The sequence below is a fragment of the Lactuca sativa genome, chromosome 2 (genome assembly GCF_002870075.4).
Source record: "Lactuca sativa cultivar Salinas chromosome 2, Lsat_Salinas_v11, whole genome shotgun sequence".
Lineage (NCBI taxonomy): Eukaryota > Viridiplantae > Streptophyta > Magnoliopsida > Asterales > Asteraceae > Lactuca > Lactuca sativa.
In genome coordinates this window covers 135,561,643-135,633,731 of record NC_056624.2, presented here as the reverse complement: position 1 = coordinate 135,633,731, position 72,089 = coordinate 135,561,643, and the positions used below count along the sequence as shown (strand labels likewise).

Sequence of the window (72,089 nt, the reverse complement as noted above, 5' to 3'; positions counted from 1 at the left end):
TCACGTCTAGTTGACGGAGGGTCCAGTTGTGAGAGAGAGCTAGGGATATGATGACACGAATTGTAACCGGTTTGGCTACAGGGTTGAAGGTACCAAAGTAATCTTTCCCGTGTTGTTGAAGAAAGCATTTAGCAACTAAACGGGCTTTATATTTTGAGATTGTACCATCGGGTTTGCGTTTGACTCGAAAGACCCATTTACAACCAATCGGATTGTGATTGCCACGTGGTACTAATTCCCAAGTGCCATTTTGCATGAGGGCATTAAATTCTTGATCCATGGCATGACGCCAGTTAGGGTCTTTGAGAGCTTGGTTGTGTGTATGAGGTTCAATGGTGTGGGGAATTGGATGAAGTGTTGCAGCATTGATGAATGATGGGTTGAAATATTTTGGATTTTTCTTGCGTGGGCGCACAGTATGGGGAGGTGTTGGGGGTATAGCAGTATTGGTGGAGAGAGTATCAGGAGTTGTATCAGGTGAGATGATTGGGGTGGGTGGGTCGGAGGTTGGTGGTGGAGGGGAAAGGGGTGAGGACGATTGTCCAACAACAATAGGGGATGACAGGGATGAGGTGTTATTAGTACGCCTGGAGTAGACAAGGGGTAGGAGGTAAAGGGACAATGTGGTGTGGAGGACTGTTGTGAAGGTGAAGGATCGGACTGTTGTGTAGGTGAAGGATCAGAGATAGGGTTGGTGTTTTCGGTGGTTGTTGTTGAGGATGTATTGGTGGTGGAGGTGATAGGAGGGGTAAGATTTGGATCAGGTGTAGGTGGTAAATGAGTATAGGAGGATGTTGGTGGGGTTGATTGTGTTGATGTGAGGGATGTGTCAGGTGTAGGTAAGGGATCATGAGATGTAGATAGGGAGGGGAATTGGTTCTCAATGAACTGGACATGTCGCGAGTGATATAACCAGTGGGTGAGGGGGTCATAGCATTTATATGCTGATTTAGAGGTTGAATAACCAAGGAAAAGACATGGAGTGGATCGTGGTTGGAGTTTGGAGATAGTATACGGGCGTAACCAGGGATAACATAGACACCCGAAAGGTTTGAGTTTGTTGTAATTGGGTGATTGACCAAATAGATGTTGGTATGGGGTTTGATTATGGAGGATTGGTGTGGGAAGCCGGTTGATTAAATAGACCGCGGTCTCAAATGCGTGTGACCAAAAGGTTAAAGGAAGTTTGGCATAATGAAGGAGGGCAAGGCCTGTTTCGACTATATGTTTGTGTCGCCTTTCAGCGACACCATTTTGTTCAGGTGTATGAGGTGGGGTTGTATAATGAGAGATGCCATGAGTTTTGAGGAAGGGTGATAGACCAATGTATTCACCACCATTATCAGTAAAGATGGATACAATGGGTGTTTGAAAGAATTTTTCAACCAAAAGTTTGAATTGAGGAAAAATGGTGGCAACTTCATATTTCTTTTTCATAGGATAAAACCATACATATTTGGTGAGATAATCCACAAAAATCACATAGTAGGTAAATTTATCAATGGAGTTTTGAATAGGGCCCCACACATCAGAGTAAAGTAATTGCAATGGTTTTGAGACAACAAAGGAATTAGATCCAAAAGGTAGTTTGTGACCTTTATTAACTAGACAAGATGAACAATGCATATCAGGCAGTTTAGAGCTAAGGCCTAATTTTGAGAGCAGACACCGGAAAACTTTGGAGGATGGATGACCTAAGGTATGATGCCAATGACTTGGGGATGCTTTAATGGTGAAATTCAGTTGCAGATGAGGTGGTAGGTTGGCATAGTAGACATCTTCATGGTTCTCCCCCCACATGAGAAGCGCCCCCATGCGAAGATCCTTCACAATAAAGAAACGTGCAAAAAATTCAACAGACACCCGGTTAGTCTTGCATAACTTTGCCACAGAAATAAGATTCTTTTTCAATTGTGGAACACATAACACATTAGGTAATTGTAAAGTTTTAAGTGGTGTGTGAATGCGTTCAGAGCCAACATGAGAGATTTGCAAGGTGTTACCATTCCCAATAACTACTTCATCTGGTCCACCATAGTCAGACACATTATGAAGAGTGGAACGGTCACCTGTGACATTATTGGAGGCTCCACTGTCAAACATCCAAGATGGAGACACAGGAGAGGGACCTGACATTGTGACATTGGCAATTGGAGTAGATGATTGATTTGTTGAAAGAAACATTGTTTTCTCGCAGGAAGTGAGATAGTTTCCGGCAGTCACGAGTGATGTGTCCTGGGATATTGCAGTATTGACAAAAGGTGTTGGGCTTGTGATTTCGATTGCTTCCTGAATTTGAAGAAGACCGGTTATGTCGATTGGTGAAGTTGCGTTGCTAGCTTGAATGACGATTAGTAGAGGCACGTTGGGAGTAGGAACCATCAGATTTTGCTTGTGATCGATTCTGTTGTCGACTGGTGTAGTCAACTGTGGTGATGACCAGATCATAGGAGGTTGTGTTCTCCTTGAGGGCACGTTCAAAATCACTCAATTTGTCGAATAGTTATGAGTAGGAGAGGGGTGTTTCACGGACTTTAATGGCATCAACAATGGTTCCATATTCATCACCGAGTTGGGATAAAATATGAACAAGCATGTCTTCTTCAGAGATAGGACTTTGTGCAAGTGCAAGATCGTCAGCAATAACGCACATGTCTTGGAGATATTCAGCTATTGAGCGAGTACCCTTTGGGTTTTTGACAAGTTTGGATTTGAGGGAGATAACACGAGATCGAGAAGCACTAGCAAAGCTAGATTTAAGACGATCCCAAGCCTCTCGTGAGGTAGTGGCAGACGAGATCAAGGGTTGAATGGAATCAAAACAGCAGCCAAGGATTGCACTAATAATAGTTTGATCTTGGCGTTACCAGGAAAGATACTCTGGGTTTGGTTTGGATCTGTCTTTATCATCTAGAAAGCGCTTGGGCGGTTGTTGATCGCCAGAGATGAAAGTGTCAAGTTCAAGCCCTATTAGGGTGGATTCAACTTGACGGCGCCAGACAGGAAAGTTATTGGTGGTGAGTTTGATCGGAAAATGAGTTGCTGATGTGACTTGGATTGTGGCCTTTGTCATTATGAGTGGCGAGGAAAGAAAGAAGAAGGAATAGATATAGGATCGACTCTTTAGAGTAATTGGGGCTCTGATACCATATGAGGTATTTAGGGTTGCTGTGAAAAAGTATGTTTTTCATATATAAAATCAATGTACAGGGAAAGGCTATATAGCCGATGTATACAATTGAGAAGGAGGTAAACTAGGTAAGTATTGAATAATTTACAGCTGTATTTACTAAAATAATAATATAAAGATGGTAAATTAAATCATATAGATTTTATTATCTCATTGGTCCTTAATACATATGGCATCGATATTAACCTTTACAAACATCAGAAGTAGAAGATATGATAATAAAACAATTATAAAAACTTACATAACCACCTATTAAAATTTAAAAACACTTTCCACAATTAAAAAACATCATAGAAAACAATTCCAATCAAGTGAAATTTAACAAGTAGAGATGATAAAAATGAAAATTTACAAACAATAAACATAAAACAACAACAGGAAAAAGCAACACAACAAAAACAACATAGCCTTGAATTGGATCCATTGATCTTGTCAGCTCATCTGTCAAGAACAGTATACTGCATGCATATTCCATCACAGTCTTTAAGTTAAACCATTTGAGTAGCAAAAACCTGAAATTTAGGGGCAATGTTTTGGAAGAATGGAGGAATTATAGGTATTAGTAAAAGAAGTAAAAAAGAATATAAGATCCTGAGACTGACTTCAGGAGAAAGTTTGCACATGCAGGTGAGGTGAAAGTTTAAATATGATAAAATATAATCTCAAAGTTTGCACAAACTTGCAAAAACTTACAGGACTGAGGTCATAACTTATTTCATGCAGTGTCCTCTTTCGCTTTTGCTGGGTAACCTAAAAAAACCAACATCACGACTTATATACATGATTATTAAATGATTTTTATTAGGCAATAATATCTATATGCATACCAGGAATGCAATAGCATGTCGTATGTGCTTGATCTCATCCCAAAAACAGCACAGCAACTACAATAACAACAAAAATCAGTCAGGTCATATTTGTATTAAGAAAAAGAAAATAGAATCATAAATTCATAAATCATAATGTAAAATTTTGTATTAAGAAAAAATCAAGGTAAAGGAAGAATTAGAATTTACCACACTGTCTACTAAAACACCCAATATCTCTGTGTTTTTCTTGTAAAATTATGTTTGTCTATCACTGATTGCAGTGATTTCATCATGATAAACACATAATTAAGAAAAAAATTGGATCAAATTATGTTTAAAAGTATTGTGAAAGTGAAAGTGAAACTCACATGTTGGACAAACGAAAGTGAAATGAAGAGGGTAGAAAAAGAAAATGACATATTTCTTTCCAATGCAATCAGAGAGCTTAACCTATAATTCATAAATTCTTACAAAGTTATGAAATATAGGATTTTATATATAATCAATGATATGAGTCGATTTAGTTACCTTGATGAATTCTTGATCAAAAACAGCTCTGACTTCAAAATCTAGTGCAACATATCCAACCAGTGGAAGGCCCTATAAATACTAAAATACATTATAGAATTTCAGATCCATATCGAATACATCTACTTCCATAATCAACGAGCACATGATAAGAAAATTTAGATATTGGTATAATGGTGTTGTAGAACATAGTTTCAATTATGTGAATGAACTAATGTCTAATGTTCGATCCTCACCACACAGCTAAACAAAGTGAGAGATTGTGAGCTACTTACAACTTTGACGACGAAGCCATTCCGACGGGAGGTGGAGGGACGGAGGGAGAGGGGGGAGTGGAGGGATTTAAATTGGAAACTGAAGGATGCAGAGCTGGAGAATGAAAGGGTTTGAAGAGTTTTCTGAAGTCTCCATAACATTGATTGAGCCTACTGATTGAAGCGTCGATTGAACATAACGATTAAAGACTACTGTCGTATTTCTGGTTAATCAGTAACGGGAGCGATCGAAGCATCGATTGAACAAACGATGACTGGTTTGAGAGGGGAGAGTGACGAGAAGAAGAGAGGCTATGGTGTCGGCGTGTTCTTTTTTCTTTCATCAAAAACCCTAAAACGACTAAGGTAAGGAAATCAGATATAAGTTCTTTTGCCCTATTTTTTTAAAACAAAATTAACAAAATATAAAATTTTAATATATATATTTTTTATGAAAAAGGCGGGTACCCGGCGGTACCGGGTACCCGATATTGGAACCGGAACCGGCGGATATCCAGCGACATCGGTTTCTTAAAAATAAGAATTGGAACCGGAACCGCTTAAAGCGGTTCCGATACTTTAGGAACCAGAACCGGAACCACTTAAGGCGGTTCCAATTCCAGAACCGGCAGTTCCGAGGCAGTTCCGGTTCCGAAAGCAGGTACCCGCTTCCGCTGCTCATCCCTACCGGTGACCCCCCCTGATCCATATATGGGACATCTGTAAATTGGGTTGATGCTTTTGTCATCACTACCGAATCAGTCACCATGATAGGTGAGACTTGCTCGGGTAAGTCTCTTGAGTATGCGCAACATCTTGGCATCACAATTTCAATTTATTATGGTTTCCATACAAACAATCATTATTTATTTAACATCAAAGGGCAAAATAGTCATTTACTCTCATATAATCCAAAATTGTTATTTTTATTCCACATAAGCTTGGACAATTTGTTATTATTATTATTATTATTATTATTTATTAGTTCGGCGATGCAAAATGGTTATATGTATAGTTATAGTGTTATTATTTAGTTCGGTGACGTAAATTGTTATTTTTATTCCACATAAGATTTGTTTATTTTATCTATATAAAATGTTGTTTGTTTAGTTGAATGACTTGTAGTACTAAGTAAGTCTCTTGACTCTCTCCAACATCTTGGCATTCATAATTTAGTTAATAACCGTTTCCACAATTGTAATTATTAACTTCACATCACTTTAGGAATTTTTGTGCTATCAAGTTCTACAAGGTAAAGTTGTTGAATGGGTAATGATGTATATTTAGATAAAATATTGTATACATGAGATTTTGTTTTTTGTTAGATAAAATGTTGTACACGTAATATTTGTTTCTTTTGTCTATAAAAAAGGTTGTATACATGAGGTTTATTTCTTGTATGGACCGAATAAACAATTTGAAAAAGCCTAAATCTAAAACTAAGGGGGTGTTTGGCTAATCTTTTTCAGAGGGCAAAAGAACTTTTAGGAAAAGTCACAAAAAGCTAGGAATTCCTGACTTTTCCAAATTATATCAAATTTCCAAAAGTTGCTTTTAAAATACTTTTACCAAACATCTTTTCCCCCTATCTTTTTCTAAAAGTTCTTTTTGTCCCTCAAAAAGATAGGCCAAACACCCCCTAAATGAGCATTTACTTTTACATTCGGAAAAAAATCATAGTATTCATCACATGAGAAGTTAGGAGGGGAAAAAGGAAAATCTAGTAAAGGGTTAGTATTTTAATACATTAAACAAAGTTTTTTTTTTCTTAACTCGTTTAAGTCATTATCTTCAGATTAAGTAAAAAACTAAACACCCATATATAGTTGTGTAATGTCTATATTAAGTGTTTAACCCGTTAAACTCATTAATTAAAAAAACGTACTCTCATTACGCCCAAAAGTACAATCATATTTTGCTTAACCCATTAAATCACTATCTTCAGATTAAGTAAAAAAAATAAACACCCATGTATATTTGTCTATATTAATTGTTTAACCCGTTAAACTCATTAATTAAAAAAAAAAACTTAATCTCATTATGTCCAAAAATACAATCATATTTTTATTCAACATTATATGTTAATAGAAAATATAAGGTTAAAATGGTAATTTACTCTTATTCACCATCGTTTGTACACAATAGACATAAGGATAAACTAGTCGTTTATTGTTTTTCTTCTTCGTTTGCCTCGTTTACCTTTCAGGGAGTCTGTTTATATATTTTGAGAGGAGAGGTGTACATGAAAGTTTGCATGCGTTCATAAATGCTTGCAAAAAAGAAGGATGATACAACCATTCATCGACAAAGAGAATGTAAGTATGCAACTATTTATACACAAAGAAACACAATATGATAACTTAAGACGAGGATATCACTTCAATAACAAAGCCAAAAGACATAAGTACCTTCTGTAAATTGTAAATAATTTCCAATTTTATTTGATAGTGTTAATGTTTACATATAAGTGAAACATGGAGGAAAAGTTGCATCCATGATGGAGGAAAAATTGTGCTTGCTATCTATTTACTTAGCATGGAGAGAAATACAAAAAAAAAAAAACAACATACTTTCACCGCTTTATCAATTAAGGTTTTCAAAAACTTAGTGATTAAACCCTTGCATTTTATTTGTCTTATTTTTAAAGTATTCGAAGTACTTGTGTTTTTAGTAAACTCAAATGGTAACCGGGTAACCGGTAAGTGTTATACATTATATACAATGTGTATGTCAACCTTTATATTTTGTGATGAAAAAAGGTTGTAGGAAAACAATTCCTTATTATTCACACAAAATTTTGTTTTCAATCAAGTACCTCCTTATGTATTTGAATATTTGGTTAAGGTCTTAAATTTTCTTATTGCGTTGGTTCAACTAAATACACACTCATCAAAATGAGTCAAAGAGTCTATTATGCTACAAGTTCAATCTCTCATTCCATACTCATCTTATAGTAGTAGTTCCTTGTGTTCTTTTGTATGGTCCAATGACGTGTTGAAATCAGAGCATGTTCATGCAATCATGGTTAGCACAAGATGATTATGACATCTCCAAATGAAATTAAAATTAAAATAGAAAAATAAATTATCATCTAAAGAAAATTTTAAAGTTATAGTCCCTAGGATATACTCCATCTACAAGGTTTACGTAGTAAGATATGCCCTATGGTGTTATCCCACATCGGCAGAGGATAGAAAGTAATAGAGAGACGAGGTGTATAAAATAGAAGCTAGGCTTAGGAGTTACTTACTTACCTGGATGGGGTCAATGGTTGGTCAAGGTGGACCATGGCCTAGGTTAGTGACTTCCATTGCACTTCGGATGGGTGCTAACTTAAGGTCGGCCCAAGTGGTCGAGCCTACATCATAATTTGTGCCAGTGGGGGCTTGCGTTCGCGCAGCCCCTCCCAATATTTGAGTTCAAGTTTTAATCTTATTGATTAATATAAGACAAAACCGCACAAATAGTCCTTATGGTTAGCCTAAAATTGCTATTTGGTTCAAAAAAGTTTTGACTAGTCCAAAGTTTTCATTTTATTGTAAATTTGGTCTAATTTGTTCTGAATTTTTTTATATTGACAATTTTACCCTTACTTTTTTTCTTTTTTCAGTTTCTATTTTATTTATTTAAATATTTTTATGATTAAAAGAAAATAAAAAATAAAATATTACTCCAATCTCTCTCTCTCTCTCTCTCTCTCTCTCTCTCTCTCTCTCTCACAATGCAAAAGACCAACACCACCACCGGCCAACATCAGCGCTACCACCACCACCGTCGACACTGAAGCTTCCTTTGTAACCTTAATTGCCAGAACCTTCGGTCATCGGAAAATTTACCTAGCTCCAATGAACACCACACACATACATAACTCTCTCTCTCTCTCTCTCTCTCAATGACGAACAAGCACACAAAAATTAGAAATCTAACATATAAGAACACATTAAAAACCCATAAATGGTTAAGCACAAATGATATCAAATACATCCATACATCTATTCAAGAAGATCTGATATACAAAACTATAAATTTGATAAACAAGACCCAACACATAAACCTGATTCAATGCACAACACTCGTCGGAGCAACATCATCTTTAATCCATCTGTTGTTCGAAGCAAAAAACCAAGGATTTCCAGATCTTCACGTCTGTGGATCGAAGCAAAAAACGAGGGTGACAATAGATCTGGAAATCTAGGGTTTCGAAAAACTAGAGGGTGACGATGCTAGGGTTTTTGCAAAAAGATGGCACCTCGCTGGAGAAGGAGAGAAATGGACGGCTGAAACCCTGAACATCGTCAGATATCTCGCTATATCTGTTCAAATCCAAAAAAACGACGGTGACAATAGATCTTCATGTTTGAGCTACCATACAATGCTTTTCAAACCCTAAACAACAAAACCTCAACCCCTATGATGTTTCTCAAACCAGTGTGTCGTCTGAACCCGATCCTTCGCCGACGCCACCACCTCAACAAACCCTAGATATCTCGTCAGATTTGTTCATCTCTATGCTCGTCAGATCATCAGCGTCGTCGAAGAAGTGGCAATTTTCTGAATGTATATGTCGTCGGAAAACATATAGATCTTGTTGGTCTCGATGATGGTGCATTTGTCGGCCATCGTACATGGCAGATTTGAGGGAAATGAGTATTTTGAAGTAGAAATGAAGAACATGAGAGAGGGAGAGAAAGAGAGAGAGAGAGACATGGTAGGGGTATTTTATTTTTGGTTTTTGCTTAATTGTTTTTAAATTGTTGTAATAAAAGAAAAATAATAAGGGGCAAAATCGTCAATACAAAAAAGTGCAAATCAAATTGGACCAAACTTGCAACAAAATGAAAAGTTTGGACCTCTAGCGCTAGTCCAAACTTTTTTGGACCAAAATGGCAATTTTGAGCTAACCACATGGACCATTTGTGCAGTTTTGTCTTAATATAACTACATGCAACAAAATATTGTTTAATCCGACTATTTTTATCTGTCTCTGGGTTAAAATGTAAATATAACATCAGCATCTATCTACTACTTAATTAGTCATGTAGATGTAGATCAGTAGATTTTGACATGTAGTTCAACTTTTGTAGTGATTAAGGGATGTCCTATTCAAAAGTATTTGAACAGTATGTCTTTGTGAATTAAGTGGACGAGTTGGACTCAGCAAAAAATTGTTCCAAATAATCCATCAATATAAACTTTCTTTTGGATATAGGAGGGTTGTGGCCTAAGATGTACTTTTAAGTAAGTGTCTTAATCGTATATCAATCTATATGGATAAAAAAAACAACAAAGACATCATGTAGTGAAGTGAGTTGTTATTTGTACACTTGATATTTCGAACTTGGAATGGATATTAAGAAATTAACAATCGTTTTTTTTTTTTTTTCTTTTGAGTTGTTTTGTTGGATCAATCACTAAAAATCTTTGGTTTATGACGTACTCTATTATTCGAGATAGGTGGTCTCCACATAAAGAAAAAGATGATGAAGGTAATGTTTGGAACAAAATTTTTGATATGTTCCAAATGCAAATTACAAGTTTTTAAAAGAAAGATGAACAAGTCGTTGAGCCAGTGAGGCGGTTGTCATGTGGAGAATATTGAAGTCGTAACCGATCAATTTTGTGATACGTTTATGTTGGTTGGATATTTATATAGCATGTGTAAGCAATGACACAGACTTTGGTGGTCGATATAACTATTAATGATAACCACCCACGAATTGATCTTGAGAAGTATCAAGATCCATGTAATTTGTCCAATAATAATTCATCTACAATGGGAATAGAAAAAAACGGTAGTGATACATAAGTGCCACATCTTGTCTTTTTTTTTTCCTTAACGAGAATAATCAAAGACGAAATGGGTTGGTTTTGAGGCAGATGATACCCTCACGTAGCATCTAGTGATCAATTTGGTCATGATAGTCTTTTGATAATGTGGGTAACGATAGATTTTAACATTAACAAGAGATACATTGGTGAGAAAGGGAATATGGAACGTTTTTGAAGGGCGGAGGTAAGCTGATGAATGTCATGAAGATCGTGTGGAAACGTTCGAGGAGGAAGACAATGTAGTAGCATGGGGGTGTTGGGCGGAGGTAAAAATGATGGGGCAACAAAGACAAAATAAAAGTTGTAATTGATTCATTATGTAGAAGGCATGGGTGTTATTCATACGGGTTAATTGGTTTTCGGGTAACTGAAACAAACTGTTTAAGGTTTAGATTATTCGAGTTCGGGTTGGGATAATTCGAGTATCGGGTATTCTGGGTATCATGTATTTTGGTTCAAAATAAACTCAATTCCACTCAAAATCAACTCAATTACATTCAAAATCAAAGATGTCATATAATCTAATAAATTATTAAGTCTATTTCAAGCTTCATACTTTAAAATGGGAGGTAAGTTGTCCTATGTCGTCCGGCAAAGAAAATTGAAAGTCATTTCGATAATTATGTGTTGTTGAAAAAAAATTTAAAAAGCAACGATTATTTTTCCCTTTTAATGTTTTTTTAAATAACAAGAATAAAAAACATAGAGACCTTATTTTGTATAAAACATTTAACAAATATAACTTATTTTGTATAAAACATTTAACAAATAACTATGAACTTCTTGTTTAAGATGTTTCAAAAAACAAGTTAATTAAAGTTAATTAAGCCTCATTGGACTTTTTAAGGTTTGTTAAACTAATATTTTTGAGTTTTAAAATATAAATAAAAAATGAATTAATATTTAATATCTTATTTTTGGTTATTCAGTTAACCTGAATTAGGAAAAAAAATAATTGAACCCAAACTGAATAAGGTTTTCCTTATTCGGTTAACCGATCCGAATAATCTGAAAACCCCAATAACTCAAACTTCAATTATTATTTTCAGATGGTTTATTTGCTTTCGGTTTTTTTGACACCCTTAGCATAAGGGTCGAAGCAAGTTCCCCACCAAAAATATGAGTTCCATAGTGGCCAAAGTTGGTGGTGATTTGCCCAAGGGTGATAAACCGGTCGAGATCATGATCACCTTCAACACACTTGATGAGAAGGATGTCAAAAGTGATTGGAAACATGACATTGGCTAGGTGAAAGGGATAATCAAGCATTGTTGGAACCAAGGTTTTGAAAACCGAACCAGAGACCGAACCAACCGTCTTACTGGTTCAATGGTTCAACCGGTCCAATTTTGGACTGGTCTCAAAAACCAGTAAAATCGGATTATGTTATAATTACATTATTATTAACTTTAATTATATAAAAAATACAAAAAATGATTTTTTTTTTTTTTAAGATTCTCGGTTTTGACCAGTTTTACTGATTCATCCAGACCATTTTTAGCGGTTCACATGAAAAACAGTTTTTTTGCCTCTAAGAATCTGATATGGGACCGGTTTCCAATTAAACCGGTCGATCCGTTCCGATTTTCAAAACATGGGCCGGAACATTGTAGGAAGGACCCGCTTTTTACTATAATGTGAACACATGGATGTTAATGGTTGGTAGTTGTAAGAAGGAATTGAGACGAGGTTTAGCTTTCTCGAAGCTCGTATGGTAGGCAAAAACCAACCTTATATGGAATAATTTGAACATGGTTGCTTGATGATTTTCTAAGGATAATGGTCCACAATGGAGTTCCAAAGCATGAGGGAGATAGTGTTTGTCTTGCAAAAGCCAATCCAAGGGCATGATACTATCAAACATGACTAAGGTAAATTTAGGGGATTTGACGATAGTGGTAGAAAGTTTATTTTTAGAGTGGATCTGGGTGATTCATGCTAGTGACATATTGTCTTTTGAGGCAAATAACGAACCTGATAAATGGAGTTGGTGATGTTATCAAATTTAGTGGTGGTAGAGGTTGGTTGGCGATGAGAGCATTCGGTTCTAGTTCTTGAAGACTTGAAGAATTTGGGTGAGGCTATCAATGATGTTGGCCATGGGTTTATTGAGGTCAAGATTGTCACATTTAGGCAGCATGGAAAAAATCAATAAAAACACCAATGTTATACCATATTCGATACGGGTGTTCTCCATACAAGTATGTTTGCAGTAAAAATTATGATATATTCCAAGTGTACATTACAAGCTTTTAAAGGAAAACTAAACAAACTATGGATCATGATTTTAAGCAATTCTCATACTAAATACCAAGATCATGAACATAAAATAAGAATCCAAGAGGTATGAAGACTAAATAGCAATGCCCCTTTGATTTATGCAACTATCGTTGGGCTAATTCTGGTAGTAGACTGAAATTATATGATTCCTTTTGGGCCGACTCTCAACAACTTGGATTGCTTAGTGTTCATGTCCACACCAATTTCTAGGCACCGTGAAAAAAAAAATTAAGGTTGCATATCTTTTTTGTAAAATATTATTAAGGAAATTTGTTACTACTAAAGACAAAAAAAAAAAAGTTCACTACTTATCACGAATCAAAATTCTATGAAAAAAGTGATAATACTTTCTTTATGTTCCTTTTCAAAGATTAAACATTATCAAATTTTATAATATTATTTTCAAATACATTTTGCTCAAGAACCATTATGATGACATTTTGACACTTTTTTCTACAATATATCAAATTGAGTTAATAATTCCATTTTTGTTGTATCCCTCAAAATTAAAATCGTGACACTTTTCATATATTTAGTTTGACCTTATAGCTAAATACACTTTCAAAATTTGAGTTAGGCTTTAGAGCTTTAGATTCGTATCGTAAATGTTTATATACGGTATCAGATTCTAATTGATACCGATAACATAATTTAACAAACATAATTTAATAATACAAATGAGATTTGTAACATGCAATTATACTTTAATTGACATATTATTATCAGATTCTTCTATTTGTTTGTAATATAATATAAAGAAATTTCTTAGCCGAAGGCCCCGTCCGACCGCACATCCGCACGGCCCAGGGTCGCCACTGACTCGAACCTAATGAAAAAACAAGATCAATCTTTATGAGTTATTTGAGAATGATTATGGTCTAGTACATGCCTGCTAGAAGTGGAAAACTCTAGCATGGTCCTCACATATAGTGAGTTTGATAAGATAGAATGACATTGCTTCTTCCACGAGAACCAAGGAATATCCTTTAGATATGATCAAATATGGTTCTTATTTTATCCTTAAATAAAGATTTCTTAATGGCAGAGATGAATTAAAGTTTGAAGAGGGGTAGGAGAAAGATATATTGATCGACAACAAATAGAGGAGGATTTGTTTAATCACATAACTTAGGGTCCTATATTTTGGTATTGAAAATTAAGAGCAGTGGGCATGGGTCGCCTCCACAACGTTATTGTCTACGTGGAGGGCCCATAACACCGTTATAACACAAGGCACACTGCCCCCCTTTTCGTTATGTGACATCTTGTTGGCGTTACAACATAGCAAAACGGGAACTAAGAACCGATCAAAATTATTTTTCTTCCTTTTTCTCTCTTTCTCTCTTCCTCTCTATATATTTTTCTACCTCTTAACAAGTTATAACATTGGAATACCATTTCATACATGGTGTTATGGTGGTATTAAGGTTGATGTGGCATGTAAGATGACGTTATAACACTGGCCCATACCCAATGCTCTAAGTAATTTCTAGTGGGTTGTTATCATTTTCTTAAGTTTATTAAGGTTGTTGGTTGAAACCTTAATGTATTTTGGTAGGAATTTTATATGTAACTTTTTTGGTCTTAGAAAATTGTTTTTGTAAGTGGATCACAAACATTTTTATTAATTCTTGTTCATTGTGCACAATTTCGTGGGGGAATGTAGTGTGATGACGATCGATTTGTTAGAAAAAAATAGAATATTATGCATCTTTTGTTGTGGATTTATTGGAAAAAACCGTTGTGTTCCTCTGATTTCTTATAAAATATATCTGGTTTATCAGAATAGAAGTCAAGGACAACAGTTCTTTCACCGTCGTTCTTGATTCATCAAACTCCAACAATTCTTGAAGATGAATTAATCCTCACATATTTGAAGCTGTAACACGTTGACGTCTAAATAAAACGAAAATAGTGAAATACAACATTGTCATTGTAGTATGCAAGCTATATATCTGACGTCATGAACAAAAAAACAATCTTATTTTACGCCTTCTACTTAACAACTTCGACTTCAAATATGCATGAAGTACTATCGTTCCATATAAGCATTTACGTTTCACTCATCATGACATAAGTAACACCACATCATGGGTCTATGGCTTCATGCCATCAAAAGAGCATATATAGATCATTAGCAGCTGCATTTAATATGCAACATCATTGTTGACCATAAATCAGTTATTGTCTTAATTTCCTCGAAGTTTTGACTCAACTACACATCATCTCATACAATCAAGATGCACTATTTTAGAATTTTCTATAATTTGTAGTAGTTCAATGTTTTTTTCTTCATATAATTGAATGATTACTTCGAAACAAAATGCTTCTATGAATACACAAAATAATACATAACTTTATTCAATTAAGAAAGTTTACATATAGTAGTCATTAGTTTACATGTAAATGTGTCTCTTTCTCCGAACGTGTCTGTTAAAAAAAAACTCTTATCTTTATTGAAGTGAAAGGTATGGAATGAAATGGGATTCATATGGAAATATGCCTTTTTCCTGAGTTTAGTCCCACATCGGCAACAGAAGAAAAAGAAATAGAGGGCGAGCTGTATAAAAAGGGAACGAGGCTATTGTGTTACATACTTACCTGGATGGGGTCAATGAGTGGTCAAGATGGCTCATGGCCTAGAGTAGTGACCTTCATTGCACTTTGAAGGGGTGCTGTTTTAAGGTCGGCCCAAGTGGTCGAACCTACATCATAATTTGTGACAGTGGGGGCCTGCGTTCGCGCGGCCCCTGCCCAACATCAGTTAGAAAATTTTTGAAACTTTTTATCTGCTTGTTACCATAACATGTGTCGATACTGATAAAATGTCAATATGGCTTTCTTTGCAATTAAAATTTTCATTATTATTATTAAATTATCTTTTCAAGAAAACGTTCATTCCCACTATCGTCCACCTCCAACCTTCGACTTACCCGCCATTCATCTTCCATATTGAGTATTGACAACATTTGATCCCAGACAGCAAACCCACTTGACCTAGTATAATCAACAACACATAAAAATGTAAATATTTCCTGTTGTCCTTATTGACAACATTTACTGTTCTATCTCTGATTAGATTGAATGGGTAAAGTCACAGATAATATATAATATATTTAGTGGGCTGGAAAGAGTGGAACACTCATTTGGCTTGGTAACAACAAAGTTGTTGGAAGTGTACGACATCTAAAAAACTAGGATATGAATGATAACATGAATTAGGGTGCCATATTAGTTCGGAACCGAATCGATGTACTTGACTCCTTGTTGATCTCTACATCACATCAAATGACGCGAATCTTGATTCTCAACATGAGAAGACATTTTTTTATTTTTATACTGATATTTTTGTTTCTGATTATCACTCTCGAATCGTGAGTCTCGTCTTCCCCTCCTGCAATCTCTTCTTCCTTATATCTGCTTCTCACTTTGGAATTCGATGGACGTATTTTTATTTATTTATTTATTTATTTCACTCTTGACCTCAGAAGACTTGATTTTTTGTGTTATTTTTGTTTATCGTTCCCAATTCTGATTTTCGATCACAGGCTCAAAGATTATAAGTTTTTATTAATTCTTGTTTCTGATTATTGTTTTGTATATTAGATTTCTGAAGTCGACTTGAACGTAATGCTCTAAGTTTCGGATTTAAGATTTTTTACTCAACCATCATGTTTGGAAATTTTAAAGTTTTTCATTTGGTTTTGTAATCGATAATTTATATATTTTTCTTCAATGATAAATGTTCTTGTCATGAATATGTCTTTTTTCCATTGTTAAATAGTTGTTTTGATATGTTTTCATGGTAATTTATTTATACTTTATTGCTTGCTAAAATATATGTATGTGATACAAATGTATGTCTTTTCATTATTCATATGCTGTCTCGATATAATTTCATGGTGATACATTTATGCTAACCAAGATGTGTATGTCGATAAATTCTAAGTTTTTATTCGACCAGTATATTTTATACATGTATTTCATTGAGTTTGCAAATCTTGTTTCCGCATAACACAATTTCTAATTGGTTCTTTACTTGTTTCACCGTACATTCTTTGAAGTTTTTGTTTTTGAGGGTTCTTTTTTTATTCTCGTCCTGGACCTCAAATATGTTTGGATGTGTAGCGCCAATGATTTCATACCAAGTACATCCCAAAAATTTTATTTATCATTTAAAAGTTTACAATAATTTTGGTGTACATTAGCACTCTGGAATACAAGTAGTTATCATAAGGATTGTACTGGCCTCAAATACATGATCGAGTCGGGTGTCACAATAATATATCTACAAAACAATTCATCATAAAAAATAAGTTTCCCGACTTAGTTAATAACAACTACTAAAACATAATTAGATAAATCAAATAAATCATTCTCAATAGCTTTTAATTCTTATCAATGAGTGGTATTCTCATATTTAACCTCTTAGTAATAATCTATCACTCATTCATAATTTATCTCTAAATCAATAATATATATCTTAGTCAAATAATCTCTTCCTCAATGCTGATCACTTTCTCGATTAACTCTCTCTCTCTCTCTCTCTCTCTCTCTATATATATATATATATATATATATATATATATATATATATATATAAATCTTTCATTTATAATCAAACTATCACTTAAGTTTTATTTATCAATTAATAATTTGTCTCTCAATATTTATAAATCTCTTTATAATTAATTTCTCTTTAACAATTAATCATATAAATCATGTAATGTATAACACATATAACACATCAATAGATGTTAGAGTAGTGTTACTCACCTGGTTAGTCAGCAGACTCATTATAGTTTCGATTTTAATCCTTCGTTGTCTATCAACTTGCCATATGGTAGCACCTAATCATCAAATAACAATTTTCTCAATACTTGTAACAATTCAATACTAGCTACCCTCCGAAACCTCTTGTCACCAAACTAATCAAATCTCATAATTTAATCATAATATGCTTAACCCGTAAGCCATCATTTAAATCTTTCATAATAGGTATTTCTTAAATATCAGGGTTTATAACCCTTATAGTCTCGACTAAATCTTTAATCGCAAGATTTACTCATTGGTTTTACTAACGGGTTTGTAACAACACAATATCACGAATACCCGTAAACCATACTCGGGTCAAATATATCTCAATAAATATAACATATCGAAATCATAAATTAACAGGGTAAAAGATACCTTAACGCATCTCGTACTCGATCCCAAATCACATGTACAATGGTATAACATCTCTGGTACAATCTCTTGAGAATGACTCCCGGGCAACATCTCCGATCACATGTGCCAAAACCCTCCATGTGACTCAAAATCACACATATTTATACTCTGGAAAACTTCACATCGTGAATGTACGTGTCATACCGTAACACCCAAAAGAATCTGATTTGCCACATGTTACACTCTTTTACCGTGTGCCTCGATGACTCAACCTTTGTTGTGTCGTGTGGAAGCATCCTTCACGCCGTGAGGATCATGTTTTCATGTCATGACAATGTATATTCACATCGGTGATGGTCAAGGGTTTGATCATTGACTTGACTTTTGTTGACTTTCTCAATATAGCAACATACTTTCTTCTAAACTTCAAACGGTAATAACTTTCTCATACGAACTCCGTGTTCAACAATCTTTATATCCACGAAATCCTCAATTATCTTTCTCTAAATAACATTTCTCAATTTAAAGCAACTCCACACTCTGTTTCTCTATATCTGGTCACGAAAGACATGTATTACAGGACCAACCCTGAATCCAAACAAATAAAAGTTCAATATTTTTTTAACAGGTTAACATGAACTTAACCTTAGAATGAAATTTTTTTTTTAAAAGAAATGATAAGTTGGTTGGGCTACAATGACAATAACATTTATGAAAAATCAAAATCGATACAGGCATACGTTCATAATTAAAATCAAACAAAATCTAGCTTTTGTTTTTTTATAGGACATAGACAAAAAAAAGGGTTCTCCACCACCCATTTCAGATCCATAAAATTGCAAGGCTTGTGGAAAAGGATTTGCATTTGGCGATGATAGTCATGATACCAAGGAGCTCTTTCAAAATTGTTAAATACATCATTCTTCAAGCCATCCCTTGATTTAAACCTTTAGTTTAAACTTGAGACATCTCCTATGAGGTGGCCAAGCTTTACACTAAGCTACCGAAAACAAAATACAAATATCAAATGTTGGTATTTTGTGTAATTTGCAACAAGTGTTGGACCAAAATTGTAATTTCCTAAGTTCTAAGGGACTTGTCTTGTATTTCTTGCTACGAGGTCCTTTGTTCGGTACTTCCCATTGGCGCCCCCATCTCAAGCCCTAAACACACTGTCCCGAATCAAAACAACAAAACACAACAGATACAAAGAGCTATGGTGGCAGGTGGAAGGATACCAAGGACTATTCTGAGCAATCTCTTGTCACGAGCAACTACAGGGTCTCTATCATCATCAACATCATCATCGTCTTCGTTTGGACCTCCTTCTATCCTCATTTCACGAAGGGGCATAGCTTCCAAGCTTTATGTCGCAGGTTTGCGTGTTTTCTTCTTCTGGTAGTTGAAATCTTCATCTGATTTTTGAATCTTCATACCCGATCATGTTCAAAATCAAACTTCTGTTCTTAGATTCTTTAGCTCCCAACATAATTGCCTTTAACAATTTCCCTACAGTTTAGTGTAAAGAGCTCATTCGACACTCGTAGTGTAATTCTTAGGTACAGATGTTGTATACCTGTATATATCATTTAAGTAATGAGCATGTGGCATCTCAAATTGGTTTATGAATCAGGGAATATGGTAGTGTAGCCATTAATGGCGGATGATGCTAAGCTCATTGGCAGAAAATATTGTGAATCGGATTCTATCTGTTATTGGTTTATGAATTAGGGAATACTTAATATGAAAAAGGTGTTTATGATGCTTCGAAATTTACTTAAAAGAGTAGGTTAGGGTTTGGTGAATTTGAGGGCTGATGCATCAAAAAGTTGATTCTTGATCTTATATTTGCATTGCAGGACTCTCATTTTATACCACAGAAAAAGCATTATCAGATGTGTTTTCTCAATTTGGCCAAGTTGTTGAAGGTAACCTTCAACATTTCATCTATTTACACAATTACATAATTTCATTCAACTCAACTATAAAATCTAAAATCTTTACTATTTTCAGCCACTGTTATGATGGATAAAGTCTCCAGCAGATCAAAAGGCTTTGGATTTGTTACTTTTGCATCTGAACTTGAAGCTGAAAAAGCCATTAATGAAATGGATCAAAAGGTTTCAATCCTAAATCACCATATCTTTTAGAAATAGCAAAATACTTTCATTTATTTATTTTTATGTCATCCCACTTTTATTGGGTTTTATGCAGAAAAGTCCTATTTTTTTTGATAAAGTATATTAATTTTTATTTGAATAGAAAAGTCCCGATTAGTTAATATTTCCCCAAATTAACGAAAAAGTCATTATTTTTTTTAACAGGAAATGACATATTATTGTATAAAATTAAATAATCGGGACTTTTCCTGTTAAAAAAAAACAGGACTTTATCAAAAAAAAAAATCCAAAATAATGGGACTTTTTTACATAAAACCCCACTTTTATTTTATCTGGAGTAAATTACTTATTTGGTCTCCGAGTATATATGATTTTTTTTTTCAATTTTGGTCCTAAAAAGTTTTATCTTGCAATTTTGGTCCTTACTTCAGGTTTTTGTAACGATAGAGTAAATTACTTCTTTGCCCCCTGAGTATATATGAAAATTTTAATTTTGGTCCTTATTTCAGGCTTTATGACGATTTTGGTCCTTGTTCCAATTAAATGACTATTTTCTCCCTCAGTATATCTCATTTTTGAATTTTTAGTCCAAAAATAGCATTTTACTAGGAACAGAAACCAAAAGCGTTACAAAAACCTTAAATAAGAACAAAAATTGCAAGATAAAACTTTTTAGGACCAAAATTGAAAAAATCAACTATACCTAAGGACCATAAATGTAATTTACTATTTTATCTATTACAACGCTTTACTTTCAACTTTTTTTCTTATTAAATCATTATACTTTAAAATTCCACCCAATTAGAACATTATACTTACATTTTTTTTTCTTCTTATTAGGATATTGTATTTTGAAAGAATCAACCATTATATAAATTGATATGTATTTGTATGCCATTGCTATAACTGCGTTGACTTTTCAAAGTATAATTATGTAATTAGAAAAAAAAATGGAAGTAAATGCTATAAATTAAAATAAACAAAATAATGAAAGTACGTTGCTATTTCTTGAATTAAATACTTTGAAAACATGATTGCTTGTAGCCACTACACGGGCGTGTGATACATGTTGAGCTGGCAAAACCACGAAGGCCGTATAGTAGTGCCCCGATAGCTAGAGGACCCCCCGAACCACCTACAGACGTGCAATAAGCACTTGTACATTTGACTTTCATCTGAGAGTCAAATGTACAAGTAATCACAATAGGCACACCAATGCAAGTAGTAGTTACAACTTACAAAATATTAATTTGTTATTTGGGATAATTATGTGTCAAGTTTGAGGCTTTTCTACATAGTCTTTGTTTTGACTTTTATCTTAATATTAAAATTTTAGGAGTAATTATTGTTTTGTGGATTGTGAATTTAGTTATTGTTTATTACTTTCGTTGATGTTTTGACTAAACTATATAATAGAAGATTGATACATCATGTGCATGTAGTTACTGTCATTTAAAAATTGGACGCAACATTTCCCACAATTTATTTTGCAAGTAATACAAGAAAAAAAACACACTTGTGTCAAGCTTCAAACAATCATAAGTTTTTAGGCGTGTTTGATAAAACTAGCTGATAGCTGGAAACTTGAAGTGAAGTTGTCAGTTGGAAGCTGAAAATTGTAGTTTTTATTTTTGCGGAAGTGTTGGGTTTTCTTGAACATTTCTTTGTTCTTACTTTACAAGTCATTTTCATTTATAACCATCTCTTGTAGTTTTTGTTTATAATTCTTAAAATGGGTTATTTAAGAAGTTAAAATCAATGTTTTGAGTTTTGAACGTAGATATGGTTTTGAGTTATTTACTCCCCTTTGGTTTGACCAAACTATATACACTCGTCAGGCAATAGTATTTTCATGTGTTTTTATGTAGAATACGAATGTGGTGTAACCAAATATGTTCAATCTTATCATGTGATGAATATTGATTTTTGTCAAACTAAAATTGAATATTATTTTTTTATTAAGTAAGTATAGATTCTTTTATCGTGAGTTATATGTGTCTTTATAAAAAAAATAGTGTAACGTCTACGGATCAAACATCAAAACTAAGAATGTGGAAGGTAGTGAATGATATTGTAAAAATATGTAGTATGTAATCCCACATCGGCAGATTATAGAAAGAAAATGAGAGGATGAGGTGTATAAAAAGGGAATGAGGCTAATGAATTATATACTTACCTGGATGGGGTCAATGGTTGGTCAAGGTGGACCATGGCCTAGAGTAGTGACCTTCATTGCACTTTGAAGGGGTGCTGCTTTAAGGTCGGCCCAAGTGGTCGAGCCTACATCATAATTTGTGACAGTGGGGGCTTGCGTTCGCGCAGCCCCTGCCCAATTTAATAGTTTAAGTTTTCCATCTAAAGCCCGGTGCAATATTTTGAGGGTATTTATTATTACATGTGGTCTTGTTACATTTTACCTTGAACCCGATTTAATGCATAAGAAAGTCAATTCTTGAATCTTTTATTTAAATTGAAGAACTGTCCTTGATTACCATAGAAGAGGCATTAATAGACGTGTTTTCTCGATCATGCTAAAGTAGTTTGTAGGAATCTCCAACATTTAATGCATTTTGATAGTAAACTATAAGCTATTATCATTTATCAACCACAAACCTTATAGTTATGATGAATTTTCCAATAAAAAAAAGGCTTTTGTGTTCCTTATTTATTTATCACAGCTTTGTACTTTTTAGAGTAAATTACACGAATGGTCCCTATGGTTTGGGATAGTTTGCGTGTTTGGTCCCTAACTTATTTTTTTAACTCAGAAGGTCCATATTGTTTGTTTTTGTTACGCGCTTGGTCCCTACTGTTTGTTTTTGTTACGCGTTTGGTCTCTATCTTACTATAAATACTATTATTTAAATAGGAAAAAATGGTGGGTTAGGTAAGGAAACGTGAGGGAGGTGTGTTTATTTAAATAGATAAAAAATCAAGGGAAAAATATTTTTTTTTAGGTAAGACAAGGACCAAACTCGTAACAAACACAAACAGTACCTTCTGAGTTAAAAAAAAATAAGTTAGTGACCAAACGCGCAAACTATCCTAAACCATAGGAACCATTCGTGTAATTTACTCTACTTTTTAACTTTTTTTACTAAGACATTGTACTTTAAAAAATATGTCCAGTTAGAGTATTCAATTTGTTTTCTTATTAATGCATTATACTTTGAAAAAATTACCTCGTTATAACAGTGAAAATTTGTTTTCTATTCGGATGATATTGCTAGAGTAGGTTGATTTTTAAATGTTCAACGTCGTGACACCACTTATATATCTATTATACCTTATAAAATAGCAAAATCCTGAATTTTAAGTCATGCAAACTTTATTGCGATATTTACAATCAGTTTATGCATTGAATATCATTTAGTCAACATACGTGTATGGATTTTGACCGGATCTGATTCCCTGTCCCGCCCAACAACCTTCCCACTATATCGCCCTTTCTGCAACCTTATAATGTTATACCTCTATTAATCTTCTTGGTCATTTATATAACACCTCTATTCTTCTCCATTGACCGTCTGTGTCTTTTACCATCCGCCACAGGCTTAATAGGAAAAAAACCTAAGGCTAAGGGGAGTGTTAACACTCCTAACATTTTGCCAAATCAGCTTTTTGAGTGTCATCTTATTTTTTTTTTCATTTAGCACTTAATCTTAGCATTTAGTAGGAAGTGGTAATACTCCTAGCACTCTATTCTTTTTTTTTTTTTTTTTTTTTTCTAATTTAATTAAATTACTTTATTTTAATATACAAACATTTTTTATGCACAAATATTAATAGAAAATTATTTTTTTAAACCACCAACAATTAATATAATATAAATCAATTACATTAAAATAAGTATAATATTTAAATGCAGGGTCCTTTTGGTAATTTCAAAGACTTGGTTTGTAAGAGGAATTAAGATGAGGTGTGATGTGTAAGTCTGAGATTTTTGGGGGTCCAATCAAATTCAGATTTTTGTGTCTTGTCCCTCCCAACATCATTTCGTCGAACACATGGGTTGCATTACTCATCTCCCCCTTTCTATAACCTATTTGTGAAATTGTTAAAGCAAAAAACATGTCAATTCAATCCTGTCTTTACCCAATCAGTTCTCAAGAAGAGAAAGAATACCGCAAACCAAGTGTGTATCACGAAAAAAAATAAAAAAAAGGAAAGTGCCAATCAGCTCTCCCCTTTCTATCTCTCCTCTCGCTAGCTCTTTAGCGTGTTCGTATTAGCGAGCCATTTAGCATAACCAAAGGGGTGGAGTAGCGAATTGGGAGCGAGGGCAGTGGCGAGGCTTAGCGTCTCCCACTGATGTGTGTAAAACGAACTAGTTTTAATCCTAACAAACTCAAATGTAAACAAACACACACAGACAGTGTACCTATCGATAGTAGTTTAGTTTAAGCAAGTAGAGTATCGAACACAGGGAACGGTAACAATCAAATTAAGTACTAGTATTACCTAATTAAAAACAATTAATAAAATATGGGGGTTTTCTCTAGTTTTGCAAGACTAGAAACTTAATCAAGCACTTTAAAACTCAAACAAAGACAATTAACAACTAAGAAGAACAAGAAAGGACAACTAGATTCAATGATAAAAGAGGCTTCTGTTTAGATTCGATTCACTTATTCCTATGGTTGATTTTGTGGCAAGTGCAATGAATTAATATGTCAATGGTTACCGATTTCTAATGTGATTGGGTTCATGTTCATTATTACTAATCCTTTAGTAGACAAGTTAATTCAAACAGTGATCAAGTGATTAAATTAACAAGTTTCCTAGTGTTCAGTTCGTATCAAGCAAGACTTATAACAAGAGTTAATCAAATTTGTTCAATTCAATCAACTCATATATGGATGTTCATCACACATGCTCACACATTGATTTACATATTTTATAGTTAACCCTAGTTTCATATTCACTATTCCTAGGCATACAATCTTATATTCATAAAACTATATGAATCAAGTAATCAAGAAGATATTCATGCAACTCAATCACTTATTTGTTAACTAAAAACATTTATCATCAATACATAAGGATCTTTAATAAGCTTAACAAGATGAATAACCAAATTAATATCAATTCAACCACTCAATCAAACCATATTCATAAGATTATCTCGTCCAAACATAAGTAAAAAGCTTTTAGCTAATATCTACAACAAGTAATAACCTAAAATCAAAATCTACTGATTCAAACATAGTTCAAAACAAAGATTAAGAAAAGAAGAATGATTATTTGCCTTTGATTCTCTTTGAAATTGTCTCTTATGTTGAAATCTCGAAAATAGCAGCTCCAAGAACCCTTCTGATCTTCAAAAGTCGTAGCTAGCCTCCAGCAAAAGTTAGGTTTTCGGACCTATAAGTTATCTATTTATAGTTACCAAAAATCGATCCAACTCGTCGAGTTTTTTAGAATAACTCGACGAGTTTCTTCATTAATTCAACTTCTTTCTTTAATCTTCAATCTCTAAGCTTCCAATTACTCAATTCTCTTCCTTTTTCTCCCAAGCATGTCTTTTATTGCTGAAATTGAAATATTAAGCTAATTAAGTACCTTTTGTCCATAAATGCTATAAAATCAACAATAATTAATAAGATAATGAATGATTTCTATGACTAAATACGCCCATATCACCCACCCACTCCCTTTAGTCTTAAGACTCTACCAACAATATATCGATTATCTGTTTCTCTAAATCAAATATTTCGCTTCCACATAAACCACCATCATCTTGCATCGCTCCATTGCATCTTATCATATTGAAGTAGTAGAAAAGAAGAATACGAGAGGTTTTGCACATGTTCAGGTAACTCTCTCACTATTGATAAACCCTAGATGATCTTTGATTTCCAAGGTGAAGACGAGAAAGCGGTTGCTTATGAATCCTTCATCCTCACCATCTCTTCCATCTACTACCATCACCGTTTTCACCCAACTTTATCACTACAGATACATGTACTTGATGCAACACCCGCATCACCATCACCACATATGCTCACTTCACCAACCATCACCGCTTTCAACATTGTTGCTGACCACCACATGCCTCATCTCCATCAACCACCAATATCTCCATCTCTTTAGGTTTGCTTTTCATCTTTATTGCATATTTTTATACTTTGTTTTCCTCCATATCTCGCCTCTTCACTGCTGCAATCACCAAATATCACAATCTCTGTCTCTATTACCTCTAAGACTCACCACCATCGTCACACAACGCAACCAATGTAAAACCTCACAACTGAAACACCAGAGACCAGTCGTCACCTACAAAAACCCTATGCTCACAACCACATCATCCGAAATAAAGTTCAGTACATTCTCTCTCCCCTCAAAGATAAGAATGTATTTGTTCGATTTTTAGTATTTTTTGCTTTTTTGCTGGATTTCTTACAATTTAGGTTTTTTTCTACATCCGTGTTCGCTTTTTTTTTTTTTGCAGGTTTCTTTGAATTTTGTAGGTTTCTTTTGTAAATACAAGAACCATTTCATACTCTTCCCGTTACCCCTCTAAAAATTCTTATTTGACTCCTTCTTATCTTTCTAAAAACCCATAATCCCTAGAATTTACTAACGCTACTAAATCTTGAAGCCGAAGAGTTCATTCCAAGACGAAGTTCATTTCTGATATATATGTCGATTTAGGCTAATTTGAGGATAACTATGTTGTTGATTATGTTTCATGAGACCCCTTCATGGCCAGGTAAACCCATATTAGAATAATGTGACAACCCAAGTTGTCCCGTTACATTTCCCCGTTACCGTTAACGGAATATTCCACTGTATAAAAGTTCCGTTAAATAGAGGGCGTCAATTTAATAAACATTCCATTTGGTTACATTTAACATGCCGTTAAGTCGTGATAAAGAGGAAATAAAAACGCAGGACACACATTTCCATTTATTTGGAAAATGTTAAGATTTATTATTACGACCACTAAATCGGGTGCGACCAAAAGCCCTGTTTAACGGCAGTATCGGGTAATATTCCACTGAGCCCCGACTGTGAACCCTATATAAGGGTGAGTGGAGTCCATTGTAGACTTTTTACACTCTCTCTCTAGACCTGTTTTTGCCCCGAATCCGCAACCAAACGCTTCCAAATTGTAAGTCCGCTTACCCTAGCTTGTTCTAAACATTACTAGCTATAGTTATAGCCCAAAAACCATTCAAGAAGGCATGAGATAAGGAGTTTACGGCCCAGGAACACTCTAGGGTCGTAAACCCCTAAAATGGTGCCAAACATGCCTTTAAACTTGCCCTTAAGCTTGTAAACTAATTGGGGATCTAGCCTAGGAGTGTTTAAACATCAAAACACAATGATTTAGGGCATAAATGAGAGTTTACGGCCCAAGCACATGCTTAGGCCGTAAACCCCTCTAAACCATGTCAAAATGCCCCCAAAACACCCCCAAACCACACTAGGGCTTAACACATAATTTAGGGACTTAGTATGTAACGACCCAAATTTCACGTCCAAAAATTTCATTTTAAAAACATTACTTTAGAGAAACATTAATTGTTAAAAAACATTGATTGATCAAACCATAACAAAACGTAAGCCATGTCTAAAAATCAAATCATACAATCATCATAATATCAGAGTATAAATCCCAGAGAATCTCGTAAGTGCGGAAATCCGTGTGTGTGTATGATGTGCCACTACCGCGCCGGCTCCTTCCCCTTCGACGAAGAGGTACCTGAAACCAAAACCATAAACTGTAAGCACAAAGCTTAGTGAGTTCCCCCATCATACCACATATCTTACAAACAATTAACACGCATACTGCCAGGCTATTCTGGGGTGCCTGACTACCCGATACGGCCATTCTGGGGTGCTGTCCTACCCGTGTCAAGCCATTCTGGGGTGCTGACTACCCATGTCAAGCCATTCTGGGGTGCTGACTACCCGTGTCAAGCCATTCTGGGGTGCTGACTACCCGTCGGTCATAACAACCAAACACAGGGACTGATCCCCTCATACTACCCTATCGCATATAACATAACAAGCCAGCATGCAAACATATCATCACATACTGTCAGACGTATCTGGGGTGTCTGACTACCCTTCGGTCCTAACAACCGAACTCGACTACTATCACATACAACATATCATGCTAGCATATAACATATCAGGTAGTAGCAACCTAGATGATATCACAAAGACAATCATCTATCATACGTCTCCTACTGGTGGGTCGGCATTGTGGCCTTAGACCCACTGCTACAGGAAGGTAACTCACCTCGAATAGGCTGCTGGTCTGTGTGGGAACTGGCTGTCTACTGCTGCTGCTGCTGCTACTAACGTCCCTCAACTGTAATTCCCACAAAACGATCAGTCAAACATGCTAGATGTTCTTAGGGTAAAATGACCCTTTTACCCCTCACCAAGTCAAAGACCAGGTCAAAGTCAACTTCCAGTTGACTGGACTCGCCGAGTCCATCTCTCACTGATCCAGTCCCACTCACCAGGTCCTTCTTTCACTCACTGAGTCACCCCTGACTCGCTACCCGGGACTTTGGGGCCGACTCGAGTACCAACTCGCCGAGTCCTGCGAGCAACTCGCCGAGTTCCTCGAGCAGGTCCTCTGCTTGCTTCCAATCCACACCAAAACACCCCATTCGAGGGTTTGGGGGTTTCGGGACTACGTTATACGGTTAATTCCGTGCACAGGTACGAAGGGTTGAGCCTTTGACGCTTAAACCCCTCGTGTTCTGTGGATGTTCATATTACTCGCCGAGTTTGAAGAACCATTCGGCGAGTTCCACGCAATCTTCATAGGACTCGCCGAGTTTGTTCATCCAACTCGCCGAGTCGACGACCATCTTCATAGAACTCGCCGAGTCCTTCGACCCACTTCCTGAGTAGGCCAGATATAGGACATGCAACACTTCCAGACCACAGATCCATGGTCCTAGGGTTCATTTACCATGTAAAGTTGTAAACTTTATGTGCATGCATGGCCCTATGAGCTCAAACATGCACTTCCAAGCTATACAAGAGGTCCTATGCTCATTGGGGACTTCCACTACCTCAACCACAAAGACTTTATGCTACTATGAAGTCCAAAAGGTCCACATCCGAAGTTCTTGCAGAACATTAGCCATAAACACATAGAGATTTAGGTTTTTAGGGCTTAAAACCTCTTTTCTTAGGGACAAAAAGGGGATTAACGAGCTAAAGATCAAGTTAGGGTCTTTTCTACCTGAATGGAGGCCTTTCACAGAGTAGATTCCGGATCTCCTTCCCTTCTTGCACTCTTCAATCTTCCACTTCTTCTCCCAAGCCCCAAAACACCTTCAAAATGTTAACAATCACCCACAAGGACACAAAGGAGGCTAGGGTTTCGTTCTACAGGTCTCTGGGAGTGCTAAGGGAAGTGGAGGCTGGGTTAGATCGATTAAATAGGGTGCAAACACCCGGGTTAGGGTTTAAGTACAAACAGGGTCTACTCGCCGAGTAGACCTAGTAGATCCCGCGTCTAGTCCCGCTTCTACTCGGCGAGTCAGTCCCTCAACTCGCCGATTCCAAGGCTAATAGTGCAAAATAAAGAGATTTAATAATCACGAATACATACCTGGAATCAGGTGCTACATAGTAATTGGGGTTTTGATCACTTAAACACATCAAATTAAAGGAGAAAAAGGAGTTTACGGCCCAGGTCTATACCATGGTCGTAAACTCCCCAAACCAAGCCAAAATGTTTGTTTTTGTCCCCCAAATGACCTTAGACATTTACCATAAAATACTAGGAAGGATTTAAGGGCTTAAACACATGAATTGGAGTGGTAAAAAGGAGTTTACGGCCCAAGCTAGTGTCTAGGCCGTAAACTCCCCAAAACACGTCCAAATGTTAGATTTAATCCCCCAAAATAGCATCACACTTCATTAGAAATTGCTAGAAAGGTAATAGGGGCTTGAAACTTCACAAAACACTAAGGGTGAGAGTTTACGGCCGTAAACTCCCTTAGGAGTGTCCCTAGGCCGTAAACTCCAAGTTAGTGCCCTTAGAAGCCTCAAACCCACTCATGCCTTTTGGGAAAAGTACTTAGAATAATTCAATGAGCAAGTAGGAACCTTAAAACACCTTAGAACCCATCACCATGAGTTTACGACCGTAAACTCATGGTGAGATGTCCCTGGGCCGTAAACTATGTGATAGGGGTTTACTCTCGGATAGCAAGCTCCATTCCTTAGCCATACACACCCTAAAACGCTACCCGGGACACCCAAACACTTAGCCAAAGTGTTTTCCGCTCCTGTGAGCGCGTATATGTGTTTAATTAGTATTATATATATGCTAATTGTATGTGAACGTATGTTACCATATGTTAAATAGGTCATTGTGTGTGTTCGAGTCCTTGCGTGACACCGAACGCCCAAACGGCACCTTCGTCGGACCTACTTACGCCAGGTGAGTTCATACCCCTGAATGAACCTTTTAAATGTTTTTATACGTTTTATAGGGGGGGGGGGGGAATACAAGTTAAACATGCCAGTTATCATATCAATCACATGTGATTGATAACCCGCATGCACAAGATTTTACGATACTGTACACTATTTTACTGAGTAGGACACTATAATGGTTTTCTAAAAGATTTTCATTTAATTCAAAACTCTTACTTGTATTGTTTTATCTAAATTCACTTTAAACTGGTTTATGAAGGATTTCCAAAGGCTTTCAAACATGTTTTTACAAAAGAATACAAATTGTGATTTTCCCGAGTATAAAGGTTTTTCATCAAAGATTCCCTTTTCGACGTATACTTTACTTGTTAACTACTGCTGCTTCGCTTATACTTATTTTATACTCCTACTCTGTAACGCTTTCACTTATACCTAAAGTCACTTATACCTGATGACGCTTATACTTATTCAGACTCTTACTTAGTGATACGATTCTACTTCGCTTATACTTGAGATCGACTCTACTTCACTTATACTCGATACGCTCTTACTTCACTTGTTGTCTACTCTACTTCGCGATACGCTTATACTTATTCGACACTTAAACTTCACTTGCGACCACTCCTACTTCACTTGTTAGACACTCCTACTTCACAAGAATCACTTCTACTTGATACACACTCAAGCGTAGTTAGATGTATGTCAGTGCTTGTATAGAGGCATATAAATAATGATTGAAGGACTTAGGAAGGCTTGTCCGCCCTATTTCCTTTTCTTCGTTGAGATGTGGTCTGGTGGGGTCGGATGTCCATCCGAAGGTCATTTGATTTATTAGTTATATACTATGTATACAAGCTTAGGCATACGGGTTACTTCAGTCAATTCAGTTAAGAGTCTCTACCTCTAGTCTACACTTACATTAGAAACCCACTATTGAGAAGTCTCTAACTCTAGTTCAGCACTTTCATTAGAAACCCACTATTTGGGATGCATCTTCAGGACACGACCTTCTCCGTCGTCTAGTTGGTAACCAGAGTCTCCTGTAGGGAGAGCGGACATTGTGTGTATAGATCTATACGGGATTGACAACCCCGCACCCAGACTGCTAGCTACAGTCCCGGCCTACCAAGCCAACGGGTGACAAATGTCACATTTTAGACGCTTGTAGGGCATCTGGTACTCTAGTCAGTATGGTTACGAGTATCCCGGGTTACCTTATTATTCATGGCTTTAAGGTAACGGTATTTCGCCAACTATTACACTGTATGCTGGTAACTCATTTTCAGAGTCACACTGTTTTGACCTTACAAGACGTATCTTTCATTTGATGTTGTCTGGGGTCTGTCTCCACTGTATTCACAGAATCCACTGTATTCACTGTGTTCACTGTGTTCTTTGTTTTAGACCTCGCTAGACGTATCTTTCATTTGATATTGTCTGCGGTCTGTATTCACTGTTTTAGACCTTACTAGTTGTACCTTTCATTTGGTACCTTCTGGGGTCTGTGTCTCCACTTGTTAGACTGAACCAGGCGTGTCGTTCGTTTGATACTTTCCTGGAGTCTATGGTTCCTTGCCTTAGTCAGCAGTCCTCACTGCTGAGGCATATGATGTTCCCTGATGTCGTTTTCTTTCCTCAATAATCAAATTCAGTATTTTGATAATGATAGCAACTTAGGGAAAACTACTTTTACTACACATCAATGACCAGTCTTGTTAGATGGCTGCTTTTATTAAAGAAAATATAGGATTTTCTGGAAAGGACTCTAATACACTGAAAACACTTAAACTACTACTTTATAAAGTTATTTGAATAAATGTCACTAAATACTTATGAACTCACCAGCATTTGTAAAAATGTTGATACTCGCTTTTCAAATAACTTGTATTCTCAGGTTAGCATTAGACAGGTACACCTCGGAGCTGTTGATGAAGATAGCTTAGTGCCAGGCCGTACTTACTTATATTTACTTGTATTACTTTGATACCTTGTACTGTAACCATGTAAATTTATTCTATTAATGAAATGTTTTGTTGTACTTTGGTTACTATAATGCATGTGTTGTGATACTTGACATGACGTCATCCACCCCAGAACGTTTCCGCCGTTCCGGTTTTGGGGTGTGATAGATTGGTATCAGAGCATTGTTTATAGTGAGCTAAGTATATCAATTGAGAAAAGATATACAACCTATAAACACAATGGGATAAAACAATCTGACCAAGAATTATACTTTAAAATATAACCATATTTTATCAAAGTATAATAACATCCAGAATCTAAACACTCGAACAAAAGTATCACAAGAAGAACAATAATAAAAGTCTTCGGATGTTGAGCACTACAGTCAAACCTGGGCAGTTATGTAATCGTAAGCTGGGATAACTGTAACCTGATCAACTACATTTATCCGAGATGCGATGGACTTGTGCTCGGGAGTGATAATGGTGTACAACAGGTCTGAAACTTACCAACTAGGACTACTAGAGCCAAACATAAAGTTAAAATACTATAGGAGTATTTTAGAACGCTAAAAGATTCACACTAATTCCAGAATGAAACTCAGAAGATAAGAAACAAACAAGAATTAAAATACCATAGGGGTATTTTAGAAAACATAAACAACCTTGCGTGAATAACTAAAAAGATCCTTATTGATATACCTACAACTATAGAGGGTGTACTCCCAAGGTTATATATAATAAGGATCCCATAGGCTAAGAATGTGTGGTTTCGCTCTACTTCCTTTTCCTTGTTTGGATGTGGATTCCGAGTAGTATCACATATTCGAAGGCCTATCGGATCTAAGTTATATATGCTTTGTATACCCTGTGTAATCGTAGTAGGACTCGATATGGATCATCCAGTGGAATGTTAATAATCTCTTAAGATTCTTTAGACATTTCCATTCTTGCACGAACCCTGTAGAAAACCCTATCCACTTCAGTGCTTGACAGAAGAGTTGATTCCAACCCCGAGGAGGTTCATTGAGAAGATTTCCTGTTCGGAAATAAATGAACTGGGCCGAGACTATTGAATGCCCCAAGTGCCCATATTCTTTAGGGACAGTGGTGAGAGATTCACCTAAACTTCGGAGATTCCCAGTCATCCATCATGAAGTGATGACACCCAGAGTTGGAATCAAAAGGAAGGCGGAGTAGAAATTCAATATGTCCAAACGAGAAGAGAACCCTAGGAAACTACCCGAAGGAAACCAACGCCGATTCCAGTTAAAGATACGAGGCAGACCGAGGGAGCCAGTACATGGAACCCATGAATTGTCTTTTCCTCATATTCGTCACGATAATTCACCCTTAAAATAATACAATTTAGTGAGTTAGTGGTTACACTACTCACGCTATGTGTTAGGTAAATCGTCGTTTCCCGTTGCCAGATACACGATTAGGGCGGATCCTCGCACCCTTATTGAGAGTGCTTAGTCATGAGCTTTCATGAGCCTCTCTTTCCACAGTTTCGTTCCGAACCGTTCTCAAATCTCTCCAGGCCGGAGAGTGAAACCTTCTCCAGTATAAAGGTAACTTAGTAGGAACGACTCGCATCTTATGGCCTTTTTCCGATACTCATACACTCACTTCGATTACCAGGACTACATCATAGGGATGTAGGTCGACACTCAGACAACCAACATCCGAGGCACGGGAAAATTTATGCCTAATACGTTAAGGACAGAAATGTCCAGGGTTAACCATCGTCTCTCATTACCTTGTATTCCTTTCCATGTAGGAAAACCATGCCACCGAAGAAGCGTAACCAATCCACAAGCAACCTACTCTCTTATTCGATGAAGCTACGTTCCAAGTTGCAGTCTCAGCAGGTGTAGCAGCTGTCATGGCTCACCTGAATGTTAACACCGCCAATGTTAGCCAGGGGCCCGGTCGGGATTTCCAATCCTGGCAATGTACAGCAGCAACCAACACTTCCATACTCAGCCACCCAAGAACCTCCACTGAACCCACTAAAGAGAAAACTCAAGATAGAGGAGGGAAGTGCCTCGGCTCAAGGACCTTCCGAAGGGCAACAAGCTGAGACGGCTAATGCTCTTGTAAATCCTTCCCTCCTGACCTCAAGAAGACCATACCTAGGAGACCTTCCCTACTACAGCAAGTGCAGCTACCATCATCATGGAGTCTGCCGAGAGCTCTATTGTGCTAGGTGCCACATGTTGGGGCATACTGCTCGCGTCTGCAGAACCTCGGTTGAGTTCATTACATCAACCACCAATGTGGCGACCCGTACAGTTTGCCACCTATGTGGTAAAATGGGACACTTCAAGAAGGACTGCCCAACCGAAGAGAAAAACAAAGACACAGAAGGAGCCTGACACTACTGCTTAGGGAGAAGCGGCAAGGAACTCGTTAGATTTTGGTACGTCTCTCGATCTCGGATAACTAAACTAAGAACGATAAAAGACTAATTCAAGTGTAAATTCTTTCTAGTAAGGCGAAAGTCGCAGCACTGTTAAAAAATTTAAAATTCATTACGTAAAACTATAATGGCTAAACATATACGTTACGACCATGTATATTTAAGATGGACAGACGTAGAGTGAGCGAATGCCGCCTCATTTCCTGTTCCTCGTTTGGTTGTGGATTTAGGGCGGGGTCGCTCAGTCAACAATCCTCCCCACCTTAAATATACATGACTAGTATATGTGAGGCGATTATAGAAATGCCTCGTGAGAATCCGTTCATGAAAAGGTACTCTATTCGGAAACACTTAGGACCCTCTATAGTTCCGCGTCGACTCTATCAGTCTATGTATCCGCGGTAGTGATACATAGGACGGAACCCGAGACACCTAGAACTTGTGTTCTTGTTCGGCACATGACTCTATCGATATTCACTTTATATCATGTCGGAGTGTGCCAACTTCGACGACTCTATTGATCATTATTTGACTTCGCGCAACCATGTGTTCATCCTTAGTGTTGTGTAAAAAGAACTTTCTCCATAGCCATGTCGGCAAATAAAGGTTCTTCCGAACCTAAATCCAACATAAATAATCAAACCTAATGCGATCCGTCAATCGTCCCTCTTATCTCAAACCTTCCGAAGTACCCAAGGGAGGGTACCGCACACTGTTGACCGACCCCTCGTAGTCAGATGGACACCGAAGTAAACGACACTGCAGATACTCTAAGAAGACGACCACCATCCGAAGCATACTCCGTAGAATCCCCCGGGAGACCCTATACCCACTAGATTTGACCTATACCGAGAAAGCTCAGAACCTTCGGAGGAGTAGTTGCAGATTATGCTCGCACTACTCATGCACCTCGTCCACCCAGTTATAGACAAGTGGTGCTTATCATCCTCCACCCTCTCGCAAGGAGGAAATCGTCGTCGCCCTGTAGACGATGAATTACACTTTCCGAATTGAACACTAGGATACCGAGAACCATAGGATAAACTGCGCAACCAAGAATACTTGGCCAAGTGCGAGAGTAGTTGCGTTAAGCCTCATAACCCTGATCCCGAAGAGGTTATAAACTTGACACCAGTCCTGGTGTTAGTCGAAGGGTTATGCAGGAACATACACTTTCCACGCTAGAATAAACCACAATCTTAGAGATTCATTGGACTATTAGGTGTTCCACGAATACTATCTCACGCAGAGATAATAGAACCACCTCCCGAGATAGTCCAACAGTCGTCTGGTGGAACCCTATCTCCCCGACCTCCAGGGTTTCCGCATCTCAAGCTTCATTAGTGCAGATTCCTTTTGCACAAACTTGAGATAGACACTCTACAGCAAACCAATAACCATAGTCACGCAACCCGCTCGACGATCTAGAAAGTCTCTATCAGCCAGTTGACAGAAAACACGAAACCAAAGACCACTCGAGATTTCTAAGAACCAACCTGAAGGACTACACTACCAGGACGAGAGAGAACGTTAGGAACTTCGGAATAGCGATCACGCCAGTGATAATCTTGCCATAGAAGTACACTATGTTCTAAGTACTGAAAAGCTCTACCCTTCCGAGAGCGTAGGACCATCCGAGAATCCTCATGGAGTCATGGTCCAACCCTATTCAGGCCGCTACTACCTACGGATATACCACAAGATTCACACCCGATCGATCCACTTCTTAGACTTGACTTGATATGTGATTTCCCGACAACACTCTTCGTGCCTCACTCATCTTGATAGAATCCATCGAGAACCCTAACCTTGTAGATACACAAGCTGGAAACCCACTAGCTACACTAGACGGAATCCGCATCCCGTACGTGAGGGTCTGTTGGAATGACAAACACAGACCAGAGATCACATGGGAATGCGAGGACGACCGTATAGGAAGTGCTCTCTTAACTCTACTTGGCCATTCATACCTACTTCCTTGCCTAGAACTGAATTTCGGGACGAAAGTCCCTCTAACGGGGGGATGATGTGACAACCCAAGTTGTCCCGTTACATTTCCCCGTTACCGTTAACGGAATATTCCACTGTATAAAAGTTCCGTTAAATAGAGGGCGTCAATTTAATAAACATTCCATTTGGTTACATTTAACATGCCGTTAAGTCGTGATAAAAAGGAAATAAAAACGCAGGACACACATTTCCATTTATTTGGAAAATGTTAAGATTTATTATTACGACCACTAAATCGGGTGCGACCAAAAGCCCCGTTTAACGGCAGTATCGGGTAAAATTCAACTAAGCCCCGACTGTGAACCCTATATAAGGGTGAGTGGAGTCCATTGGAGACTTTTTACACTCTCGCTCTATACTCTCTCTCTAGACCCGTTTTCGCCCCGAATCCGTAACCAAACGCTTCCAAATTGTAAATCCGCTTACCCTAGCTTGTTCTAAACATTACTAGCTGTATTTATAGCCCAAAAACCATTCAAGAAGGCATGGGATAAGTAGTTTACGGCCCAGGAACACTCTAGGGCCGTAAACCCCTAAAATGGTGCCAAACATGCCTTTAAACTTGCCCTTAAGCTTGGAAACTAATTGGGGATCTAGCCTAGGAGTGTTTAAACATCAAAACACAATGATTTAGGTCATAAATGAGAGTTTACGGCCCAAGCACATGCTTAGGCTGTAAACCCCTCTAAACCATGTCAAAATGCCCCAAAAACACCCCCAAACCACACTAGGGCTTAACACATAATTCAGGGACGTAGTAATTGGGGTTTTGATCACTTAAACACATCAAATTAAATGAGAAAAAGGAGTTTACGGCCCAGGTCTGTACAAAGGCCGTAAACTCCCCAAACCAAGCCAAAATGTTGGTTTTTGTCCCCCAAATGACCTTAGACATTTACCATAAAATACTAGGAAGGATTTAAGGGCTTAAACACATGAATTGGAGGGGTAAAAAGGAGTTTACGGCCCAAGCTAGTTTCTAGGCAGTAAACTCCCCAAAACACGTCCAAATGTTAGATTTAATCCCCCAAAATAGCATCACACTTCATTAGAAATTGCTAGAAAGGTAATAGGGGCTTGAAACTTCACAAAACACTAAGGGTGAGAGTTTACGGCCGTAAACTCCCTTAGGAGTGTCCCTAGGCCGTAAACTCCAAGTTAGTGCCCTTAGAAGCCTCAAACCCACTCATGCCTTTTGGGAAAAGTACTTAGAATAATTCAATGAGCAAGTAGGAGCCTTAAAACACCTTAGAACCCATCACCATGAGTTTACGACCGTAAATTCATGGTGAGACGTCCCTGGGCCGTAAACTATGTGATAGGGGTTTACTCTCGGATAGCAAGCTCCATTCCTTAGCCATACACACCCTAAAACGCTACCCGGGACACCCAAACACTTAGCCAAAGTGTTTTCCGCTCCTGTGAGCGCGTATATGTGTTTAATTAGTATTATATATATGCTAATTGTATGTGAACGTATGTTACCATATGTTAAATAGGTCATTGTGTGTGTTCGAGTCCTTGCGTGACACCGAACGCCCAAACGGCACCTTCGTCGGACCTACTTACGCCAGGTGAGTTCATACCCCTGAATGAACCTTTTAAATGTTTTTATATGTTTTATAGGGGGGGGGGGGGAATACAAGTTAAACATGCCAGTTATCATATCAATCACATGTGATTGATAACCCGCATGCACAAGATTTTACGATACTATACACTGTTTTACTGAGTAGGACACTATAATGGTTTTCTAAAAGATTTTCATTTTAATTCAAAACTCTTACTTGTACTGTTTTATCTAAATTCACTTTAAACTGGTTTATGAAGGATTTCCAAAGGCTTTCAAACATGTTTTTACAAAAGAATACAAATTGTGATTTTCCCGAGTATAAAGGTTTTTCATCAAAGATTCCCTTTTCGACGTATACTTTACTTGTTAACTACTGCTGCTTCGCTTATACTTATTTTATACTCCTACTCTGTAACGCTTTCACTTATACCTGAAGTCACTTATACCTGATGACGCTTATACTTATTCACACTCTTACTTAGTGATACGATTCTACTTCGCTTATACTTGAGATCGACTCTACTTCACTTATACTCGATACGCTCTTACTTCACTTGTTGTCTTCTCTACTTCGCGATACGCTTATACTTATTCGACACTTAAACTTCACTTGCGACCACTCCTACTTCACTTGTTAGACACTCCTACTTCACAAGAATCACTTCTACTTGATACACACTCAAGCGTAGTTAGATGTATGTCAGTGCTTGTATAGAGGTATATAAATAATGATTGAAGGACTTAGGAAGGCTTGTCCGCCCTATTTCCTTTTCTTCGTTGAGATGTGGTCTGGTGGGATCGGATGTCCATCCGAAGGTCATTTGATTTATTAGTTATATACTATGTATACAAGCTTAGGCATACGGGTTACTTCAGTCAATTCAGTTAAGAGTCTCTACCTCTAGTCTACACTTACATTAGAAACCCACTATTGAGAAGTCTCTAACTCTAGTTCAGCACTTTCATTAGAAACCCACTATTTGGGATGCATCTTCAGGACACGACCTTCTCCGTCGTCTAGTTGGTAACCAGAGTCTCCTGTAGGGAGAGCGGACATTGTGTGTATAGATCTATACGGGATTGACAACCCCGCACCCAGACTGCTAGCTACAGTCCCGGCCTACCAAGCCAACGGGTGACAAATGTCACATTTTAGACGCTTGTAGGGCGTCTGGTACTCTAGTCAGTATGGTTACGAGTATCCCGGGTTACCTTATAATTCATGGCTTTAAGGTAACGGTATTTCGCCAACTATTTACACTGTATGCTGGTAACTCATTTTCAGAGTCACACTGTTTTGACCTTACAAGACGTATCTTTTATTTGATGCTGTCTGGGGTTTGTCTCCACTGTATTCACAGAATCCACTGTATTCACATAATCCACTGTATTCACTGTGTTCATTGTGTTCTTTGTTTTAGACCTCGCTAGACGTATCTTTCATTTGATATTGTCTGCGGTCTGTATTCACTGTTTTAGACCTTACTAGTTGTACCTTTCATTTGGTACCTTCTGGGGTCTGTGTCTCCACTTGTTAGACTGAACCAGGCGTGTCGTTCGTTTGATACTTTCCTGGAGTCTATGGTTCCTTGCCTTAGTCAGCAGTCCTCACTACTGAGGCATATGATGTTCCCTGATGTCGTTTGCTTTCCTCAATAATCAAATTCAGTATTTTGATAATGATAGCAACTTACGGAAAACTACTTTTACTACACATCACTGACCAGTCTTGGTAGAAGGCTGCTTTTATTAAAGAAAATATAGGATTTTCTGTAAAGGACTCTAATACACTGAAAACACTTAAACTACTACTTTATAAAGTTATTTGAATAAATGTCACTAAATACTTATGAACTCACCAGCATTTGTAAAAATGCTGATACTCGCTTTTCAAATAACTTGTATTCTCAGGTTAGCATTAGACAGGTACACCTCGAAGCTGTTGATGAAGATAGCTTAGTGCCAGGCCGTACTTACTTATATTTACTTGTATTACTTTGATACCTTGTACTGTAACCATGTAAAATTATTCTATTAATGAAATGTTTTGTTGTACTTTTATTACTATAATACATGTGTTGTGATACTTGACATGACGTCATCCACCCCAAAACGTTTCCACCGTTCCGGTTTTGGGGTGTGACAAATAAGATTTGGGATTTTCAACACTATATTTTCTCGATCATGTCAACATCCAGTAGAATGATTATAATTTGAAATTTATCTTTTTTTTTTTTCATTTCCATGTCTAGGTCGAAATAGTGAAACTACCTGTTCGTTGGTCAACACGTATCAGATCTTAAAATACAATGATGGTATGGATCTTTTTTTTCAATGATAGTTTTAGTTTTCGAACTTTTAAGGGTTTTTTTTTCTTGTAAAGAGAAGTGATGGTGGTAGTGTGTCCTGTTTAACATGGTAGACGCAGGATTTTACAGTAGGGGTTGCACGAGAAAGTTAGGGGTTGCACGATAATAGAAAAAATAAAAATTTTAAAAAATTTCGAAAATTTTTCCACTGCGGCCGGAAAAGTCAGGGGTTGCCGGTGCCACCGATAACCCCCCTAAATCCACCCCTACTGTTTAACTAACCTATCGTCATAGTTTCACCACCAGAATTAGATCATGTTGCCTTACTATACATGTACTCTCTCTTTCCACTTCTCTTTCTTTTTTTTATTTCTATCTCCTTTGTTTCCTTTATGTTCACATAATGCCTTTTACTTATTTTTTTATTGAGTCAATAATTTTATTACAGTAGAAAAAGGAATTAAAATGGACATCAAGTGTGATTGCCTTCAATAATTCTTGATATCAATTTGTTTTGTCCTGCCTTCCATCATCTTTATAGAAAATGTTGGAGTGATTTTGATATTTTAGTCCAATATGCATTTAAGCTCAACCAACTAACCTTTTTTAAAAGACAATTTTGGATTAAGATTATAATTTCTTTTTTTCAGCCATTAATGTTCTTTTTTTTTTAATTTATACAATAACTAGATTATAACTCGCGTTAAACGCGGGAGGAAACATAAAAAAACATACAAATGTCTACAGATATTGTATAATAATTATTAAAAAAAATTATGGTTATTGATATTACTGAAACGTGTAGAAGATACATTGCAATCGATAAATATTTATAATCGTTGAATGACCTCTTTGTAAACAACATTTTTTGTTTTATTAGTTGAAGAACATTCTTCGTCACATATAAGTACCTTCAAAATCATAGATAATTACATTAGTGTAATTTGACAAAAGATTGATGGATAAAACATTACGGACAAGACTTTTAGTTTTTTTTTTCTTGAGAAATATTAATTGTCACTTAAATCCATCACTTTGTTTTATTGTTAATGTTGTTTATAAAAGTTAAATATAAATATAGAAGCACATTTGTAAATTTTATTATTTTATATGAGAAAAATAGTAATTATAATGGGACAACATTATCTAAGAAATAAGTGCTTGAAATATTTTTGGAGGAAAAAAACCGGGATCATTAAAAAAATTTATATAAAGAAAATACAAATTTAGATTGTGTGAAATTACTGACAACTTATTTTGGAGAGAATTTTTTTTTTTTTCTAAATCATAATTGGTTTATTTTAAATTCATTCTAAATATAAGTGCTAGCTTTTATGCACCAAAAAAACAATATACTTTATAAAATAAATACTTAGAAATGATCCATGTTAATACAATTTTACAAAGTACAATGGTTTAACTTAAAAATATAATGTTAGTTTGTTGTTATTCAACTAAAGGATAAATTTAGTAAAAGGACAATTTAGGTTTAACGTTCCATGTTGAAGTAATTAATAAAATAAATAGGAAAAAGTCGATAAAAATAATAAATAATTAAATATTAATATAAAATCCACGCATATACATAACCACACATACAGACACGAAAACACACAACCACAATAAAAATAATTTTTAGAATTAAAATGACTAATGCATTTGTACAATTACATGAATTGCTATCTAGAATTACAGTGGTAACTAAACTTGCACAAAAAAAAACACATTACATTTTTAAGTCATTTTCCTTATTTTTATACTTGTACACTAAATTAATGTTTTTCATTTCACATTTCCACATCATCTATTCATTTAGGACCCAATTGTCAAATATGATTCTTGAAAAACTTTTTAAAGGATAATATCCATTTCTTTTTCAAACATTACCACGAAAAAGAAAGAAATCCATGAAAAATATCAAAAATTTGAACCTGTGAACCAGAATCTTGGTATTTCAGACAAAAACTAATTCTTAGAAAACTAAACAGTAAATTAAATTTGTATAAATTCTCATTTTTGATTCTTTATATTCAAAGTGTTTATTCTATCCCCATCTTGATTGACAACACTTGGAGAGTATACAATAAAATATTTTAACTAATCTGATATAAAGAATAAAAAAAGACTACTACCCACCTTATATATTTCATATTTCATTCAATCATTTTATCAAACACTTGGTGGGCAATTATATCCAGGCACTTCTCCAGCACTACGGTTGTACAACAATTCTATCAAATTTGAAAGTGTTGTTTTGGAATACATTCAAGTAAGCCATATGGATAAAAAAAACATGTGACAACAAGAAGTAGAAAAAAGAAATAGAAGAAGCAGCAAATCACAACAATAAGTTAAAATTCTCGAGTATGACAAAATAACTACAAAAAAAAAATCCAACTTTATGGAAGAAATCAATAACATCATTATCAAGTATCTCTTACCTGCTTCTGGAATCATCTATTGATGATGCTTTTGACTTCTCAGATCAGCTACTACTTCATCTCGTCGAACTCTATCTTGATCTATCTTGATTTCGTTGTACCAATAAAGCTCACCTTCTTTCTATATCATTCTCCTTCTTCCATGATCGAACACAAGACTGATCACACACATCGAAGTCCACAAGTTTTCTATTTCTTCTTTCTCCATTTTTTTCTCCTGTACAAATCTTAGGTTACATAGATTACATGAAGAAGGAAGGAGAGAGTGTAAGGGTGGGTAATCAGGGGTGAGGACGGGTATCTTTTTCATTTTATTTTTGGTAAAGATTTATTTTTCATTAATATAATCCCTAATTTAAGATGTAAGTACCTTTTATAAATTTGATGGAAAAAAAAAAAAAAAACGGTTAATCAAAGGATTGATGTAAGCATAATGATGCAAGGGTACAAAAGATAGGAATAAACTACAATTAATGATTTTAATTTTTTCATTTTAAAATTAAAGATCATCTTTTAATAATATTTATAGATGATTTTTGAAATTTATAGCTTATTTTACAAGATCATTCGTGGCAATACTTGAAGACCCTCCGAGAGAGGTTATCTTGTAGCATTGCTTTAAGACCCTTTTCATGTTTTTCCTTTTTGTTAAACAAATTATGGCCGGTTCCTAACTTTATTATATATATAAAAAAAAGGAAAATAATATCTCATGCTTCAACCTGGAGTGTCTAAACCTTGTAGGTATGACAAGTTAAGCACTGCCTAACATTACAAACGAAGCTTTTTTGTGTGTTTTTTTTCCTAAAGAAGGTAATTATGTTGTTTGCTAGAATGTGATAATGGGTAAATAAATATGTACTGTATTTTATAAATAAGATGTTTTATTTCAATTACTGAAAGAAATTACTTTACTATATAAATCGTATAATGGGTAAATAAATATGTACTGTATTTTATAAATACTCATAACATGCCAGTTAATAACTCTCAAAATTATTCTGGAACTGATGGTGAAATCTTGAGAAATGTTAGTGGTGCAGGGAAAAAAAGACATGGTGCAAGTTTTTAAGCCATTCATAGTTAAGGATCAACAAAATTCGTTGATTTTTTATTCAATTATACATTAATACTGTAACAATGCTTATTTACATGCAATCGGTGCAAGTTTTGGAGATTTAAAACTATTTTTTCCTCTTCTTTATTTTATTATTCTTTTCATATTTTGTTTATTAGGTTAAATCGAGATTGTAGTGTAGCTGACTTTATAGCAAGTATTACCAATCTACTTTCAATTTGATAATTGTACGGTTGTGGTGTGTTTAGAACTGGTTTAGTAACGTACTTTATAAGTTTCAAGTTTCAGTTTTGTTTATATCTGTTTTAGCAACGGACTACAAACTTAGTTTAGCGACATACTGTCGATTTATCAGTTTGAACCTTGTATCTCCCTTTATTTTTACAAATTGATTTTGATGATTAAAGACTATAAGTACAAGCAGTGTACTTAGCATGATCAATTAATAACAACCACCAACATTGTATAAGCTTATAATGACTTTTCGACACCCTCCATGAGTGGATACTAATGGGTGACGACAAAACAAGTTAAACACTTCAGACAAATTAAACAAAAAAAAAAAAAAAAAAAAAACTTCCGTGAAATCACAAAACTTCTGAAAAAGCGTGAATAAAAAAGAACACAATATTTAACGTGGTTCGGTCAAGGTGACCTACGTCCACGGACGAGAGAGAGAGAGAGAGAGAGAGAGAGAGGATTTTATTAACTTTCTAGAACTATTACAAGCACTCAAAACTATATTTTATTTTGAGCTCTCACATAAATCTAGCAATTTACAATATGGGGGTATGGGCCTATTTATACCTGAGGGATCATACTTAAAACCCTAATGTGTCAAGCCCGTTTGGCCTATAGGCCCATGAATGGTGACAACCAATAATATTCCGCTATGCAACATTTTCTACAACATTCTTCCATGTCATACAACCTATGAGCATCATCAACACACACGATGCACATGTGGAGCGTCATGATCAATAATGGCCCAAGATCTATCATGGTGGCACATGGTGTATTTCTTGAGCATGATCATCTTTTAAGCATACGTGGATCAACATGGCACATCAAAGGAATCAATATGATGCATCATGTACCAAGATGGTCCATGATGGCGCAACATCTCCTCAAGATGGCACAACATCCTTCCCTTGTTGCAACTTCTTACCCTCATGGCACATCATCTCATAGATGTGGCGCAACATCTCCTTGGTTTCCTTATGGCGCAACATCTCCTGTGTGTGGCTAACATCCATTCCTTTGGTGCAACTCCTCTCCTTTTGGCCCAACATCTTCATAGATGGCGCAAGATGCCTCCATATGATGCAACATCCCAAGGGATGGTGCAACATCAGTCAGCATGGCACAACATGCTGCTCCAAGCTGGTCCAAATTGGTCCAAGTGCTTCAAGTTGCTCCAAAACCACTCCAAGTTGCTCCAAACCACCTTTTAGAAGATCTGTTTCTTTGTTACTTGCTCCATTAACCCCAAGTGTTCCATGTTGGACAAGAATTCATACCCCAACATATACACATTACATAATAATAATCAGTGGTAAATACTTTAAAGATCTTTACAATCACCACACTTGTTCCTTTTTATCTACTTATATTCTCTCTTGTCCTGTGTTTTCTCTCAATCCGATAGAAATTCAATTGTTGGTAGCATCTTGACGCCTGACTCTACCACTTGACAACATGTAACTTGAGGATGATGACATTTCTATTTGTGGGTTGATTCTTTAAAGTACAATGTTGAAATAGCAATATATAAAAGTATGATGTTACCCAATTGACTTTTGCTTTGAGCTAACTATGACTAATGACTAATGAAGCATAAAAAATTGGCAACGGGGGAAAATTTTAACCTTTTTGAAGATTTCTTCCATTAAAGTTGAAAAGGTGTTTAAAATATTTTGCTAAATCAAAATTTTAAAATTTCTAAATTTCAAATTTTTATATATTATAACAAAATTTTAAAATTTTATTTTTCTTAGAGTATATAATTTTTTACTATACTATTTATATTCTAAAAAAATAAGTAAATAACAATATAAAAACTAGCATTTATAGACAATATTTAAATTTTAAAAAAATAAATTACATTACATTTAAGAGTCACCGTCTAGGCGTTGATTAGTCAGTTGCCCGCCTAGATCGATTGAAGATCTTCGTCTAAGCGTCGATTTATCTATTTCTCATTTGTTACAATCTAAACGCTTCATTTTTAATCTTGCTGATTTCATATTTGCTACCATAACTTTTATTGACAATTATTTAGATGTAGTAACTATTTACACAAAAGAACTAATCCCTTCTAGAAACTAATTTCTAAAAAACTATTATCATCCGTCGTTTGGCGCGGATAAACAGTTTGTGTGTGTGCGTCTGTGTGTGTGTGTGTATATATATATATATATATATATATATATATATATATATATATATATATATATATATATATATATATATATATATATATTTTACTTTCAACTCTTTTATTATTTAGGCATTATAGAAATTTGATAATGCTAATGTGACACATGTGTTCCATGACTTCCGCATCATTAACATTGTACACATTCGGTGACTTAATATTGGTTTCATATAATTGGATACATTTGGTGTTTGTGGATGAATGTGTGAGGAGTCCACAACATTATGACTATGTCAAAAGGAGATGTGAAGGAAACAACAAGAAGTTTCTATCCTTAATGAATTATATTCCTTTTTCCTTGCCACATGTTAGAAGCAAAAACATGTAAAAAAGTCAAATGGTAATCGGTCATAGGTTCTTCAAGTTGGGTCCAGCTATTTGGACCCTTTTTACGTTCTTAAAGGACCCCTAATCATTACTTTATTTTTTTTTTTCTAAAATAAACTAATCATTACAAAACCCCATAATAATTACTATAACTTTTTTCCTAAAATAAACTAATCATTATAAAATAATTATCTTTTTATTAATTATCACTCCATAAAATGATACCCTCATGATTACTTTATATTTTTACTTTAAATAAAACTAATCATTACATAATAAAATGGTTCAATATAAAGATTTGTTTATAGAAAAAAATATATATATCAGCTTTATAAAAAGAAATATTAAAATAAAAATATATTTATATCAGCTTTTAGTTATTAAATGTTTAATATTATTTTTTTAGCTTTATCTAAAACCTCTATGCACATTAAATATTAGAATAATGAAAATATTTTTTTAATTATGAAATCTTAGAAAAATAATATAATAAGTTTTCATCAAGTATTTGAGTTGAAATTGAAAAAATGCAAGCGGCTAATATGAATATATTTGAAATATCATGTTTGAAAAATATTGTATTTTTATTTAAAGTTATATTATAGTTTTTAATAGACCTAATTGCTATGATAATGTTTTGATATTTGAAAAAAAATAACGTGACTAATATATCATCCTCTATATATTTGTATTTTATGATTATCTTTATATATAAATATATTATATAGAATAATAATAGATGTCGTATATTAATTAGTAGGAAAAAATAAAATAAAAATAATTTGCATGAGGGAGAAACGAAATACAAAGGATGGGATTTCGCCGATAAATCATAAATACTTAACTAATATAAAGAAATGAAAAAAAAAAGAGCACAAGAAAATAAACGCAAAGGTTCCTTCTTTTTTTTATAATGTTTGACTTTTGTTTTTAATTTTATGTTTATTACTTTTAATTAATGAGTACAACTTTTAATTAATAAGTATAACTTCTTGGAAATTTAATTTTGACTTGGGAATAGGAAAAAATATATTTATACCTGAAAAGTCATTATGAGAGAGGTCTTTTAAGAAAATCTGGGGTCCAATTAGTAAGACCCTTTTAGTAATCTGTTATAGGTTCTTCAAGTTATTACTACTATATTCGATAGGTTCTATTATGAGTAAAATTTAGAGCATATTACCAAATTATGTTGCAATTTATTGTAATTTTCCCTTTTGAATCTGATTTCAAATTCAAATCCAGGATACCAAGTAACCGATAAAAAGGGAATGAACATTTCCTACAATTCATATGTAAAGTAAGAAAACAAGAAGAAAAATATATTGAAACACCCCTCACCTACATTCAGTGAGAAGATCAACCAACTTCATAAAAATGCCGTTTTTGAAAAAAAGTTTTGTGGAAATTTAAGCCCTTGGATGTTAAATTAATCATCGTAAATAAATAACCTGCAATGGTATCTCGTGGTATCATTAGAATTAAAGAGCATGTGTAAGTATAAAGTCTATTATTCCCAATAATAATGCAATTGTGTCAGTATAGAATCTACTATTTCCAATAATAGTGCAATTGTGTCGTCAAAATCTCTCCTCATACCATGTTATCTCTTTACAACTTTATTATTCTTAACTCTTCGACACCTAATACACATCAAAATAATATGTCATAATAGAAGCCAAAAGAACCTATTTAATATTCGATAACTCCTAAATTATCACTTAATTGAGAACTAAGCCACTTAGATGATTTAATTCACTTTGATCCTCCTATTAGCCCCTAATAACCCATTTAGAAAAAAAATTCACATTATAGGTCCAACAACACTTAAATAACTATAAGTTTTAAAGGAATACTATATATATATATATATATATATATATATATATATATATATATATATATATATATATATATATATATATATATATATATATATATACTAGTTGTGTACCCGCGCAAAGCGGCGGTAGCAAATAATTTTCGAACGGTGATCAATTCTTTTCGGCAACGGTTGTTTCCTTGTGGCGATTAGTCCTATTCGATGAATAATTTTCTTGTTTCTATTAGTTTTATTTTGGAAAAAAAAATGTCACATTTTCCAAAAAAAAAAAGCATGCAATTCATTGGTAAATAAGATATATCTATTGGGTAGACCAGGCAAAATCTTACACGACACGAAGTTAGCGGGTTAGGGTTAGAGATTTCGACCCGTTTATGTACACGGGTTGACAAGACACGACACGATAATTAAACGGGTAGGGTTAGAGTCAAAACTTTCAACTCGAAGATGACCCGTTTAATTATATATATATATATATATATATATATATATATATATATATATATATATATATATATATCATGTTTTTATAAATATTTTCAATATTATATATTTGTAGTGCCCCAAATTCAAGAACTAAAAGTAAAATTCAAAATTTCAAACTGACTTAATTGTACTCCTCACTATCTATCTCATTTGCTTCCTAACTCTAACTCTTTACATTTTGCTTACTAAACTTACTACTACCTGTAACAGCCCGGAATTCAGGTATAACCTTTTAGCCCTTCATCTTTCATAAATGTCATGTTGGCCCTTTTGTGTTGGGGCGAGTACACTGGGCGTACAAAGAGTACGTTGCGCGTACTCACGCGCTTAAATTGAACGCGTTGCCACCCGGGTACGCTGGGCGTACCTAAGGCTACGCTGGGCGTAACCGGTCCAGACCCAAAACCCTAATTCGAGTTGTTGGCTATAAAAGGAATGAGATGGCTTGGTTCCTCAGCCACCATCCTTCAGAAAGAAACCCTAAGAGAGTGTCCCTTCGTTCCTAGCCCTTTTGTGAGTGTTCTAAGCTTGGTGGTGTCATTTCAAGGTAGCAAAGGAGAAGAAGAGTCCATTGTGAAGGCTAGAAGTTGATGTTCAAGTGTAGATCCGGGCTTAGCAAAGGTTGGAGCTTCCTTCTAAGGTAAAAAGTTCGGATCTTGACTTGTAGATCTTGTGGTATGCTTTATGGACCATTTTCTAGGGTTTTGGTCCCAAAGGTGGAGACTTTATGAGCAAGTGGTCTCCACTAGCTTAGATCCATCATATTTCTGGTCCATTTGAGTTGTAGATCCATAAAAATGTAATCTTGGACGTGAATGATTAGCCATGCATGAGATCTAGATCCTTGAGTTGAAATGGAAAAGTGTTAAGAAGTATAAGAGCCTTTACAGCCATGCCAAGGCTTAAAGGTTCCGACTTTATGAGTAAGGATGCTTAAATAAGGCTGGATCTAGAAGTTGAAGTAGTGGCTTAACCGATTAAGACCAGAAATGAAGTGTGTCTAGATCTGACTATTACGCTGGGCGTAACTCCCAGTACGCGCAGCGTACTGGGTGGAGACCCTGATTCTTGAGTTGGCGATGTACGCCCCGCGTACATCAGTCTGTACGCCCCGTGTACTGAAGATGTTGACTTTTGCTGACTTTTAGGGTTTTGGTCAACATGTGGACTTTGAGTCAAGGGAGGGTAAAATGGTCTTTTACCCCTCTGAGGAATGTTAATAAGGGGTAAAGTCTAGGGGTGGAAGTCTATATTAATTAAATGATATTCGTTATGATTAGGCGAGGTTGAGTCTTCATTTGGGATTCGGAGATAGCGAGCACGTGAGATTCTAGACTTTCCACGAGGTGAGTTTTCTCACTATACTGTACCCGAAAGGGTTTTATTGTGTGACCGGAAGGTCGGGTATGTTATGAGTTGTATGCATTGTATGTGATTAAGTTAGCCGTTTATATGTGCTATGTATGTTATGCTTGATGTGGGCCGGAAGGCATTATGTTATGGGCCGGAAGGCATTTATGTATGGGCCGGAAGGCATTATGTTATGGGCTGGAAGGCATTTATTTTATGGGCCAGAAGGCATTGTGGTGTGGACCGGAAGGTCGACGCGGGTATGACCGGAAGGTTTATCGGGTTGGGACGGAAGTCCCCTGAGACACATGGACCGGAAGGTCATGGCCTGGAAAGGCGTATGTGCGTAAGAAGTATTTTGGGGAACTCACTAAGCATTTATGCTTACAGTTGTTGTGTTATGTGTTTCAGGTACTAGCGAGGACCGTGGGAAGGCGCCGACATGATCTGTACACACTGATGGGGAATTTATGATCTTGGGATTTATATGCTTTGTATTATGATATGATACATTGGATCTTTATGACTTGTTTTGGATGAAAACATGTTCTTAAGAAATGAAAATTTTGTTTTGAAAATTTACGTTGTTACACTACCTCTGTCCATATTTATTGTCGAATTTTGACTTTGGAAGTCTTTATTCTTCAAATTTGACCTTAAATATTTTTGTTTTTGATATATAACACTTAATGCAAAATATATGAATGGATTGTGTTTTAAATGTCTTTTCATTGTTATAAGTTTTATCAAGTAATTTATAACACAAATAAAAATATTTAAGGTGAAAGTAGAAAAATAAAAACTTCAAAAGTATAAAACGAACAATAAATATGGGACGGGGGGGAGTATAATTTTTTGTCCGTTCCACCTCCCAACTCCAGCATTTCATTTCACTCTTTCATTTTTTTCCTCCATGACTCTTTTCTTTTCAACCTTTAGAATGTTTCAACCCGACATGACACAACATATTTATAAGGTTTAAACCTTAACCCGAAACCTGACACAAAATCCACACGAAAATAAACGGGTTGATACGACACGACACGATAATTAAACGAGTCAGGTTAAGGTCAAACACTCTCAACCCGTTTAATGTCTTGACACGACACGAACCCGAAACGACACGACACGTTTGCCAGATCTTCTATTGGGATACCTTGTGCAGTATGGTATGTGGCAATTATTTTCTTTTCGATGTATAGTTTCTTCTATTGGATGTTAAAAAAATTACATCCACGTATATCGAAGGAGTATATATTCTTCTTGACGCCAATAGTAAAGTTAAATTGATATATTGTTGAATATTGAGTTACCAATCATATTTTCATGTGATATAATAGTATGCGTCATTTAATTTTTTTTTGGAATCATCCACTTATGCCTTGTTCCTAAGGTGGGTTTTTTTTTTGTTTTTTTTTTTTTAAAAAATAAAGGAAAAGAAAGGAAAATGTTGATAAAAATAAAAATAGTTAAAGAAAAATTTTCTTATTCTATGTTCCCAAGTTTAATGTAAATGAAAGAAAAATTTTGAGTTTTACTGTTACTGGATTGGGAGGGAAAAGAAAATATAACTAAGAGATTTTCCTTTCCCTCATTTTCTTCCGAAATCCGCATAATTTGAGAGGAAAATTTAACATGAAAATATGGCTTCAAAATCCTTTCATTTCCCTCCCTTTCCTTCCATCAATGAAACTCAAGAACATGATTTTCCTTCGACATACCTCACGATTCCTTCGTATCCATCAACATCCCTCCTTAAGTGGAACCCATGAGCATTGGGCGTTAGGGACATGTTCACATTGTTCTAGAATCGTATTTTTAATTAATAAATGTCTTTTTAATTATCGATTTCACATAAAGAATCATTTTCAATAACAATTATTTTTTAATTAATAACTTCCGATTTAACTTATTACTATATTTTTTGTCAATAAGAAATAGATATCAAGTTATTGTAATTATATATTATCACTGACCATTAGCATTTAAAATAAAGAACGTGTATAGTCTCTAATATATGTGGCCAAATTAAATTTTATTATCAAGAAGAAAACAATGGCTCAAATTAAAATCCTAAAATGAACTTCTTAATTACCATCACTAAAAAGAATTATTGCACCGTATTTTAATTGCAAATATATATATATATATATATATATATATATATATATATATATATATATATATATATATATATATATATATATATATCAAATTGTTAGTAGATAATTGGCTATTTGGTTATTATCCATCTCTAATTCACAATGGTTAAACAAAGTAAATTTTGTGTAACATCCCAAAAATACAGGCCAAAAATTTCATTTTAATTATGTTATTACATAAAACCATCAGTATAAAAACATTGATAATAACGTCTCATGTCAAAACCCAAGTGTCAGTAATCCAAAACATAGTATCATGAAACCATATCAAAGCGTAATCCCCAAGGATCTCATGTGCGGAAAACATAGTGTGATGCGCTGCGATCCAGGCGGCTCCTTTCCTTTGAAAACGAGAACCTGAAACCAAAATTGTAAATCGTAAGCACGAAGCTTAGTGAGTTCCCCCATCATACCACATACCATACAATCATATAATGAACAACTAGGAGATACGGGCGTCGCCCACACTCATGGAGATACGGGCCTTGCCCACACTCCACTATCTTTGAGATACGGGCCTCGCCTACACTCAGCTACTATACCATAACATACAAGTATATACAATCATATAATGAACAGCTAGGAGATACGAGCCTCGCCCACACTCCGCTAGCTGGGAGATACGGGCCTCGCCCACACTCCACTAACTCTGAGATACGGGCCTCGCCCACACTCAGCTACTATCATATATATCATAACACAAACATAGTATCATACATACCTGGGGTGTCCGAACTACCATTCGGTCCTAACAACCGAACTTGGGGACTATTCCCCTCCTACTACCACTATCACATATAACATATCATGCCATCATATAAACACATCATCACATACTGTCAGACATATCTAGGATGTTTGACCTACCCTTTGGTCCTAACAACCGAACTCTACTACTATCATATATAACATATCAGGTAGTAGCAAAGCTATATGATATCACAAAGACAATCATCTAACATACAACTCCTACTGATGGGCCGACATTGTAGTCGTAGACCCACCGCTACTCTGGGGTATTTGACCTACCCTTCGGTCCTAACAACCGAACTCTACTATTATCATATATAACATATCATTTCAGCATATAACATATCAGGTAGTAGCAAACCTAGATGATATCACAAAGACAATCATCCAACATACAACTCCTACTGGTGGGCCGGCATTGTGGCCGTAGACTCACCGCTATTGGAAGGTAACTCACCTCACTTTGTTGAAGTCCCGAAGACACAATCCCACACTTGCTGAAGTCCCGCAGACTCGACCCCAGCTGCTGGCTGACAGATTCCCGAACTGTCAACACCAAAGTAACACCCAATTAATAATTGGGTCCCAATACATAACCATACGTACATTCTTTGGGTAATTTTTACATTACCCTTAGCTTGGCTTATTCAAGCCCAAGGCCCAATCTGTAGGCCCAAAGTCAATTAGGAATCAAATCCCAATACATGGCCCAATTTTCCAAACTGGGCCTAGGCCTATACATGGTCTCATTCTAGGCCCAACATCATATAATCATTAAGACCCATATTATGGCCCATCTATGGCCCAATTTTCCAAATTGGGCCCAAGCCCCTTACATAGGCCTTACCCTAGGCCCATTAAATTACTCTAGACCATTTGCTTGATCTTGGATGGCCCAATAATAACTCAATCATCAAGGCCCGACAATAAACCCAAGTGAAATTAGGGTTTCACATAAAATGATGATTAGGGTTAAGTTTCCTACTTAACCCATTAAGGACTTAATCCTCTAAGGACTAAATCCATTAAGTCCAATATCGCTTAGATTAATCTTTGCCAATGATTATTATTTAATATTTGAAGTTATTAAATAGTTTTCGTGTGTGTGCCTGATTAATTCTTAAAATTAGGGTTTCATTGACATTAGGGTTTTTCAATCCAAATATTAGCCCATTTATCAATTTGTTGGCCTTATATGTCAATTAGGGCTTTATTGGGCCTATTAGGCCCACTAGAATATCATTAAGCCCATTAGGGTTTTCACTAAGCCCATTAGGCTTCATTGGGCCCATTAGGCTAACAAGGCCCATTAGGGTTTCAAGCATCCCCAATCGAGTCAACTCATAAGACAAGCACACCGCCACCCGACATGGCGGCCGGTGGTGGTTTCGAATTTCTTTCCATTATTCAATTTGTTACAATTTACAACGCAAAATACCAAATAAACACACACACCTACTAACACACACACACAAACACGGTGGTGTATGGTGGCAGCCACCACCTCATGGTGGTGGCGGTGGTTGTTCTAGGATTTTCCCGTGAATTCCGGCTAACAAAACACCCAACACATCTCCACTGAAATGAACATGCACACACCAATTTATACCTACAGCCACCCCACACACGGTGGTCAAAGGTGGCAGAAAACAAATGGCGACAGCCACCATGGTTGGCTGCCATGGTGGCTCTCTTCAACGTCCGGCCAGCCAACAAACGCACATACAAACATGATTGCAGCAACGATTCACATACACACGCGCGCGAAGAACGAGCACCCACCACGCAGCAACACCTCGAACATGGAAGAGGAGGTCGGTGACGGAGGAACCAGCTTCAGCGACTCCGTCGGTGTCTGCTGGGCAGGAGGTGGCCAAAAACGATCGGAGTAGCACCGACAACAAATGTCGTTCGTCTATAGAAGACTACAACGGCAGAGGAAGGAGATGAGAGAGAAACGGTGGCAGCAGACTCCGTTCATAGCTTAAAGGTTTGTTCTCGGCGGCCCAAGACGTCTTGCGACAGCGCTGTGGCGGTATCAGGCGGTTGACGACCTCAACGGGGGTGCTTGTGCGGCGCCGGAGGTCGAGTAAGTGGGAGTGGCGGCTGGAGGTTTCACATGGCGACTGAAACATTGCAACTAGGTTTAGGGTTTGGCATGGAGGAGGTAACGGGTTTAATACCCGTGTCCCTTACAACTTCGTGAGTATTGACACTTCCAGCCCCTCCCATCTCTAATCTTTACAATCCAAATCTAGATTTTACTCTTTTAACCCCTGCCCTCAAAACTCTTTACAAATTGAATCCAAAATTTACCATTTAGCCCTTAGCTCCCAACATCTCTTCATATTAAGTCCCAATAATTACCCAATAGTCCCTGCCTTCATAAATATTTATAAAATGAGTCCCGAACTCACACTTTTAACCCCCGACTTCTAAAAATGTGGCAATTAACTCCTCGAACCCAACACCATGCATATATAATTATTTATTCTATGGCTATGAGTCCATCATTTATTTATTTATTTAATAAATAAACGGGGTTTTACATTTTGAATTTACTATGACATTTGAAGTTGTTTCTTTATGTCTGTATATTATATGTCACGTTTATAAAATCTGATAAAACCTAAATTAAAATGTCATGGAGTACCCTACACAAACTTGAGTGATCTACCAATATTTAATAAACTAAAGGTAATAAGCAAAAAAGAATAACAAAAAAATAATAAAAAGTAGAAAATGTTAGATTAACAAAAAGTTATGTTATAAATGTTACACAAATCAGAGACGAACATGTCGTATATGAAATTGCATCGTTGGTTAGTTTATTCAGCTCTTACCAATAAGTCCATTTCTCATATTAGCAGAAAGAAGTTGTCAACAAACATTCTTACAATTCTTTTCACGTAATTACAACATGCCTACATTTCTTACCAATGATAGCATCATACTTAATCATATAAAAATAGTAATTTACTTTCTATATTTACTAATCAAACCAAGGTCAATTGGAATCAAATACAATTTCTTTTAACATCCAATTATAGTAAAAAGAACAAAACCAACATGAAGAAGATAGAAACTTGATTAAGCTATATAGTTGTGTTTGTGTAACAGACTCTCAAGCTCTGTAATATTGTGCTGCCTATACATAACCCCCCACATAAAACTTCAAGCACCACACAAAGGAATAAACATCTAAATCCTTTGTTAGTGACCCTGTTTGTATGAATAACAGATCACAATACCATATCATTCATACAACACACCAGAAGCAAGCACATAAAAGAAAAATAGCATAATTTTAATACTAATTAGATTATTATAAGAAATTTGTGATGAATAAAAAATGTTAGTTAGTGATGTAACTCTACCTTCTTCTTCGTGAAGACCATATTCAAGGCGATCCATGTTGGAAAAAGGCTCATGAGCTATAATAACTATGTTAGTCTTAACCAACCATTTTACTACAGATCCACACTTAGAACATGATTTACAAGAACCAACTCCATTTCATAAAAAATGGTTTTAAATACAACAGAAAATAAACATGTATTTTCTTTGACAAAGCGTCCAAGTCAACCTGCATAATGAAATAAAAGGTTAAATATATATAAGCAACTAAGATAGACTTGTTTTACCGGCTTATAAAACTAATCCAAAAAATAATAAAAATGTGACAAACTGAAACATATCAAATTGGTAAAAATCGACATTGTCAGATAAATAGTAGTCTTACCCAACCAATAATGAATTTAAAGTTCTTTTCTATTATCTAAAATAACTTCAAACTAGTAAATTAACTAATTACCTTCTTCACGCCTCTTGATCTAGTTTGTCATGCTCTTTCTTGATTTCTCCACCTTGGTATCTAATCGATTCTACAAAGAACCAAAAAGATATAAGAGATTTAAGGGAAAAAAGCGCAAACACAAAGGCAAAAGTAGAAATAACACAAATGCTTCTATCATTAAAGAAAAATCATTAAGATAATTACCCTGATAATCCTGTATTTTGGTTCATAATTCTTCACAATCTAAACATAATCATAAAGCAATCCAAACATGTTGACTTGGCACCACCAACATGTGTTTTGAATTTGAATACAAAGATGCCATTTGGATCTTTAACCTTGTACGTCCTTGCCAACTTCTCCTTGCTCTTCCCTATAGAAGCAACTTGTTTTCTTTTTCCCAAAATGTTCCAATAGATACCAACATAAATGTCCTCAACCGGAAGCTACAATAAACATTCAAGAAAATTTGAGGCTACATGAACTTACTTAAGGCTATAAAAACATTCAAAAAGAAGAAACAAAGAGTATGCTTTTGATAACAGGGCACCATAAAAGGGTTTGTTTTGATAAAGTGTAACAAACACAAGAAATTTGTTTGCTAACCTGCAATAAACCCAATGAAGAAGAATAGTTAGAAGCTAGATATACAGATATGTACCGGTCTTTTTACAAAATATTGAATGCTACACATATCTGCAACAACTCATAGAGATCATATTGTCTGTCTCTACCATTCGTATATCCACATCCATAAACATGAAACATAACCTATTAGAGACCCGAATCTGAAAACATCAAAGAAATACCCACATATATTGATTTATACGTAAAACAAATTTATACTTATTCATACACCAACATAAACTGATAAACATATAAAACACAAGCATAATATAAAAAACACACACATCTTCATTTTCAAAATAAAAAATAAAAACACACACACACACACATCTGACATATCTTATCATATTTGTGTTCGGTAATGGTGGTGGTGTTGCCGTGATAGATAATATTGACGTTGATGTCGCTTGGTGGTGGTGTTAGTAGTGGTGGTTGACCAGATGTCCGAGATAAAGATAGGGTTAGAGATCACTCCAGTTGATATCATCTTTCTACTTTGTGTTAGTCTCCGATGTTCGAAGTTGGTGAATTCGATGTTGATTGGCGACTGCTTTAAGGTTTATGGAAAACGATGATGGTTAGGGTTTAGAGCGATATAAATCAACCGGTGATGAATTTGGAGAAAGTCGTAGAAGTGGAGCAAAACAACCCTTTCTGTCCTCCGTAATTATGGCTTGTTATTTGAATGAGTGTTGACTTTCAACTTGGAAATACCAAGATATAAGGAAAGCCTAGTCAAATGAAATTGAATCTTTGGTGTACGTATTATCATTTGAACATTTATAATTATAATATTATTTTATTAGTGGTTACGTGTACTATTAGTTTAATGATTTTGACGTCTTAAAAAAATAATATTATTATATTCAATCTATTTATAAAAATAGTGAGATTTCATTTATAAGATAGTAAAGATATATATTTTATTTACAAAGACAAACTCTCGTTATTCAAATTATCTTAAAGCCCATACTCTAAAATCCATGATTTGGGTACAACTGAAATCGAGGCCTTGAACGATGAAATTTGGGACCTAAAGTGCTCGAAGTTGAGAATTTCGGATTGATCGGTGGATATGTAAATGTTAAAGTTATAGCAGTTATTGATGTTGATGCATTTCTCACATTTTTTGCTATTTTATAAATGAATCAACCAAGTGCTCAATCTACTTTTCCATCCTTAAGATATTGGGGTTTGATATTCGATTCACTTTCACCCATAATTGTTATGTTTTTTTAATTACCCTCAAACGCTAGACTTTTGGTTGATCAATCCACTATGTTGGAATCCTAATTTTCTTTCATATCCGGTTCTTATATAATTTAGATCCAATGATCATTTAGTTAGCGAGAAACCACATTGTTTTGGCTTTGGAACTTATACATTGAATGTACATATGTTCTTGAGTATTTACTCCGTTACATTGGTTCCAACACATAATTTACGAAGGAACAATTTTTTTTTGTCCCATTTCATATTTCTAGTTTTAGATCTTAATGATAAACGGTTGATTGTGGGATAACCACTCCTTATCATTCACACAAATGCGTCACCAATCTTTCCTCATCTTATATGGGATATAATCAAGATGTCGTAGCCTTGGTACTAATAGAAATTCACTGTTTTTAATTTGATTTTATATAACTGGACTCTGTTTTAACCAAAATATGTTGAACTTACATGAGATGAGTACTGGGTTTTGCCAAACGAAAAAATGATTTCATTACGAAAATATAAACTATTCTAATGTTACCCATATTTTATTGTGGTTTATATGAGTTTAACATCAGTAAAGTAAACGATTGTAGGTGTGGAAGAAAATATACTCGATGGAATTTTGTGTTTCTATGTTATCCCACATCGCCAGAAAGAAGAATTTTGTGGTTTATATGAGTTTAAAAAATGTATATTTTCGTCAGCTAAAAGCAAGTATTTAGATAAAACTAGGGTTTGTGTTTAGTTTACGTCTCTTTTAGATCGTTGAGAATTGAGATCGAAAACGGTGAAAGGGTAATTATTTTTCATGGATGCCATATTTTGGTTAGGAACGGAGCAAATAACTAAATTAAGCTCAAACACCTCATAAATCCACCTTGCCACTCACGTCACAACCAAACCCACGTCACACTTTCCTTTTTTTTTTTTTTGGAAAGGGAACTTCCCTAAGGCGTCTTTGAAGACACGTGATGCTGAGGTGGCGCGACAGAAGATGCGTGAACACCACCCCAAGGGCCGGTGTTCTGGTGTGACGTGACTTTTTTTTTTGGAAAGGAAACTTCCCTAAGGCGTCTTTGAAGACACGTGATGCTGAGGTGGCGCGACAGAAGATGCGTGAACACCACCCCAAGGGCCGGTGTTCTGGTGTGACGTGACTTTTTTTTTTTTTGGAAAGGGAACTTCCCTAAGGCGTCTTTGAAGACACGTGATGCTGAGGTGGCGCGACAGAAGATGCGTGAACACCACCCCAAGGGCCGGTGTTCTGGTGTGACATGACTTTTTTTTTTTTGGAAAGGGAACTTCCCTAAGGCGTCTTTGAAGACACGTGATGCTGAGGTGGCGCGACAGAAGATGCGTGAACACCACCCCAAGGGCCGGTGTTCTGGTGTGACGTGACTTTTTTTTTTGGAAAGGGAACTTCCCTAAGGCATCTTTGAAGACACGTGATGCTGAGGTGGCGCGACAGAAGATGCGTAAACACCACCCCAAGGGCCGGTGTTCTGGTGTGACGTGACTCAGAAGACAGACGATGAGCAACGGTCATTTTGACCATTTTGTTGTTGCCGTTGCACATTAAAAAAATAAAATTCACAGTTGCAGGTATTGAAATGGAAGGAGACACATTTTTCAACAATTGTCATATATAATCCTTTGAGTTTGGATCAAAAGCAGAACCAACCTCTTCTTTAATTTTCTTCATTAAAACTGGTTTATAAAATGTACAAACTGGTTTAACATTCTCATCCCACATTGCCAAGGGATGAAAGCCGTCCCCTCCAATCAATCTATAAATACCACATTTATCCACCATTTTCAAGACATTTTTCAATCTCTCCAACAAAAAATATTCACCAACAACGATATCCTGACCTAGACCAGGTTATGTTTTCTTCTATTTTGGATTCATTTCAAACATTTTAAACTTTTTGTTTTGCATCACCTAAATTCATTTATTAGCTCTATAATACTAGTATTCTACTTACTAGAGTGGTGTGTAGAATATTCAACTTGGGCTTGGTGAGATTTTGCAAATGGTTATATAAGAACTTGATCATTGTTGCTACGATTTGGTTCACAATCTTTTCATATGATTCATCTAATGAACAAGAATAGAAGAACAAGAACGTTTTTATCCGATCCAGATTTTTTTTAATCTGATGCGTAAAGAATGAAAGTAATATCTTACCATGGAGTTGAAAACGATCATGAAGGTGCATTGTGTTTCAAATAAAATCTTACTATTAGTCCTCGTAATATTTAATCCATATATAATATATGAGAAATGACTATTAATCAAGTATTTAAAAATAACCTATAGAAACTTTTTGTTGAGAAAAGAACAATATTTATAGCTGTTAGATCCACATGATGATGCCATTTGAAATTATTGGATCCAGATATTTAACTAGCCGTTAAAACCTGTAGCAAATAAAGGAGTTAAATTAATATATATATATATGTTGGTAGATCAATCTGGTACCTCGGTAACTGATTAAGCAAATAAAATCGAAGTAAAACAAAAATAAGAAAGTAATAGGAAGTTATATATATATATATATATATATATATATATATATATATATATATATATATATATATATATATATATATATATATATATATATATATATATATATATATATATATATATATATATATATATATATATATATGCATTTGTATTTGATGGACTCTAGTGAGCCCTCCACAGCTTCAAGAAATACTTTCAGACCCTTTCCCAACTGCAGATTGATCATGATGCAACTTTTTTGTTTCAGAATAATAACGTGAAACTATTTGATATAAACGTCTCAACAAAATAAAGCTTTTGTAACATTTGGAAATGCAATTGATATAAGAAAAAATGAATCGGCTACACACGAAAAGTAAAAGAATTCATAAATTACGACAACAAATAGGAGATTTAACATCAAGGAGTTGGATTTCAACTGGCCATTTTGATAAAATTTAGATAAATCCACTGAAATTATAAATGTAGAGTAAATTACACGAATGGTCCCTGTGGTTTAGGGTAATTTATGTGTTTGGTCTCAAACTTATTTTTTTAACTCGGAAGGTCTTTACTGTTTGTTTTTGTTACGCGTTTGGTCTCTGTCTTATTTAAAAATATTATTTTGCCATTGAATTTATTTAAATAAACACACCCTCAACCCACCTCTCTCCACTTACCTTACCTACCCCATAATTTTTTCCTATTTAAATAATAGTTTTTTTGGTAAGACAGGGACCAAACACGTAACAAAAATAAAAAGTTGGGACCAAGCACGTAACAAAAACAAACAGTAAAAACCTTCCGAGTTAAAAAAATAAGTTAGGGATCAAACGTGCAAATTACCCAAAACCATAAGTACCATTCGTGAAATTTACTCTAACAATAACTATAATCTTTTTGTCCGTTCCAATCTAAAAAGTTTTAACATGGCCAAGAGTATCTAAATATAGCCGTCGAAATTGCTTATAATTACTGGTTTTAATGTCCTTGCTTTTAAAATTACATGACTCAACGTAACAATCTAAAACTTACTTTGATTTATTTGTTTATTATAGCATCCAATTTTTTTTTCTTCATCTATTGGCAACATATTTTCTACCTTTTTATATAAAGTCCAATTCGAGTATTGTAATTTCATTTATTTTTTATAAATTAAAAATTCATCTCACACTATTATTGTACCTATATTTTCTTTTTCATATCAAGACACTGTATTTTGAAATAACTATCCAATTATAATAGTGGGTGTTGATGATGGCATTACATTATATTTATATTTTTTACACACAAATAAGAGTTTTAAGTACAAGTGGTCTATAATTAATAAAGAAGGATGTGTTGATGGTTACATTATACACCATAAAACGCAGGATGGTTAAAATGGAAGGGAACGGTTTTTGTGTGATAAGAAAGTGCTACTGAAACCAAAGGGAAATTTTATAGGGTGAGAATAAAACCATTTTTGTTGTATGAATCTCACTATTTGCTGATTAAGAAGGACCATGAGAGGAAAATGTAGGTCAAGAAAATGAGAATGTTGTGATGATCATGTGGAAAGACTTTGTTGGACATGATACCGAACTCGAAAATTAGGAATGCATTTTGTTTGGCATTAATCATTAAGATATTTATGGAATGAAGATTATGGTGGTTCGGGCATGTCTATAATATACAAATTGCCGTTGCAGTTAGGATAGTGGAGATGATCTCAATCAAGGGTACAAGGAGGAGTGATCGATCGATAAGAAAATGAGAAAAAATAGTGTTAGGTTTGACTTGAAGGGTTATCCCTTTCGAAGGACATGACCTTAAAAGAATGAAATAGGTTTTAGAAGGTACACGTATTGAAAGAAATCTTAGTAGTTTTGCGAAGGTGGAGTCTAGAAAAATGTAACATTTGTCGACTCATTTGCTCAGTGAACCCCACATCTAAGTATCGGTGCGTGAAGTCTTGTCGACTTTGGCAATATGACGATTACGTAAACCTAAAGGCTAACACTCATGTCTTTTTTTACAAGTCAAACTTCTCTTTATACTCAAGGGACTCATGATTGTGCAACAAAGTCTCCTATTTGGCGAGTGTTATTAGCGTACTCTAAGATCTAACTTCCTTTTTTTGTTTGCACTTGCTGGCTGGATTACACATATTTATACATGTTTTCATGTTTCACTATTTATTTCAGCATATGTAGTTATGTTTTTTGCTTGATTGTTGTATATGCTTCCACTACTTTAGTATTGCCTATCATCGAGTTTGTTGCTTGTCTGTTATTTCCAAGACATCAGTTTTTTTTGTATCACCTATCATCATGTACATACAACTGGAAGTGTCGACTCAGTTTGTATGTATTGGTGTTGCTTTCTGTGGGGCCTTTGGGAGAAGTGGCGTGTTTCTCTTTGGCCATGGGTTGCTCTTGTTACATGTATGTAGGCTTCTTTAGTTGTTGTGCCTTCCTCCTGCCTCACGTATCGTTCTACCCTTTCTTTTAATTTTTGCATGGTGGTGGGTTTCTTTCCTAAGAACTTCTAGGATAGTAGTCCTGGCAGCAAGTCGTAAGTGAAGGCTCTTGCTACTAGCTTATCATCCTGGCTAGGTATGTTTAACGTCGCTTCATTGAACATTTTGAAATAATCTCTAATGCTTTCTCCCTCCCTTTGTTTGCATCCTAAAAACTCTTGCACGTCTCCTTAGTGCTTTCAGAGTTGCATGAAGTTGGTAAGAAACAACTCTTTTAGTTGGGCAAAGTTTTGGATGTTGTTTAGTGCATGAATTTTGAACCATGCTACCACGTTACCATCAAGCAGGGTGGGGAGATACGTGCACTAGAAACGTTCGTTAAGTTTAAGTGATTTCATGTGCCACTTGTAGGTATCGATATGGCTATCAAGGCATGTAGTACAATGGTATACCTTTAAGTGGGGTAAATGTGATGTGCTTGGAATATCATAGTTCAATAATTATGGGACAAAAGGCGAGGTGTTTGTGAAGGGTGATTATGTGCATGTTTATGCAAGATTGTAAATGGATTGTTGGGAGAAAGTTGTATTTTGTGGAAAAGCAGTAAATATGCTTGCTGGAAAAATATTTTGGTAGATAGGAACGTTACCATGCATCCTATGGAAGTTTATCATCTGCATGTGTGTTGGTGTGTACGACGACGTTTGTTGGTTGATATTCATTTGCGTAAACATGTTGCTGACTGATGAGATGGATACTGGTGGCTGAGTTATCTCGAATGATGTTGGTTGGATCATTATGGGTCTTGAAGGCGGACTGAGGGTTGCTATGAGGTTATGGTGGTGAAATGGGGGAAGTTGATAGAAGTTGTTCGTTCCCGTTTCACTAATTGTTGGGAAAGTTGTTTGCATTTGTGTTCCATTTAGTGGACTTACCAGTTAAAAAGGTTGGTTGTTCACCGGTGTGAGTGGTGGCAACCATTGTATGGTGGTTAGCATGAATAGGTGTGGCGGAGCCATCATAGGTTGTATGGTTGGGTGTGTATTAGTGGTGGTGTCTGGTGTTAACGACGACATGGGTCAAACTTGGTGGATCATGTAACGCCCGTAGATCTGGGCTAGTCAATTTAGAGATAATACAAAAGATTATTTAGAATAAATAATCTTAACCAAGTTTTAGAATATTTCTCAAGGGTTCCGTACATATAAAGAACGCCGAAATACGAGTTATAATGAAGAATTTATGGTCCGTCAAAGTTTTACGGCAAAACCAACACGACACCGGGAGACGTAAATAGTGAATTTTTGATAAAGTAATTTTTAGCCTTAGTGATCTAAATAAAAGTTGTAGTATACATTAAACCAAGAACATACAAAAAAGAGCGCCCAAATCTGACTTCGTATGAGGAAGTTGTGAATTTTTCTAAGATTTGGCATAATAATGCACAACCCGAAACTCGAATTTTAGTTCGAGCGGTTTGTGGCCTATGCAACCTAAATGAGAATTGAAAATATCATTAATAGGAACTCAACGGTAAAAAGACAGACGAAAACAAAGTATGTAGGTAGAAGTTATGAATTTTACGCGGACATTTAACAGTATAATCTCATTGTACCGTTAAATTTAAGATCGGTCGACAGTTAGCTGACGGAGTCAAAATGAAAGTTGTAGATCTTATTTTTACCTATGAGTGGATATAATGAACGTAAAAAACGGAGCTCGTATGTGAAAGTTACGAATTTTGGAAGTCGGAAGTGTGCTATGCGAAAATGGGTGATGTGGCACAATCTTGGTCATTGCTTTCTCTCCAAGTCTTGCCACTAGATGGTGACATGTGGCACCAAGTTCAACCATTTTCACCCTATAAATAGAACCTCTCCCACCATCATTTTCTTCACACATTTCCCATTCTTTCTTCTCTTTACTCTCTCTCTCTCTAAAAACCTCTCTCTAGCCCCGAAACCCCTTGAAAAGCCTAGGGAACCTCCCTAGCACGAGGCAAAAGCCACAGAGTGCTCGACGGATCCGAGAAGAAGAGCTTTTCGGCTCGGGAACGCTGTTCCAAGCAAAGATCGATTTTCTATAAAACCCGCTGTAAGTGAGCTACGCCTAGGTTATTTTTAATATATCATTTATTTAATTATAGTAACGTTATTAAGAACTTATAATAAGTACTTGGTCTATTATTATGAGTTATATAAGTATTGTTTAACGCTTATATAATAGTAATAATAGTTAGACAATTAATTAGTTTCGACGAATAATAGACTAAACTCTAGTGGTAATAATACTAGGTTTCGTCGAAGGAAATTATTTTTAAGAAGCGAAGCGCTGTCTGAGTTCGGATTCACCACCTTTTCAAGTGAGTGCATGGTCCCTTTCATCTTACACATAAATATGAAGTATTTTATATAAATTACATGCTATATGTACATATTATATGAGTACTTGTTGTCTATGATGGATGAATGATTTTATACATGTTTTAAATGATTTAAATATATATTTATTTTATATCTACAAATATGTTGGGATAAAACATGGGTAGATGAAATAGTTGGTGTGTGATGAAATAAAATGATGAGAGATAGGTGATGATAGGAAGGTGATGATAATTAGGTGATGGATAGGTGATGATGAATCGGTGATGTGGGATGAAAGATACTATAAACTTGTCCGACAATTTGGAGATGTAGTCATCTACTAGAGTATAGATGGTGACCACAGACTATTCTAGACAACCCGTGGAAACACCAACAGACTTATAACCTGTAGGTGATGAATTACGAGTCCAGGTGATGTTGTGACTGTATATTCATGTGATGATACTCTAACCCTTACTATGAATTACGAGTTCAGACGACGTTGTAACTACGTATTCATGCTTTAGGAACGACCATATAAGGAATTGTGAGGTAAAAAGATGAGAGGTAAATATGATATAGGAGATGACCCTTAGGATAATTCTTTAAGGAATATCAAAGAAGATAACGGGGATGGGTAACCGGGTTGATTATTTGATGTTTAAATATAATAATTATATTATTATGGGTTGAAAACCCTATGTACTCACCAGGTTTCCCAACCTGACCCACTCCAACTTATTTGTATCATAGGTGTCGATACGAAGCTACTTTGCACTGAGAGATTTAAAAGAGATGTAGATCACTAGTGTAAATGAATGTAAGTTTTGTTTATGTTTATGTTTTTGTATTGATGATGACATCCCAAATGTTTTAAATGAATAAAAATACATTTCTTTGAAAATGCTTTGATAACGTATTTATCATGTTTTTCTGGGAACAAATTCCACAACATTTTTATTAAAAGAAATACTATGATTTTTATAAAGCATAAACAAAATCGGTCTTTTCTTGCCGTAAAAATGGGGATGTTACAGATCAGAAGGACCTTGTGTCGTTTCTTCTGTCGCCGTTGTTGTCGGTGATAACTTTGGTTTATCTTTCATTTGTCACAACACAAGATGGCCATAATGATGCAAAATGAAGTATATCTCTTTGGCGAGTCCTGGAACACAAGGGAAGAAACATTAGTTGTACTCCGAGAGGAGATCCCAGGAGGACGCTCCGATGATTAAGTCAATGTGGTTATGGCGTGAGAATAACTCTTTGAGAGTGAAATTAGGAGCTTACCTATTAGAAGGATGATCAATGTCCTTATATACTTGGTTTGGAGGACACTTTTCTCTCTCTGGGGACAAAGGTGTCAGCCGTGATCCGGGACATAGCTGATCATGGGAGGAGATATCCTTTGTTCTGGAGTGTGATTGGTCTAGACGAGGTGTTGGTGGTGTGTGTGCCACTAAGGTTGTCGGGTGACATTGTGTTGTCGTTAGGAGATTCTCTCGCTGGATGCCAGGGCGGGGATTTGCCAAGAAGACTACTCTTGTGGACGTAGTTTCCCGGATGGCGCGGGATCGCTCCCGTCCAATCTCCTATGCTGCCTCCGAGGTGTCTCCTTCTGGCATGAACCAATGGTCCGCTATCATCAACCATCCTACTTCTCCTTACCTCATTTAATAAGATACCATGGTAATGTTGTTGTTGATATGATTATAATAGTGAAAGTTGGATTGTAGCAAAAATGGCTTAGGGTTTCATGAACCTTAATCTGTTGATGTTCGTGCATGTTGCATCAATGATAAGATTAGTGCTATTTGAGAGTGATTAATATGTTATTAAGTAGAATCAACACAATTTAGTAAAGTTTAATTCTTTAATGGTAATGATACAACTCACTTGTAAACATGTTTCATGTTATTGTACCCCCAACTAAAGGTATTGTACTATCTTTACGTCGGGATATGCTAACTACATAAATCATAAGACTATATTCTTTTGCTATTTATTAAAATTAAAACCAATTCAACGTTTTGAGGCCAAAGACGACTCGACGAAGACAATTGAAACATTTTTGTAAACTATGTTTTTGTGATTTATGACTTTAAATGGTAAATAACTCTTTGCAAATACTAGTTTGAATCTTGATAATGTTTGTATCCCCATACCAAAATTCAGGCTCCTACACTAGATTCAAACTTTAAACCTATAAATCATTAGATCCAGATCTTGAACTCTTTAGATTCTAGATCTCAAACTTCTAACATTCTCTTTAAATTTTGAGTTCTTAAACAGACATACATGATAGGGTTCAAACTTGTAGCTCTTTATTTTGTTTTTATAAAGAAAATAAACACGAAGGGGTTATAAACCCATATTTTAAGCTCTTAGACATGCATCTACTAAACCTTGGGTGGCATTTCATTGATTTGTTTCCAACCAAAAAAACAAAAAGAAAAAGGTGATGGATTTTTTAGGATAGATGGAGACGAAGATTTAAAAACCGGAGGTGAAGAACAAGGTTGGTGGAAAAATCATGTGTAACAACTCAAATTTTTCAAACAAAATTTTTTTTCATTTTAAAACATAATTGTGTTCATTAAAGACAAGACATAAATAGTTAAATTATTCAGTCAATACAATTATTCAAAATCCCAAGATCATAAAACCATCTTCAGTGTGTATCGATCATGCCGGCGCCTTCCCACGGTCATCGCTAGTACCTGAAATACATGCACAACAACTGTAAGCATAAATGCTTAGTGAGTTCCCCAATATACACTTACGCACATACGCCCTTCCAGGCCCTGACCTTCCGGTCCTCATAACATAATCGCCTTCCGGCCCGTAACATATTGCCTTCCGGCCCACATATCATACATAGCACATATAACATATAACATACCACATATAGCATACATATCACATATCATAACCGACCTTCCGGTCACACAGTCAAACCCTTCCGGGTGCAGTATAGTGAGAAGACTCACCTCGTAAATGCTGAAAACTAGCAACTCCTGAAATCACTCGTGCACAAACCAACGAGCTACAACCCTCCTATAACATTACATAACTCATTAGCACTCATATCATCTAAGTGTGACTATCCCTAAGAAGTCAGACTTAGGTCAACTCTGGTCAACGGTCAACTCGACTGGACTCGGCGAGTACCATGGCGACTCGGTGAGTCTAGTCGTCCTCACAAATTCCTGAATATTCCCTTTCTACTCGTCGAGTATCCCTCTTGACTCGACGAGGTCCTCGTGGAAGAATCGCGGGGCCACCCCGACTCCACTCGCCGAGTCTGATGAACAACTCGGCGAGTCCCAGTAAATCTTCAAGCTACTCGCCGAGTCTGAAGAACAACTCGGCGAGTCCATGCCATGCAGACGAGTAACTGCTTCCTGAGATAAGTCTCGTCCCGAAGTACACATGCATGGGACCTTCTGGACCTCTAAAGGTCCTAATACAAGATTATAGTCGTGGGATAACAAGGCATTGCTTCATCAATTCACTAAATGGGTTCTATAAACCCTAATTTCATAAATACATCATTATAGCAGAGCATACACGAATTCTTACCTGGATGATGTATTCTCTTTATTCCCAATCCTCAGAATGTGACCCCTTGCTGCTCTTTTAGCCAATCCTTCCTCTTCCTTGCGCACCCACTCTTCTATAACCAACAATGGCCTAAGATCCTTGCTCCTGCTGCACTAATCGATTTAGGGTTCTTCTCAGAAGGCTAAAACGAACAACGACGGCCAATGGACCCCTTTTATACGTCCCAAACCTGAACGGTTAGGGTTTCCGCTAAACAGCGTCGACTCGCCGAGTCCATATCTGGACTCGTCGAGTCCAGTCGCGGACCCGCGACCAAGTCTGCGATCCTACTCGGCGAGTCTTGGCCCCAACTCGCCGAGTCCCCTCTTAAATCATCCAAAAATATAATTTAAACAATACCTGAGATTTCGGGCTGTTACAACTCTCCCCCACTTGGATTAGACTTCGCCCTCGAAGTCTCACTCCGCAAATAGCTCCGGATGCTGCCCCCGCATCTCGCGTTCCGGTTCCCAAGTCATTTCCGATCCCTTACGGTGTTGCCATTGAACCAACACCAAGGGTACCTCCTTGTTCCTCAAAACCTTGATCTTCCGATCTCTGATCGCCACTGGTCTCTCCGCGTAATTCAGGCTCGTATCCACCTGAATATCCTCCAATGGAACCACTGCCGACTCATCGGCTATGCACTTTCTCAACTGCGACACATGAAAAGTGTCATGGATCTGACCTAACTCCGTTGGTAACTCCAACCGATAGGCTACCCGGCCTATCCTTGCAATCACACGAAATGGCCCAATATACCGGGGCCCCAATTTGCCTCTCTTCCTGAACCGAATCACTCCTTTCCAAGGAGAGACCTTCAGGAGAACGAAGTCGCCGACCTGAAATTCAAGCTCGGATCGGCGCCTGTCTGCATAACTCTTCTGTCGGCTCTGGGCAGTCAATAATCTTTGTCTCACTTGTTGAATCTGTTCTGTCGTCTGGAGTATGATCTCCGTGCTGCCCATCACTCTCTGTCCCACCTCTCCCCAGCAAATGGGAGTCCGACACCGCCTACCATACAACAGCTCGAAAGGCGGCATACCAATGCTCGAATGGTGGCTGTTGTTGTAGGAGAACTCCGCCAACGGTAAATACGCATCCCAACTACCCCCGAAGTCTAACACACACGCTCGGAGCATGTCCTCCAGCGTCTGAATCGTCCGCTCGCTCTGACCGTCTGTCTGGGGATGGTATGCGGTACTAAAATGCAATTTAGTACCCAGCTCCTCATGGAATTTCTTCCAGAACCTGGAAGTGAAGCGCACATCGCGGTCTGACACAATCGAGATCGGCACCCCGTGCCTAGACACCACTTCTTTCACGTATATCTCCGCCAACTTTTCCGCTGAAGAACTCTCACTGATGGCAAGGAAGTGAGCACTCTTCGTCAATCTATCCACAATCACCCAAATTGCGTCAACTCCCCTAGCAGTCCTTGGCAATTTGGTGATAAAATCCATAGTGATCTGTTCCCACTTCCACTCGGGGATCTCCAATGGCTGCAACTTGCCATGCGGTCTCTGGTGTTCGGCCTTAACCCTACGGCAGGTCAAGCACCTCTCAACGAACCATGCTACGTCCCTCTTCATACAGGGCCACCAATATTCCTTCCTTAAATCCAAATACATCTTTGTAGCACCGGGATGGATCGAGAATTTAGATCTATGAGCCTCTTCCATCAACGTAATACGCGTACCGCCCACGAACGGCACCCAAACCCGACCCTGAAACGTCATAAGACCTCGACTATCCTTGACAA

General features: G+C 36.1%; 1 protein-coding gene and 3 non-coding genes across 4 annotated transcripts; all 4 read left to right on the top strand.

Annotated features, from left to right (window-relative positions):
• The first annotated feature begins 8,027 nt into the window (after window positions 1-8,027).
• On the top strand, window positions 8,028-8,188 carry LOC111884720 (U1 spliceosomal RNA). The gene has a single exon (XR_002847877.1). It is a non-coding gene; the product is annotated as a U1 spliceosomal RNA (small nuclear RNA).
• A 7,295-nt stretch (window positions 8,189-15,483) lies between these two features.
• On the top strand, window positions 15,484-15,644 carry LOC111884707 (U1 spliceosomal RNA). The gene has a single exon (XR_002847866.1). It is a non-coding gene; the product is annotated as a U1 spliceosomal RNA (small nuclear RNA).
• A 3,560-nt stretch (window positions 15,645-19,204) lies between these two features.
• Window positions 19,205-21,530, top strand: LOC111884704 (small RNA-binding protein 11, chloroplastic). The gene is made up of 4 exons (XM_023881023.3): window positions 19,205-19,435; window positions 19,919-19,987; window positions 20,073-20,179; window positions 21,224-21,530. Exons 1-4 carry the CDS (start codon window positions 19,276-19,278, stop codon window positions 21,329-21,331), a joined length of 444 nt encoding a protein of 147 aa, XP_023736791.1. The 5' UTR covers window positions 19,205-19,275; the 3' UTR covers window positions 21,332-21,530.
• An 817-nt stretch (window positions 21,531-22,347) lies between these two features.
• On the top strand, window positions 22,348-22,508 carry LOC111884710 (U1 spliceosomal RNA). The gene has a single exon (XR_002847869.1). It is a non-coding gene; the product is annotated as a U1 spliceosomal RNA (small nuclear RNA).
• The last annotated feature ends 49,581 nt before the right edge of the window (window positions 22,509-72,089 follow it).

Coding starts and splice junctions, on each gene's coding strand:
- LOC111884704 (XM_023881023.3), top strand. CDS start 19,276: ATGGTGGCAGGTGGAAGGATACCAAGGACTATTCTGAGCAATCTCTTG. Junction 19,436..19,918: donor TTCCAAGCTTTATGTCGCAG/GTTTGCGTGTTT, acceptor TTTGCATTGCAG/GACTCTCATTTTATACCACA. Junction 19,988..20,072: donor ATTTGGCCAAGTTGTTGAAG/GTAACCTTCAAC, acceptor TACTATTTTCAG/CCACTGTTATGATGGATAAA.